The 71,744-nt window shown below is 46.9% G+C and overlaps 3 protein-coding genes and 1 long non-coding RNA gene across 4 annotated transcripts; 1 reads left to right on the plus strand and 3 right to left on the minus strand.

Moving 5' to 3' along the window:
- Nucleotides 1-967: 967 nt before the first annotated feature.
- LOC133391957 (uncharacterized) lies at nt 968-2,358 on the minus strand. Its single transcript, XR_009765383.1, has 2 exons — nt 1,852-2,358; nt 968-1,776 (listed from the first exon to the last, which is right to left on the minus strand). It is a non-coding gene; the product is annotated as an uncharacterized LOC133391957 (long non-coding RNA).
- A 21,976-nt stretch (nt 2,359-24,334) lies between these two features.
- Nucleotides 24,335-26,133, plus strand: LOC133391930 (uncharacterized). Its single transcript, XM_061648780.1, has 2 exons — nt 24,335-25,473; nt 25,554-26,133. Exons 1-2 carry the CDS (start codon nt 25,019-25,021, stop codon nt 25,891-25,893), a joined length of 795 nt encoding a protein of 264 aa, XP_061504764.1. The 5' UTR covers nt 24,335-25,018; the 3' UTR covers nt 25,894-26,133.
- A 4,058-nt stretch (nt 26,134-30,191) lies between these two features.
- On the minus strand, nt 30,192-32,113 carry LOC5666978 (uncharacterized). Its single transcript, XM_061647905.1, has 4 exons — nt 31,059-32,113; nt 30,815-30,982; nt 30,573-30,731; nt 30,192-30,488 (listed from the first exon to the last, which is right to left on the minus strand). The coding sequence occupies exons 1-4, from the start codon at nt 31,134-31,136 to the stop codon at nt 30,339-30,341; spliced, it is 555 nt and encodes a 184-aa protein (XP_061503889.1). The 5' UTR covers nt 31,137-32,113; the 3' UTR covers nt 30,192-30,338.
- A 12,728-nt stretch (nt 32,114-44,841) lies between these two features.
- On the minus strand, nt 44,842-48,818 carry LOC1277284 (protein hairy). The gene is made up of 3 exons (XM_316733.4): nt 48,020-48,818; nt 47,410-47,505; nt 44,842-47,266 (listed from the first exon to the last, which is right to left on the minus strand). The coding sequence occupies exons 1-3, from the start codon at nt 48,122-48,124 to the stop codon at nt 46,343-46,345; spliced, it is 1,125 nt and encodes a 374-aa protein (XP_316733.4). The 5' UTR covers nt 48,125-48,818; the 3' UTR covers nt 44,842-46,342.
- Nucleotides 48,819-71,744: the final 22,926 nt, after the last annotated feature.

The following is a 71,744-nucleotide window of genomic DNA, read 5'->3' on the forward strand; positions in this document are numbered from 1 at the left end:
ATGGAAGTGAGCACGGACCACGATAGAAATAATCAATTGGTTGGTAAGTATCATGCTTCGCGTTAAATGGAACAGCGGTTTTCAAAATAGATAATATTTCCCTCTTAAGGATATTAAGGACAGGAGAGGCAGGAACGATCATTCAACGCGTTAGCGCCGGACGATGGAGAAGCGGCAGGAAGGCAGGAACGATCCTCCAACGTGCTAGCGCCTGGTAGAGGAGAGGCGGCAGGAAGGTAGGGACGATCATCCAGCACGCTAGCGCAGCACCTGGGAGCAGCGAGGGGGAGGCAAGCAGGAATAATTTTTAACGCGTGCACACCATTCGACGAAGACAACGCTGGATGAAAGGAAGAACGAGGAGAGAAGGCAGGCAAGACGGGTACGTGTGTATCCCGCAACGGGTTTTCTGCAGTGTGAATTGTGTGAGTATTGAAAAGTGTATGTGTGAGTAGAGGTAAAGTGGTAAAATAAAGAGCGAATGTGTGTAATGGAAAAATGAGAGAGAGAGGCTGTGTTTGTTTTGGGAGAGAGGAGAGAATGAAAGAAATTGAACAATAATGTAGCATACAGAAACTACATGTATGATACACGCTGTTGCACCGTTGCAGAAACGTGCTCTTTAGTGCTGCTAATGAGCACGATTTGAGAACGTTTTGAGCCCGTTTTTTCTCATACAAAATTGTAAAATGTCGCGCGATAATGTCGGTTGGGTTGGAGTGCAGCTTCAAATGACAAATGGTCGTCTCGTGTCAACCCCGGTACCAAAATCCATGCGACTTTTCGCTAACGGATTGATTAAATGGCGCCCGATTAGACGATCCGATAGAAGCACTTTTCAGGCTTAACGGATTGAGCGAGATACACCGTCGCGGCGACACGATACATGTTGCATACATGTGTACTACATTTTAAGAGCCCCCCTCGCTTTCTTTCGGATTGCAATGAGTTCAGACACACTTAAAACTTCGTTTAACATATTTCATATTCGTTTTTTTTATTTTCACTTTCTTTTCTGAAGTACATTCTTTCATACACACATCCTCCCCCAGGTATTTTTCGAAGAAACTAAAAAAAAAACTAACGCACACAACTAGATCCGCGAGAGAGTGCGAATCGGCAAAGAAAAAAAAAACATACACACACACACACACACACACACACACACACACACACACACACACACACACACACACACACACACACACACACACACACACACTAACACCTCCTCCTCCCCTTGGTGTTTTTCGCAAAGTGATCCCGTAGAACGTGAACGCAAAAACACACACACAAAGCACGCAGGCAAGCACACACACACCTCACTCCTCCCCCCCCCCCCCCACGTGTTTTCCCAAGGTGATTCCGTAGGAGATCGCCAAACAGCAAAAGCACACATACACACACATACACAGCCACGCACGCATGCAAGCACACATACACACACATACACAGCCACGCACGCATGCAAGCACACATACACACACATACACACATACCTACCCCTCCCCCTCTCTTGGTGTTTTTCGCAAGGTGATCCCGTAGGATCTCGTTATGCGAAGCGGCAAAAACACACACAGCCACGCACGCAGGCATGCACACACATACACACACATAGACGCGGGCGCGCACGCACGCACGAACGCACGAGGGAGCGTAAAGGTTCTATACGTTGCCGGTCTCCCCCTCCCGTGTTCTCGTTCTCCGAGAAGGCTGATGTGTGCACGTTTGTGCGTGTACCTTTGCCGTCCTGTAAGCTGGAGGATTAGTTCAGCGCTGTTGAAGAAATGAAAGTTAAGAATAAGATTACTCACTCTTTTTTCGTATGCTTTGTGTGTTTTCATAACTTACCTTATTGCAAACAAAATCCGGAATGAATCTCCTCGTTTCGAATATTCCGCATTCGATCACATCCTCGGCGATGCTCGACACCATCAGTGGATGAAAGCAGGAAAAGAAACAAAGAAAATAATCAGTCACCATCAACATCACTTTACTCTCACTTCGGTAGATGATGTTCTGATCAACATCACTTTTACATCGGTCTATGAGTCTTACCTTTTCAATTTCACCAAAACAAACAGGGATGGAACCAAATCCAGAACACCAAAATCACACACGATTTCTGGAGCAAACCGACACGTCCTCCCCCTCCAATTGTTTGCCACAGACTGACGTGTGTGTGAGCAGCAATGTTCTTGAAGCGGTGAGCAACGGTAAAGCACACACAAGAAGAAGCGAGACGGCTATGCGAGTAGCGAATTACGCCGCCGCACACACAGCGCGCGTCATAATTTTATGCGCGAAAATCTTAAAATTTAAGTTATTCATGACAAATTGTATCGACATTTTCATACTCTGACGAACTTTTACGAAAGATATGTAAAAACTTAATGTAGCTCAATTAAATTGAGTGCAATATCATTAACATAACATAATATTTTAATATTTGTTTGTAAATTCAGATCCTAGGAGCTACTACTTTTTTGAACAATAACTGTAGAGACACAAATTTTGTCTGAGTCCAGAACAGCAACAGGGAAGATGTCGTACCCTGAGTGTGGAGATGTGTGTGTGTATGTGGTGAACGTTGCCGCGACAAGCGTGCTGTAGGATACAATGCGTGTAGGAGGGGGTAAAATCGCTTGGCTCATTGAAAATACAGGCAAAGTTTGCGCGAAGAAAACGCAACACTGCGGATTGTATGGAAAATGTTGCGCGTTCAATCCGATTGCCATGCGATTGTCCTGGGGGAAGTGTTCCCATTCCTGTCTCTCCGTCTCTCTGTCTCTCTACCATACCTCTCTGTGTCACAGTAATGATTACGTACCAGTTTTGACGAATAGTTTCCGGGAGTACGGTCCCAGCGATCGTTCGCAGTCAACGATGCCAAAACGTACCGATTTCACTGGCAATTAGTGTCCGCACAAAACCGCCGTCAAATCGTTTCAGGTTCGATTTTTCCCGTCCAAACATTGTTGACTGCTGCAAACTGTAGGCGCAAAAACACACACATACACACACTGGTTGCACGCTTTTCCTCTGGTTGCTCGCTGCTGATCCGGTTGTCAGATTCGATTGAATGTGTGCTCAACGGTTTAACCCACATTTTGTGTGCGCGATGTTTATTTTCCCAAGCAAGATGTTTGATGTCCTCAATTTTCCTGCCCGGGCGGAAAAACGAGTGGAGGAGTTTGGCACACTATGACAAATGACGCTGGGCGTGCAGTAGTTTGGTGCAGTGGTGCATTCACCTCCACGCAGTCGGTGGGAGAACCAGCCAAAGCAAAAGTCGTACGCGCATAGAACGAATGGAGGCGTCTCGAGGGATGGTATGTCTTACATAAACAAAAAGGTAACAAAATAACATCTTGCACCAGTGGTGGTCTTGCATACACCGCAATTCATTTGCGCTGCCCCGTTCACCTCCCCCCCTCCATCCACACACGCGCGCAAACAGTACCGCGAGAGCATAAGCAAATGCAATGGCTCGGTGTGCCAAAATGGTTGGAAACTGCCACCATTTGTGCCGGCGGGTGTGTTTTTGAGTTGTTGTTTTTTGTTCCCAGCGCAATATGCAACGTTATGCTATATGGCGGCGCATCGTTGAGAGTGGTTTTCTCCAAACAAATCCATATCCTACCGAACTCCACGGCGGGCGTCCGTCTGTGTGTGTGGCAGAGCGTTGAAATTATTATTTATTTTATAGTTCCGCTCCAGGGGGAATGCAATATGGTAAGGTGGTAGGATAAGGTGGGGTGGTAGGATTTCGGGAGCGGTCGAGTGTTTTGGGGATGAGATTTTTGGGTAATGTTAGTTTTAGTCAGTGCTCTTAATGTGTTGTGAGCGTGAGATAAAGTATTGTGATCTGTTGTGTCCGTTTTGTTGAATTGAAAATTATATTTATGTGTAAAGTAATAGAAATCTTTTTATATGTTGGAAAATTGCATTGAATTCTTTACCCATTTTAATTACTTAGCTCACCACATTTGAATTCCTTTTCTTCCCTTTTTATGACCCTTCTCTAAAGTGAGCCCTTATTTAAACGAGAGCTTATCCAACGATCGTAAAACAAACCGAAGTTTGAATTAACTTTACCTCGAGCGTGGTTGAACTGCAGCCACCAAATCGCAAACCACCCAGAAACGGTGGGCCGTTCAAATTTTTCGTGCATTTGGGCGCCTCAGGTTCATCCAATCACCGGTCGCTGCCACCGCCGTCGCGGTTCATGGTTCACAACCGTTCCCGGATTTTGCTCTCGTGTCCCCTCCATCCGCCGGGACGGTAATTGTGGAGCCTTGGGAGCCCCACAGATCGTTGGAACCGCTGACGGCGGCAAACATAAAACATCCGGCGTCCATAAAAGCAAGCAAAACCACACACCACGCGGACGTTCGGGGCCGGCTCGTGCATCCTTGAGCCTTCTGGTACGGTCGCGGTGGAAGCGTATGGGAATTGTGTTTTACGTCGGCTACTCGGTGGGAAAGCAAAAGGTAAGGCCCCACCTTGTGCAGCTGTGCAGGCAGTGGGAGCAATATTATGCGTTGGTTTTTTCGTTTCATTTTTTAGCGGGCATGCAACGGAGTAGGTGGTCCCGGATGGATGCTAACAAACGGTCGAAACGCCCGGGAGCACCACAAGGTCGATTTGCAAACAAAAAAGCCCCCTTCTAGAGCGCCAAAAAAAAAAAAACAAAAAAGGATATGGTAAAAGTTAGACCGCCCGACCGATCGTGTGCGGTTGCAAGGGCGTGTGCAGAAGGTGGAATGTGTAAATGAAGGCAGAGTTGGGTAGAGCGTTGCCATGCCGTAACTCACCGGGCTGTTTGGGGGCGTCTGTTACACTTTCACGCTTATCGATCTGACCGTGAGCGGGTTGCATTTTTGTTGAAGCATTGTTTGCATATGCCGTTTAAAGTAGAGCACCAAGACGATGAGGATGAACGATAGGACATTTGTAAAAAGGGAAAATAAAAATAGAAGAGATCAAACTAACTATCAATTCATGGAATCGGTATGGAGAACATTTTGAAAAAAATATCTCCAATACTAACTTATTTTTGACCATAGTTTGATAGAAGGCGAGAAATTTAGATTTACAATATTCTACGGATTTTAAGTGACAAAATTTTGATCATAATCTTTGATAATAAGCATATAAGTTACTAATCTCAACATTCTTAGCTAAATGATATGTTATAATGGTTATGACATCACTTTCTGGACAGGTACAGGTTCGATCGCGATTTGATGTCAGATCAATTTTTAAGCCAATGTAGTTTCCCGGTCAGTTTCAAGATCGATTTGAGTTCAGGATCAGCCTCAGGGCCAATATGAGTTCTATACCAGTTCCAGTAGAATTTAGCGTCGCAACAGTTCTAACGTTTTGTCGTATACAAACGAATTGTATCATCATTTTTATCAGTTCCTTACGTATACGTTCAGGTCCAGAGTATAGGTATCAGTTCAAAGACCGGTATGAGTTCGATATCAATTACAAGACCAGTGAGGATCACGATAGGTTCCAGACCTGCTATTGAAGTACTGATGTTCAATTCCAGAATTGGTATAGGTTCGGAGTCAGTTCTAGATAGGGTCAGTTTCATTTCCAAGATCAGTAACAGAGCCGATATTGGATTAGAATTGGTTCCAAGACTGATATGAATTCAGGATTGTTTCCAGGGCCGGAATGAGTTCAAAATGAGTTTCTTTATCATGAGGAACAGATTCATGAACTTGCTAAAATCCCAGTATGAGGTCAGCATCAGTTCAAAGTCAGTTTGAAAGCAGAATAGGTACTACATCAGTTCTATGATCAGTTATTATTATTTGCGATGAGTTCTAGGGCTAATATGAATATTAAATGCTATTACAGAATTTTGGAGTTGCTAAGCGTAGTCCTATAACCAGACCAATTTAGCTAATTTTATTCACGCATCCACACATCTTTTGTACCATCCAATATCTGAACTAAAATAATAATGCATTTGCTCAACATCCGTTAGACAGAAAAGAGATCTGCAAACGTTACTTGTTCGTCTACAACTCCTCGAAAATTACGGAACGCTACGTTTGAACCGTTCCAAACCGCACCTGTGCCCTTTGCGCTGAATGCTGAAATCCCAATCATGATCAAACGGTACCATCCAATACAGGAAATGCATTCAATTTTCATTATTGCACCGCTCTAAGCATTGGCACAACGAATCCGATCACCCGCCGGGAGTTGCCCGAGTGGCTTAAGCAAAAAAAGGGATCCCGCTGCACAACATTCCATTTGCAGAGACGTTGAATTTGAAACCAACACTTAAAACCCCAGACGACTTCAGAGAAGGGAAGAGAAGGGAATAACAGATAAAGGTCCTAAAACTCTGTTGTTCAACCTGTGCACAGCAACGAGAGCAGCGCACACTTTCCCACACTTTACGTTCGCTTTCATCCGCCAGGGATGATTGGTGAAGGTTCACCTGCATGAAATAGGAAACATTACACATTCGACATCGGTGGACCGAGGTTTTCTCCTCTTGTTTTCCTATCGCCAGTTCCTCTACTCTTCATATGATTGTCGTCCATTTCACCTCCCTCTTCCCCCGTCTACCCGATCGTGACCGTTTCGGATAGTGTTCCCTTTTGCAGCATTTCCTGTTTGAGGCCTGGCGGGACTGACGGGCTCCGATGTAATCCTACCGAAAAGACATGCATCCTTTTTGCGTGTGTATGGCCCATTTTAGAGATTCATCCTTTGTTGTTTCTCTCCCCCATAGCACACTTGTCCTTTTTTCCACCCTTCTGTCCATTCACATCAGCTCACTGAAGTTCATCATAACATAAAAAAAGACTAGGATTAGATCTGCTGCGGGTCGGAACGGTACGCATCAAAATCCGACGCATGGTTGAATAAAAATGGGACCAAAATCCATCATCCAATAGCGCTGTAACGTTCTAAAATCCTGCAAAACGTTGCTCAGGACCCCTCGAGACGGGGGGGAGATGAGAAACAAGGAAACTGAGTGTAAAAAGGAAAGACAGAAGGATGAAAGGAGAAACCCAGGACCAGGAGCGAACCGATCGCCCCTTTCGATTCGTTCCAGTTTCGATGGCCACGCCGTTGCGGGGCAACTTCGATGCCGTATTGGAAAGCAAAACATAAATCATAATGCGTCGCCTCCTCTCTCGACGGTAACCGAACGGGTCCGAGTGGCAGCAGGTGCGTGCCGTATCTGAAGCATTATTATAGTGCCAGCGAAGCTGCGGGGCGGGTTTGGGAAGCAACAGCAAAGAAAAAAAAGATAAATCCTTCCCTTGATTTCTTCCCCGCCCGGCTACGGAAAAGGATCAGTCGGCGATCGACGGTCGCACACCTCATCATTCGTCATCATCCGTTCCGTTTGTGTGTATCGCGCGCGATCGATGGTATTTCCCTTTCTTTCGTGGGGGATGTATTTTTTTTTCTTCTATAGAACCATTCTCAAATACCACCATCGTCGATGCGGGTGATGTGGGCCGGATTATGACCAACGGCGGGACAGACTGTAAAAGACCGAGCGGGAACGTTTGGGACCAACGAGCACGTTTGGACACGCGCTTCGGGGCTCGTTCCGGGAGTCGGCCGTCTGTCACGGTTGTCTTTGGTGTAATTATCGGTCCGTCGCTCCGAAACGTTGTACGATCGCTCGCAAGCTCGAAGCTCGAACAAATGCACCCTCGATTGGTGCTCTCTTTCTTCTTTCAATGCTAAATATTGACGTAATTGCGAGTGTGAAGCACGGTATCGATGCGATACGGAAAAAGAACGACCTTGCCGCACTGTGCGTTTGGCGGTAACGCTCCGAGCAACGAGCAACCGGAATTAAACGGGCGAAACAATCGATCGGTAATTGATTTCCGTGCCCCGAACGACTGCCTGGTGATTGTTCCAATTAATCCTTTGCCCGTATCGGTTGATTGATAAGGGATCGAGGGTTGCGTCCATTTGGAAGGTTAAAGCGGATTGATTTATGGAAGGATGTTATGTGGCAAACAGATTTACTTTTCGGCTTGTAGGAGTGGAGGGAAAATGGGAAATTCGTGTTAAAAAATGATAAAATATTAAATAAAGAGCCTGATTGTTAAACAATTGATTTTGTATTAATTTCTTGTTTGAAAAGTAGGAGTTGAGCAAAGTATACCATTATCAAATAAAAAGAAAATTGTTGCAACAAATTATGCACCAAAGCCATGTCAACGAACGCATGAATCATGCTACACAAAAAAGGCGCCTTCACGCAACACTATCGTGCAATAAGTTTCCCCGCTTTCTTTCTATGGCTCTCTCTCTCTCTCTCTCTTTCTCTTTATCTCTCTTTCTTTTTCTCTCTACAATAAGCTCCAACTCTACTGTGATATATTAGGCGACATGACGGCATGTACGTGCTATCGTTCCGGCTAGAACGCTCAAACGCCGGCCTTATCAGTGGCGGTGATGGGGGGTCATGCTACCCCTCGCCAGCATGTGTCTGTGCAGGCATGTACATAAGCACCCCAACCTGACAGCCGAACGGCGCACTTTTCTTTTTTGTAATCGGCTGGGGCCACTTCTCGTGCGGCGAGATAAAATGCACGCCCCGCTTATCGCGCACCGTTTGCGCAAGCGACGGCGGCAGTATTGCCGCTGCTCTCTAGGGCGGCAAGTTATCGCTAGCAAATGGGGCAGAGTGCACGGTAGAGATGCGCAGGAGCGCAGGGAGGGGAGTCGGAAGAGATCGGGGTGTGGCCGTGTGTCAGGTGCAGCACACTACCTTAGGGGGAGCCGATTTGGGGTCGTTTGTCGGGGGATTTTTTCCCTCTTTTATTAATTGCCCGATCGGAAGTTTGCTTTCGTTTGCGTTTGAGCATGAGATTGTTGCTTACTTTATGTGTAAAGAAGTAAAGCGGCAACGTAAAGTAGCAACCTATTTCATTACAAACTAAACTGGGTCATATGTCAACCGATAACTAAACCTTTTCTAACTCCAAATGTATTTTTATAGCTCAAATCCCGAATATTACGCCCAATTTTACGACTCATTTCCTGTACCATCCATGACAGTTTAAGTTACAGATGCCCATGTCAATGTTGTCCCCTTGACAGCTGAATGTTCTACTGCAAGAACTACGTTTGTTTATGCGTTGTGACTAAGCTATCAGAGTCGTTTTGAAAATTTTATTACCCAAATTCATCCAAAACCCACATATCCGTCCTTAAACCACCCAGGACGATAAGCCCGCAAAGATGCATATCCTTTCTACACACACACATATTGTAACAGTCAAGTGTTACCTTCAAAAGCGACAATCCACCAACAAGCTCCTACTGCCAACCAAAAACATACACACGCATAGCTACTAGCTCCCTTAACAAATATTGTTCTTCCCCAAAATGCACAAAACTTTAAAAAATCAAACCTTGCACTTTATTACCATCGCTCTCGAGTGGCATCCTCTCGAAAATCCGCCACCGCCGGTGGTTCCGTTCCGCTGCTTCCTCCGGAAAACAGCAACAATGCGTGACGCACAAACATAAACCTCGAGTGAGCCGGCTTTACGGTTACATGGGGAAATGTAATAAAATTCCCATTCGATAAACCATATCCGTCAAATTGTCATCCCTAGCACTCGGCGGCGGCAGCGGGAGCGTGGGGAAGCGCATAGTGTCGTAAAAAGTTTTTACTGTAAATTAAACCATAATACAAACGCTACTCATTACCTTTGCTTGCGTTCATCGATGGGACACATCGTGAAAAAGGGTGTCGTTTTTCCTTTTAAATCGTTAAAAAAACAACAACTTTTTCCACCGACCAACCATGGTACGGGCCACGGTGGCTTACGGTACCCGGCATCATTCCGGGAATCCTTCAGGAGGGTGTGCTCGGTGGGCTGCTGAATGGCAGCAATCATCGCAGCATAATGCTGCGCTCCGCTTCAAGTGGCACCGAAAGGCAAACAGTGTGGAAAGGAACGGTTTGCCGGGGAAGCTGCCTCGCCTCAAGTGGCGAAGGGCATGGCAGGGCACATCGCCACATATGGCTGCCATGGCATCCTAAGAAAACATCCAAAAACCCGACCGATAGTGCAACGTTGAAAGTCATCGGCGAACGGCGATCATAATCCTTGCACCGTCGTCCAGCGTTAGCCTCAGCGTCATCATCGCTGGACGGTTGTCGTCCTTTAGCCCCGTCTTTGACACTTGTCATCGTCGTCGTGGTGGGTGTCGGATCTGAAGTGTTCCGGGAACCTTCGCCTTTCGATGGTTCGGCTCGGGCCGTTGCGAGAGACCGTTGCAAGGTGCAAGCTTTTGGGGTTTAGGTTTTCATCTTCCATCCTCTGCGTTTGTATATGTGTGTGTGTGTGTGGGATAGGAGGGAATGAAATGGGAACGAGTCGGACAGTTTAACGGATGAGTGGATGCAGCACTATGCCCTGCCCACGATTTGTGTGCGATATGTTCACGCATTTATTGGCTTGCAGGGTGAACCATCGGAGCTATCCGGGTTCTGTGGGAGGAACAAGCCGCAGATGTTAACAGAATAAGTTCTTCTTAGATTCGTACATCTTCGACTTGATAAAATAATTCGATTTTCATACTAAACAATTTAGCGTTGAATAATAAAACAAAGCAATACTTAACTCAGTGATCTCAACAGAAATATATTTCACCAATTGATGGAAAAATGTAGGAAACAGTGTAAAATAGAATGAGTAATCGATTGTATTAGCAATTATACAATAAAAAAGTCTTGTAGTGTTGCTATTGTAAAAATTTCAGCAGAATAATCAAAATTAAAATGATCAATATTAACGAATTGTGGAATTCATTTCATTTCATTCAATTCATTCCATTATATCCAGAACGAAAATGCTGATTTAACTTAAACTTTCCGCTTTATTCAACATAAATTTTACAGTTGACTTTATTAATTTACAGTTATATGATTAAGATGCAGATAAGATACTTGGATAAGTCTCAACAATTAATTAGTCAGCAAAGCACGAATATTCCTGATCTCCATCTTGCATATTTAGTTTGACTTTTTCATTTTTCCATCAGCACACAAAGATTTATCGTTTTCCCTCATCCAAGATCGCACAAAACTGCCAGAGTTTAGTTCCAGTTCATCTTTCCGCGTGACGCACGAGAACGACTTAGCACGTCTCGGCCGGGTTTAGTGAGCATAATCTGTTTCGCCAAACCCTACAACAAATCTACGAAAATCAATTCACCCTCACGCTCAGTTCGTGCTCGGAATGGCGCAAAAACATGCCATTTTCATTCCAACGCGATCGCAAACCACCCATCGAACGCGAGCCCGGCACAGGTTTCCGGCTCGGAAACCGGACCGTTACACCGATGCGCCCACCGACCGAACAAGCACCCGTCAGACGGCAAGGCCAGACGTAACATGGCCACGCAGTGCCACACAGTGCCACGCGGCCAGCTTCTTGTACTTGCGCGGTGCGTACTTCCGTGCGAGCGTGCGCGAGCGCGCGCCTTCGCCCGCTCGCGAGCATGTCACAACGTCGGCACGCAAAAGATAACACGCCGCGTGTAGCCGCACACACAGACACACACACACACACACACACACCGCCGTACACCCTCGCAGACTCTGGCCAGCTCGCTGAACAAAACGGTTCGGGCGGTGGATGTTGATGTTGTTTTTTTAACATGCTTTTTGCCTCCCCCGTGCTGCCTTCCAACCAACTTGACCCATTGACTGGCTGGCATACCAGTGGAACGGTGGGTGAGGGAGAAGTATGGCTTGAGGTGAAGTGACTCGGCGGAGCAGACGAGGTCTGATAAGAGGCGCACGAATTGCGCGAGCGCGCGCCCGCGTTCGAGCTCGCTCGTCTGGGGAATTGAGAACGAGACCTCGGCGGCAGCAGCGACGTCGGCAGTGAACCGAGTACGGCCGGATGCAGCCAAGCCGACGGACAGGACGGATGCACGTGGTTGGGGCCGCCTTGCCGATTGATAAATGAGCTCGCAAGGGGTAGAAGGGCAAACGGTTAGGAATGCAACAGACTGGGAGGGGGGGAGGGGAGGCGGTTGCAACCGGCTGCAGACCTGCAGCGGCTGGAGATATCTCAAACATTTCAACGATGCATGCGCCAGACGGTAAGGAATGCTTCAATGCTACAGGGCCGGTCAGAGTGTATTTTTGCAGCGATGTTGCTCGGTGGGGAGCGGTGAGCCTCTCGGTGGTGATTGAAACATCATAGCATAGCCCACCCTGCGTAAAGGTATCGGCATCGGCTAATCACGGAATGGTAACACTGAGCTCCAACACTGCGACCTAATGGAACGGTTAGCCCTTACTTTAGTTTGCAATTCTGATTGCAGTCCGTCTAGACGTTTATTTATACTGCCGCAATCAATGGACAATTAGATTTTAAAATGACCGTTTCATACAAAAAACGGGTTGCAACATTGCAACTCACAAATCACTGTTCTTGAACTCGGACCCTGTCCTTATAGTTTTCCATCAGATATTGTATTGATCGTTCTGTGAAAACAAACGAGAAGATCAACCGAAAAGATGTCATTCTATTGTCCTTTAAGCGATTAAATTGGGGACGAGCATTTTATGCGTGTTTTCTGAGGGAACAACAAGCACGCACCTGACCTCGATTTATCACAATCGATCGATCAGAGCAGGTTAAGCAAACACAGCGGATCCCGGCGAAGGAGAGGAAAAGGACACTAATCAACGTTCTAATTGCGAGAACTCCGGTCCACACAGCGACCAACCCCGTGATGCAAACGCAGGTAATGATGCCCGGCACACCCTTGTCAACCCCCGGTTGACACTTGTCAGCTTGAGCGCCAGAACGCAGCGGGACGTTGCAGGCCTGAACCTTCCCGGCCCTGGACACACGCACAATTGTGACACGCAGCTTTCGGGTTCGTGTCCTTAATCTATGATGCTCTCTTTGGACTGGCGATTGGCAATGCGTAGTTACGCATCGAACTTAGATCTTATCGGACAACTCCTTACATAGGTATGTAAGGAGAAGTCTTGTGACCGGTTGGTCGTAAAACACTTCGACGCGCTTCTTCGGTTGCTGACTGGCTGCTGGTTGGAGGCTTGTTGTCAATATCCCTCTGTGCATCTCAGAGCATCCTCTGCCTACCAAACAATAGAGCGACCCCATGGTGTGATCGTTATCAGTTTCTTTCGATCGTATGCGCGTGTGAACGCTACTACCACCACGAACCATTTTTCCCGGATCCCATTTTCAAGCAAGCAACACCAGCTAATCCTCCATTTAACGAGCGTTTTGTGCCGCTTGTTTCACCCGCTCAACTTCTGCAATGGTTTAAGACACCGTAAAGCGTCTATCTTTACCGCGTTTCACCAGGCGCGTTATCTTCCATGCGAAGGCCACACGCCGTACTACGGTCGCACGGGTTTTGTTGTTCGCTACATGTGTTGCACGCCGGCACCGGTTTTACGATCACACCAAGTCAGTGCTTGTGTGTGTGTGTGTGTGTGTGTGTGTGTGTGTGTGTGTGCATAAATGTACCGTAGAGACAGGGCAGCTCGTTAAAACCGATACGCAAATGCGCGCACCGATGCCTGACGCCTCATCACGCCACCGCACATGCAAAAGGATGCGGCAAGGCCATCCCGACGCTCGAGTGGTGGTCGGGCCTGTTGGCAGCTGCAGCACTAGCTGGCTTGCCTTTTTTACGATCACATCCGGGAACTCGGACCTACCCGAAGCACCCGGCACCGGCAGCAGCACCGACCAAGCATGACGCGTCAAATTTTCACATAATCTGGTACGGTTCCAGCCCCTGCCCGAGGAAAAGCGGACAACAAACGGTATCGGTTCTGCAGGTCCGTTCTTGTGCGTGTTTTTGTGTTTTTTTTTGCTACAGCTTCTACTTATTCTCTCCAAGACGGTTCAAGTGTCTGCATCTGCACTCAAGGGAGAGGATTAAATGGTCTTGCAGAAAAAAGGGGTTTTCCTCGCCTTGCCTTTTTTGTCCTCGTCTTTGTCTTTGGCGACGCGGGTGTGCGTACACACTTTCCATTTTCTCGGAAGGTTGGGCATGCGGCAAGTGTCTGTTTGCGTTGCAAGGGAACAAGTTTCCGTCACCTCTTCTTGGGTCTTGGAATCGTCGCACAGTAGAAAGATCTTGTTAAGAACTCGATTGTAATCAGAGATGTCTATCTATCAAACAATACTAATTTTACTTAATCGTTAAACAGCTTCTCAAAAGCCAATCAGGCGTATCTTTACGTAATGTAGATGAATTTTCGAATGGAACAGTAATTTAAATTAATTTTCTTGATTGAAGCTAAACAGAATAGCCTAAGCCTAAGCTGTTTAGCAACAATAATCTGAATCTTTTCAGACTACAGAGTATCCTGAATTCCGGGTTAATGCGTTCCGCCGACATCAATATTGTTTAAGGTCAGGAGATAGGATAAGCTAGAATCAGTTAGTTTAGCTAGTAAGAGTGTGTAGTGTGCTAGTGTGTAGCTTTTAAGGGATTTAAATAAATGAATTTGTTTTCATTTGAACATTAGGAAATATTCACCAAAAACCAATAAATGAATAAGAAATTTTGATTATTTTTGGTGATTAGATAAGCAAAAAGTTTCCATATTATTAACTGTTTAACGATCTTCAAACTTTGGTAAAACATCATAAGACATTTTATGAGTGAAATCGTAACAATTTGCTCTAAGAATTATCAAATTTAGGAATCTTTGAATCTCCGAATCTTCGTAGGCCGAAAACTTCTTAACTTGAGAACAGACTTTATTTAAAACTTCAGATATCCTCAAATAAAAAATATACAAAATTCCCAAATAAGGTATAGTGAGGACCCGAACGCCTTCCAAACATTAAAACACGATATCACTCATGCCTAGAATTAGATATCTGTTTCAAAATCCCCACCCAGCCGATGACTCAAGACTTTCCCTGAAATTGCTATCACAGACACACAAACACCTCAGCGAGCGCTGGGTTGATCTAAATCTATCAACAAACAAGCCACTATTTGTACTATGCAAACGATAACCGGGCCAGGTGCCAGATGTCGCCAACCTGACGACGGTGGTGAAGCAACACCGCATGAAGACTTAATCGGCAGGTTCCCAACTCGTGTTCCGTAAGACCTCTCGGGACTTCCATGGTAAAAAAAAGCAGCACCACCATCGTGAAGAAGATTGATTCCCATCGATCTATCAAACTCTTTGCGCCGCACTGCAACCGCAGACAACACTAAACCCCTTCGGAAAACCACACCCTGGGCGCACTCGGGAAGGGTCTCCACTATCGCTCAACGAACTGGATTGGCGAGGAAAAGGGGGGGGGGAGTCGTGTGTTGGGAACTGTTGGGCCTTTCTGGCCGTACCGTGGTCGCGGTCAGTCACTGTGCGCACCGTGTGTGTGTGTATATCATGTGAAAAGTAAACACTGTCGCCACCGGGGCTCGCATTTGCTCACCGCAAACAAACGCACTGGGAGTGAGAAAGCGATCGCGGCCAGTCGCACTGACCACACGGCACTCCCAACGCGACATGGATCCACTGAAACACTGTCGTGGCCGCTCCCTCTCTCTCTCACCCTCCTCCCATTCGTTATCGGCAGCATGGTGATAAAGTCAACAAACGCAACCAGCCTCGATCCCGGCCTGCTACAGCGGCCAGCGGCTTCACATGATTACCTGATATTAGCTGCGCTCGCGCTAATGGCGTGGGTAAATACGTGTGAGGGCTCGCGCGCCCGGCCAAATAGAGCTGACCGGCCCGATTGGCCTGGGGACCTTTTGCACCTCCCGGGTGGGGCAACACACGAGCCTTCGTGTAAGCGCTGCGCAAACACGCCCGGCCGCGTCAAGAGGGTGCAACGGTGCGCTTGTGCAGGCGACAAACGGTGGCGTATGCATGCTTCACTCGGTGCGCGTGTGTGCGCGAGTGCCCACCACCGACATTCCAATCGGTGCCGGGGATCGGAAGCCGCTTGCTGTCGGGTATGGGGGAGGTTTTTTTTGCTGTTGGTTTGTTGTGTGTTTTTCCTGAATGCATTTTCTTACAGCGGTACGGAAACGAGCATGCGGAGGTTTTGGAGTTCGATACGCCTACATGGGCCGCTCACTGGACCATCAATCGGTGGGAAAATAAAACAGTGCAACTGCCGCCCATTTCGACCACGATGTAGTGGCGTGGTTGAGTGTGTGTGTGTATTTACTTTAGTTCTCTGATTGTGGTGTGGGGCCTCTCCAGCTTGAACGAGTTTTGTTGACCTGGAGCGACAGTAGTCAAACGTTTAATCTCGAAGCGCATGGGCTTCGATGATTTGATACAAATCATGCGTTGGAATCAATGCTTGAAAATAATTCTCATTTTGCTTCCGTTTTAAACATTTGACTGTTCGCTTCACGTGTTTCAGATAAAGCAATGTCATAAAGCAATTTTAATCAATATTTTGATTTTTTTTTCCATAGGACGTTCTGACATTTATAGGAGAATTAATGAAAATCGAAAATTCCTGCTTTCATTAAAAGATGCCTTTCCAAGTTATGAGTTGTTAAGGCGGTAGCTACATCACATGATGCATGATAACATGGCATAATAATATTAGATAATTAGAGCTCGAAACTTATAAGAACCCCTGAAAATCCTTTGAGTGTGAGCGGAATTAAGGCGTCCGTATTTTTCGGTACTTGTTGTTTTTATGCTCATTGAAGCATTATTCTCCTTCCTTCCTGCTTTTGATGACCCTACTCAGTATGGAACAAACATCCGCATTCTTGTTATTCTATCTTAGGTATCAGACAAAGTGTAATATTTTCCATCTGGTTTAACTGCGAATGTGGTATGATTTGGACTTCATTGGATTGTTGATATCTGCGATTATATATGTGTAGACCTACATCTTAACATGTAACATGTAACCTACATGTAACATAGAGAGGGGTGTACCACGAGCTTGGTTTGATGAACCTGACATCCTAACCTGATCCAACGATGACGAAGGCCTACACGACTTAACGCCTTATGATTCCCATCGTCCTTTTGATACGAATGTCAAAATAGTAATGCTTGAATAGTAAAATGCCAACAATATGCGTCTTTTCTTACCATTCTATTTCCTTGAATTATACCAGCAGGTTTCCAGAAGCAGACAAATATGGCATCGAAACATCTAGTCTCCTGAGTTTTGATGCATTATGTTGAACTTGATGTCACCGAGGTACCCGAACTCCATTTGTTACCTTCCAAACAAGCCTAGCGTGAATAAAAGGTAACCTCATTAACGAAAACCATCGCCAGTGTTAAACAGCATTGATGTAACAATCACCTGACTCGAGGTGCGTTCCTACGAAACGATAAAGCCTCAAATAGTGCCGCATATGTGTCTCACATAAGACAAATGTTGCGACACTACACGCGGATAATGATGGAACCAATGTCCTTCAAAGGTACGCATCGCCGCAAGGCCAGCGCGACGGATTAGACAACGCAGCGCTTTTTGGCGCACTTTTGTTGCCTGTCTTTCTCTTTCAACATACGAGTAACCAGCTACTAATTCCACCACGTGGTCGTCCCAACAAAAATGGGTTGAGTTCGCTTGACGCACCGGGTGGCCAAAAACTGCCTCGACAATACAACCGGGACCGGCGCGATATTAATGATGAAACCGTCCAAACTCGGCATCTTTGCAATCCGGGGCATGTGGGTACCGGTTTACACGGATTGATATATGCAACGGTGTCCACGTGCGCCGTATTAAGTTCGGGTATTGCTGGAATGCGCTCCACACACATTGACATTGAGCGCCAGCAGGTTTTGGGACAGGTGAGTGAGCGGCAAATCGACACGTTGATCGATTAGGTTTCAATTATCTAGCTTCGGTGACGTCAATGAGAGGGGAGCATTGGGGAACATAGGAGGAGGAAGCGGATAAATCTTCTAATCCGTTCCACCGATCATGCTGCGAAAGGCTAATGCACTCGACAGAGCGGCACCTTGCAAAAGGTACATTCGATCGACATTCCGACTGACGGAAGGTAGCAAGACAAGCTTCAGCCGTAGGCTCTGCTGTTTGCTGGAAGTTAGGAGTGCGTACGTGCGGGAGGAGATTTCTCTGAAGAAGGAGATGAATGAGGAATTAAGGAGGTTCATTATAATGATCTATTTTTAGACGATTACAAACTGTGGTGAAATACGTTGCTCACCGTTTGACATTGAACTGTTGCTGCAGAGATCTATGGAGGTGGAGTACACGCGGAACCACCAAAAAGGATACCCCGCACTGTTACGAATCATGTGGTCTGCCCAAACCTGCCCAAAACAGGTTCGTTAAACACGGCTTACCATGTTAATTGTTGGCACGTGGAGCTTCGTGGAGCGCACTAGATACATCTTTTCATGGACGGAATCATATGATACGACGCAAAGTAACTGGTTAGGAGAACTGGCGGAAAAATTGGGAACCTGTTGGCTGGTAAGTATTTTATCGATTGAATAACGTGGATTTGCCGTTCCACGTGCTCTCATCAAATTCGATTTGAGCTTACGGTGTCCCTGTTTGGCAAAGGTTAGCGAAAGGGAGATCTGCACACAATTATCGAAATATGTTAGCATCCACCTTCCCTGACGTCAATAGTAACCTTGGCCAATTGCAACAGGCGATGCGGTTTTGTCCAGTTAGAAATGACTCTGTTGGAGGACATTCGGCATCCAAATAGGATGATAAATTGAACGTACACTTCACTCTTGTTGGATCGTACATGGTTACATGATATCGAATCGGCCTGATTTCGCCTGATTCCGGGCATTAATCGTTGGCGCGTGTAGCCTCAAAAATGGCAACTGCGTACGAGTTGACAATGAGATGCACATAAACTTCATGAAAGGGAGATATTTGGCTGGAGCTTGCCCACCGGCTCCAACGACTAGCAACGATTGCGGTCCACGTGCGCTTCAAAGGTTGTAGCAAACTCATAAATCGTGCTAATCTCAATTGTGACGTCAATTTTGGCCTTTCAAACTGCAAATTGTGTATTGTGCACTAAGGATTAGGTATAGCACGGTTTTCTGTTGTTCACGGTCTTTTTGTTCAAGCTGAATGACTTTCTAGTTTTTGCAGTTTTTGTTTGTTTAGTATGGGTAGTTTTGGATATTCAAAGACAACCCATTTGAGATCTTTTTCGGCATCATATCTGCAAAATTGGTTAAACTCAAAACAAAACAAATTTCCCATCGTGAACACCCTTGTGGAACTTATTAGACTACTAAGAATAACATGCCCGTCATGAGTTCAAGCCTAGAATGGACCGTACCTTCGTAACAAGGATTGACTTGACTATTCAGCTACGTGGTAATGAATTAAGTCTCGAAAGCCTTATAGGCCGGCATGTCCGCATAGAACGTTACGCAAAATAGAAGAATAAGAAGAAGAAGAGTAATCTAAAGACTTACACTATCCAGCAACTAGAGAAAGCATTGAAATATGCGAGAAACGGGAACAATGTGCAAAATAGTAGCCTTGCGTTACGGTATTACTCGCTCGACGCTGATGAGGAACTTCACGAAACCCAATATCTTGCCAAGACTTGAACAACACTAATCTACAAAAAGAAGGGGTTTTGATATGACATCAGTCAGGAATAGAAACCCATAGAATAGATTACAAAGATCAAAACGAAGAATTTTGATCTTTCAAAAAACTGCTTGTCTTATTATAACAAGTCCATCAAACATACTGGGATCGCGGCTTTTCCACGGATCAGTTTTCTTTAGAGAAGTTCCAAACTTTTCTTCTATAAGCTGGAACAACCTCCGGTGTGAATGCTCAATATTTCAAATTCTGCATTCTAAGATAGGTTACAAGCGGCGCTCACTCTTTTCTCTAATTCACAGCGGAATGAACTGTCCTTGCAATTGGACAAGAATTGGTTTATATAGGTGGGTTTATGTTTTTAGTTATTATATTTAGATGTCTTTACAATAACTTTTCTAAAGTTTACCTTTCACTGTCGTTTTATAACTCAATGCTTCTGTAACCTTTATTTCCTGATCCTCAATATTCTGTGCCGCCCGTTTTTGTGTGCGCAGCATGGCCCCGCCTAACTCTAAACTTGTTTAGCCTATTATAGACTATGGTGAAATACGTTGCTCACCGTTTGACATTGAAATAGATGTCGCCGAGGGTCCCGTTTTTGCTTCCCGGTTATTAATCAAACAGAAAACAGGCCGATAGAAAATAGGCAGGCAACGGCTCCATTGCTACCGTGTAATGAAGGATGTAATTGTTTATTTCTTTTTCAAGAAAGATAGTGCCAAGGGGAGCTATAAATGTCCAAGACATGATTAAATACATAAAAAGACCAAATCCCTATCGTGATAAGACAGTGGGGAGATTGAAAATTAGCAAACGAATTCAACGGTTAATTATGTTTAATGAGGAGTCCTAGGAAGTCCTTTCAAAGGAAATGATGCACGTGTTTTGAAATTGCTTTTTGATTACGTGTTTTTTTCTTACATTCCTAAGGAAACATGTGTTCGGTGCAAGAAATCATCACAATATCGCTTTTTTCTAATTAGCTGTACTTGAATTGTACATTTAAATTATACAAGCAATAATGAAGTAAAACAAAATGTTAAAAAAAAACATTCATATATTATCAACCCGTTAGCAACATCCCTTAAGCACTTGTATAGAGAAAGGCACTAGTGAATGCAATAAAGCAAAATGTAGCTGTGATCGACAATGATAGCAATGATTTCAAACAATTCTCCCTTATCAGACGGGACGTTGTAAAGAACGCGAATTGGCAAGACAGCTACAACATTGTCTCTCAACCCATGCCGCATAGACCTCGAACTTTCTGAACTAGAACAAAAGCGAAAAATAATGCAAGATGCCTCAATCGGTCGTCTCTAGTTGATAGAAATTTAATTGTTGCGCTTGTTCATGCGATAGCGATCAGGAAATAGAAACACTCGATAAAGCGATTGATATTTCGATCAGTCTGTTAGTTTATTAGAAACAGTTTCATACACAACGCTAGTGCAAGCAGTTTTTGTAAGAAGTCATTCTACCCACAAAAAGTATGTTGCTCCCCTACCACTATACCGGTATCACGACTGCCAAACGGCACACTCGAAGAATCTACTCGCGACGCGTTTGCATCGCCCGCGAGGCCGTTCGGTTTTGCCAGCGGACGGCCTTTCCCAACCGGAACCGTCTTGCGGTTGATTATTTAATTCCTGTCCCCACTCGCTCGAAGCCGTCACGGCGTGATTGGCTGGATTGGCATTATCGCACCGCCACACATTTGCTCTCCTCTCTACCCAACACCCTCCCCCGTAAGCCCACTCAAAAACTGTGGACTGTGATCATTAAATATGCCAATTAGACAAAAGTACGATTGCCTTCCGATTGTGCCCCGTTTGTGCGTTAGCAACACACACACACACACACACACACACACACACACACACACACACCCGCAAGCAGCAGCACCTCCAAATCTGTTCCCTCTCCTCCGCTTATCGCTCTTGGATCACACGGGGCTACAAAAAATTACACAGCCAGAACGGAGACGAGACGTCGACTAAACCGAGCCTGGTTTATGGTGGGCACCCGTCAACAGTGACCGAACCGGTCAGCAGGGTTGGCACGGCAGAAAAAACGAGTCCATTTTGAAACACTCCCGTCTAAACAAACCCGCAGCAATCGGCAACTGGGGCACCCACAAAAAAACCCAATCTAATAGAGTCAAACTCACGCTCACACACGCTGCTCAGCTGCACGTTTGACGTGATTCGGGGCTTGCGCGTGCGCCTACCCTCGGCAACTGATAGGTTGGCTGGGGTTGAGGCTTGGGAGCTTAGATTTTTAACAAAAACCCACTTAGCTAGGTCAGTTCTCCTGCCACGGTTCTTCGACGGCCGCTTCGCTGCCACGCTGCCGTTGCTGCGGGCTGGGGCGCGCTGGAGCTCGTTTCCGTTTTCGTCAGCTCGACGTGTGCCGGTGCGGTGCGGAGCTGTACATTTGCTGCTACTTTGATTTACCTCTCGTCCAACTATTGCTTGATTGGGCACAGAAAACAAAGGCAATAGCCAACAACGGCAAACAAAAAAAAAATCAAATGCTTCACAAGGCACGCGCTCGTACACGCGGACACTCGACACCTGTCGGGAAAGTGGGTGCCCGGGTGGGCAAAAAAATGGGTACGAATTTTTGCAAACTAATGCACCCACCAAACAGAAAAAAAACTGGCAATTCACAGAGAAGTAAATAAATAAAACTTCATTCTTTCAAACCGTGACCACCTTCAGACGTCCGCCCGAGTGACTGACTGCACGTCGCGTTTAATGGACTTTAGAGCCGGGGAATGTGCGCATTGATTTGGTTTCATTTTTTTTTTTCGTCCACTTGCAGCACTTTAAGCAGTTTTGGCGTTCGATCTATTTGCTTTTTAAACTTGGTGGGAATGCAGGTGGGGTTCTTTTTTTTTTGTAAACCTTCTGTTTGGCACAAAGTATGATGGATAATGTTGTTGTTTTTCTGTTTGCTGCACAGTTGTTTTGCCAAAATTGATTTAAATTGCGTTCCAAATGAGAGTCCCCGCCGCTGGGGACAAAGTCCGTCCATTGGGTTAGTGTGCATGAGCGTTTGTGAGTGTAAGTGTGTGTGTGTGTGTGTGTGTGTGTGTGTGTGTGTGTGTGTGTGTGTGTGTATGTGTCGTAAAAGTTGCAAATGACTGCAAACAAGACCAACAACAATATAAAATGCAGAGTGAACGTCAAATTGCTGTCAATGCGCCAAAAAAAAAAACGATGGAAATGAAATAGTGGACCATACTTATGGTGACAATGCTGAACCTGAACCTGGTGATTTTAATCGTCCAGTTTTTTTGTTACTGTCTTCATTAGGTACTTCCTCGCCGACCTCACTGTGCCAAATGTGTCCGGTAAGCTTGCCGCCTTGCCACGGTCCAGTACCCATCCCGTCAGCCTCAGGAACGAACGATGCTCAAATAGAATCGGCTTGGCGCAGGTCAGGCGTGGTGGACCGGTCGAACAGGTTCGCCCGGCATTGCGGAGAGGCTGAGGCTTATTGCCTCTGCCCGTCACCGGAAAACGTTGTAGCGCGTAAGAGCAAAGCAGAGCAAAGAAACAATCGCGATCGTTAGGAGGTGTTGTCCTCAGCGTGTGGTGGTGATTGGTGTTAGAACTGCTTCAACTATCCCCATTAATTAATAATTCAATTATTAACATAATTATTAAATAAAATGTAAGTCCCTGTCAACTGATTGCTTCTATTTCGTCCACAAATTTGATTAGACAATTTATTCCGTACAGATTAAGTATTTTCTTCTTCTTCTTCTTCTTCTTCTTCTTCTTCTTCTTCTTCTTCTTCTTCTTCTATTTGGTTTAAGCCGGCGTATACAGGCTTTCGAGACTTATTTAGTACCAGTTAATGAAATTCCATTCCTACCATATTCTTTGTCAATTGTGCATGTTATAGCTCGTTCTTCCTGCATTTCATTAACCAAAGTCCTTATCATCATCGTTGCACTTCCCGCAAAAACGTTCGACCGGGCCACGTGTACGTTATGACACGAGAAACCGCACCGGTGTGATGGTTCCCTGACGTGACTATTTGTCCGACTGACACGACGCTTTAGAAGGAACATGATTCCCGTGCGGTTACGGCGCTTGATATCGCGGGGTGTAGAATTTCTCGCACCTAATCAACGTGCCCGAGAGCGCGTTTTGCCCGAGATTGTCAAACGAGCGGATGGATTGATCAGTGGCAGTAGCTTCTTGCAGGTGAAACACCCAGTAGCATCGTGGCAGATCACATCGAAAACGCACCGATCAACAGTTTCACGACTCCCCTCCAGCACCACCAACGTTGCGATTGCAACATTGTTTAAGGCCGCCACGGGATCGGTATGCATGCGTCCCTGCACTGCCCACACTACCCGCGATCATTAAAACTACATCAATCAGCTCGCCCGCCCACCCGTGAAGCAGCAGCAAGGTGTCAGGTCTATGTTGTGCCCGTGGCGCGCTAACCGCACGACATGTGCCCGGTGGTTTTGGCACCCTTGCCCGAGCGGGCCGAGATTATTTATCATTTTCATCGCCACCTTGCATACCCGCCGCTACCGGCCTGACACTTGACGTATTCATTAGATTGCCGTGCAAATAGCCCGCGGAACTCGGGCCGCCGGGGAACGCCTTCTATGCTGCTGATTTGCAATGCATTAAGGGGGACCAGCCCCCGATCTAACTAGTCTGTTGCAGCAGCAGGAGCATAAATAAAAAAACAAGCAATTCCTTGTCGTGAAGTTATCCTTCGCATCTAACGAACCGATTTTACATGCACACCATTTGCATTGATTGGGGAGGGGGCTGCACCGGCCCAAACCAGCCCAAGGGCACCGGACGCATGAGCTACAAGCGCACGCTTGCTGAATACATGCTCGAATCGAGCGCTTCGGCTAATAAAAACGCACCTACGACCAGGCAACAACATCTCACTGGCCACTGGCGTCGCGGCCTTTTGGGTTGGTATACGGAGGCTGACGGAGGCCTGCACGCCAGCGTTCTAATCTTACCCGGGGGAATTTTTAAAAAGCGAGAACCAAAACTCCCGACCGTCGATAATGAAGAGCGGAACGGGATTTCTTTCGTTTAATTAGCAGGGTTCCGCTTTTGTTCTTTTACTTGCGAGTGCGTAATCTCTTGCGTTTCGCTTGACGTGGTAGAAAGAATTGGGAGATAGCACAGATGAACCGATACCCTTCGCTAGCCCTACGGCACGGACACGGTCAGGGAAGGTCACGGCAAAGTTTGAAGTGTTTCCGGGAAGTTGAGGCTGTTCCTAATGCTGACGAAATGGAACCGCACGGACAATCGCAGCAGGCGTCATAACCGTATATCCCTCGCAACGCACAATCGCACGATCACAGTAGCCAGTGGAACCGACCACACAAGTTTACCCCTTGAAAACCCGTCATGTCACGAAACGAAATTAAAAAGTCGAAAATACCGAAACCATGTCCGACCGAGCAGGAGCTCGGCCGGGAGGAAGAACTCCTCGACGAAACGATACCGCCGAGCGAACTGTTCCACTGTACCAGCTCACTGCTGGCTAGCGAATCGCTGTACACCGCCACGATCAACGGGCAGGAGTGTCAGCTTCCGTTCGAGGTGCTGCCGGAAGTGGCCTCTTCCGTGGTGAATCTGGAGGATACGGCAATCTCGCGCCAACCATTTCCCTGTCCCGCCGGCGGGTGCCGGCAGCCGTGCTGCTTGTTTATGTTCGCCACACACGTCGCCTTCGACCACCAGGAGGTGCTGGTGGACACACTGTGGCCGGGCGAAACCAACACCATCCTGATCGACCCGTACACGGAACCGACCGACCAGCCGCGCTGTCACAGGCTTCTGCTTCTTAGTGGCAAAATAAGGTAAGCTAAAGCAAATGACGAGCAAACTTCTGAGGATTTCCTGAAGATATGCCTCTTTATATTGCACACCTACCTACCAGAGGACTTGGCGATGGGAAGCATCGGGATAAGCTGCCGTTTGCGCTGATGTCGTCGAAATGTTCGCTCCACGGTTCGGACCGGCTGGTGCTGTGGATTACCGGTCCCGACGCGGGCGATGGCCACCGGCAGCAGTACACGCTCGAGGCGGGAAAGAACGAATCCTCCCGGCTGGTGATGTACGCGGTAGCCTTCAGCGGTGAGATCGTGCCGCTGCACGGTTCGCAGGACGCGGCGGAGCTGCACCGGTCCGGCGCTGGGCTGGTCGTACCCGAGCAGCAGCTAGACTTTCTTACCGACAGCCGCACGAAGCTTCTGGAAGTTTGTGTGCATTTCTATTGATAACCGGTCGGGCGGTCGGGCGTGATGCAAATCGTGCCTTTTTGCCGGTGGACTTGCGCGAATAATTCATCAGGAAACGCCTCCCTCTCGCGGGAAAAGGGTTCGGATGGTTCGCAGTTCATGCTGTGGCCCCCGGGGGTGCATGGGGTTAATTTGGGTTTCGGTGAAATGGTCAATGGCGCACACATCCATTAGCATCGTGTCGAGAAGCAGTAGTAAAAATCGTTGCCTGAAACGTGACCCTTCGTCGATGTTGTTGCTTTATTATGATGCGCGTGTGGGTGTAGCGGGGGTGCACGGTGGTACTTGCGTGTGTCTTTTTGTCAATAGTTTGCAAGCATCAATGATTGGCCGTATTTAAATGCAGGGAAAAAGAGTGCTGGCCAGTGACTTGCGCGGAAATTAGCACATTTCACATCCATTTCATGCCTTCTTCTTGGTCGGTGGGAAGGTCTTCGCGGTTTTGCATGTCCAGTGTCCTCTAAATGTAGCCGGGAAAGTCCACATCATTATATTAAAGGCACGGAAAGTTGAGAACAAATTGAATCGTTTTTGTCGTGTTTCTAACTACCAATCTTATCAAGTGTTCTTCCGAATCAAACGGCAAAACAGTGTTTTGCCAGCGGTGTTTAACCTTCTCGAATGATTTTTTTTTCTTCTTCTAAACATTTTCAGCTAGCACTAGAACGAACGGCAAAACAAAAACAAAATACCTTCCACTCCCTTGTACTTCTACCGTGTGCGGTGGAAAGGCAACCGAGGCCGTCCGTGGTCGACACTGCCAACAAAGACAAACAACCAACGACGACGGCTGTGGCTGGCGACAGCTCGCGGTAGGTCGAAATAGTGCATCCGCTGACACACGCCACACACGCCGGCTTTCGTCTTCTTCGTCGTCGGGGTTGGGGTGAAGAGGGGTCTAGAGGGTTTCTTACTTTGTATAACAAACTTTCGCCACGTTCCCGCTTCCGCTTGCCTCCTGGCCGCCCGTGTGCCGTGCGTGCCGTTCAACCGGTGGCCGATTGGCACGGTTTAGACTCGCGGCCAAAGTGGTCGCATGCCCGTGTTGGTTTACAGTACGAGCGGCACCGAGAATGGTGCTAACCTGCTGTTTTAAGCTAATTATGGGACAATATGTTCTACCTAGTCAAGGGGAGGGTTTGCCAAAGAAAACCCATTGGAGTCGTTGTGGAAATTGGATTAGATGTGTTTTAGTTGGTATAATTCTAAACTAATGCTACACAAAAGTGCCTCGATTTTTCTTAGCCTTTTGTATGCACGGTGACATTATTCTTTTGCATTTTCATTTGCTTTTTCAAATTCACAGCAGGTCAGCAATGATAGTAACATCAAAATAAGCAATCTGATGTATTTTGCTTATAGTTATGAATTTTTAGACAAAAAATTAGTATCTGGAAACATTTTTCCTCGCTTTTTTTCCACCATGAGTTGTTGAAGTTGTTGCCATCAAAGTGTTCAATACTACGCAAGGCACAAAATGAGTGTTCTTATACAACACTAGAGACAGTCATAGAGGAAAAAAAAAGATTTGATGTAGTCATAGCTGACAGTCTTACCTATTTATAGTCGTTATCGTCCAAGTTTGCCAAAAAGGCACCAACTTTTTACAAAGTGGATTAATAGTGGATTTGCCATTAACGCACCTATTTCTGTCTGTAAGGTATTAATTTTTTACTCTAGTAGAAATTATGATAAATTTTAAAGGTATTTAAGATGATTTTTGAGAACGACTATGTTACACTACAATACCAAAAAACCCAAATCTATAATTTCTTTGTTTTTGTTATAAAACTGATGAAATTAAAACATGTTTGTGGGTAGCAGTTTTCGCCTTGAAGCTACCTACCAGCATCTTCACGGTTTTGACGGGCTTTGAGACTTTCAAAATCGCATACCAATCGTAATATTTCATTCAATTCTGTCAATTAATTGATTGATTATGTGACGACATAAGGTGACTAAGTTTGGAGCAAACATATTCAAAACTAAATTAATATTGAAAAATTGAAACCGTAGATATTTTTTATTAAAACTAATAAAAAATAGTACCTTGGAGCTAATGCTTGCAACACACTTGCGAAAAATTGTTGCATTTGAGGCAAAAACTGTATCGTACTTCTAAAGGGTTTTCCAAGCATTTTGTAATGTTTCTAGGAATGATTTGTTTTCTGAAGTATCATCGGTTTATTCCACATATTTTTGAGTAATTCCCACGATCTATTGGCATGATGAAAGGGAAACATCCAAAGTTCTTTGGGAAACAACCAACCTATGGACAATTCTGAAATTACTAAGTTTGTATTCAGTTTCGATTATCCATTTGTTGATCAATAATGTCAGCAATGGGAAGATGTCCTGATATGATCGTCGGTTAACTCATCTGAATCACAGTGTTTTTTTTAATGTTTGGACTATCCCTGCATCGTTTTGAGTGTTTGTCAACACCATCACAGAGCCCGTTTTAGGTAAACAGGGTACTGTAGATACCTAATCCGATACTTATTTTTTTTGCATGCTCCTATTCACGAGCCCCGTATCATCCATCAACCTTCCTTGTTATCATCCCTTGTCCCAAACCGTGGCGCGAAACCTCACTTGGACCAACGCGCCATCCAACGGTACACGACGGGGTAACATAATACAGCTCGCTGGCAGCAGCGTAATTCCCATCGAACCATCGACCTCCCACTGACACACACACACACACATACACACACACGAGGGCTCCCAATGCACCCTCCTCCTCTCCATCCTTTACCAACATTGCGCGAACCGAAGCGGAATGTGCGACAACGGATGTTCCTTTGCGCGATGCCGCCACCGTTGCCACCGCTCGTGTTAGCGCCCAGCCAGCCAATCCGTTTGCGAACGGGCGTCGGGGAGAGTACTCGCGCGCACGCTTCGGCCTCCCGGTTCAATTAAAGCAAATTATTTATAAACTCATTTACATTGTTATAATTTTCGCGCGCGCGCGCGCGCCTTCGTTCGCTTCACTCCCTCCGTTTACGCCACCATCCAAGAGTGGCGACGGCCCTGACAATGTCCACACGCATACACACACACATTGCCAATCGGGCAACACACAAGAGTGCCGGAGAGCTTCAGGAAAGGGGTGGTTCACGTGTGGTGTGGGCCACCCTCCCTCGAAGAGACGCACGGGCGGCTAAGTGCGGCACACGCGCTACGTTGGCAAATGCGGCGCGCGCTCGGTTTGTTATTCTAATGTACACACACACACACACTCACATGCACGCAACAGTGTAATCGGACTTTGGCATTCGGTGCCGGGTCGCACGTCGCATAGATTGCCACCCCATTGGTGGCCATTGGCCGCTTTCGTCTTCGTCAGCTAATCGGCGAACTGGAGAACTTTCTGCCCAAACGGGAGGGCGATAGTGTGTGAGTGGTCGGGCGAAGCGGTCACAGCCGGAGGTCATGGGAGGTTAGACCGGACCCGGACTCGGTACGCAAACGCTGTAAAAGGTAAACTTTTGGTTAAACGGTCATTTACTGCTCCATTCATGCATACCGTGCCCAAAGCAACCAAGATATTTTTGGAGCAAGCAAGTTCCTCAAAACCCTTACGCTGATAGTACTTCTAGACGAGGACTCGTACCCGTAGTTGTATAATCAGGCAGAGAGATTGCTGTAATACTTGGATTACATGGCCCATCAGCACAATATTCCTATTCGAATTTCACCGCCGGGTGGGGACGGCTCCAAGTATCCCAACAACAACAAAAAAACCAGCCGGGTCGTCTGGACCTTGGCCTCGATCGACGAACGCTTGTTGGGGCGTACAGCCAACCCTGGCTGCATTAATATTTATCGAGCGGTCGTCGCCATTCCAAAGAATGTCAAAACGCTTGCCGTCGGGCCCGTGAGCGTCCGGGATAATGCCGGTCGTCGGCCGTCCGTTCGGGGGTTCGTTCTGCTCATCTGCATTCCTGCCTTCGGGATGAGGTCCACCCCCGATCGGGACTCCCGATCGCTTGGCCACGCTTACGTAAGTGTCAGTGGCATCGGGCTCAAAGGCGCACGCACAGAACGATCCCCAGAGAAAGTGCTGCGATGTGCCTAACGGAATCCTGTGCGTCTGGAATGAGTATCAGGCTTGATTTGAAACGCAAATGCGTTGGGGGCGGCAAGCGAGACAGTTCTCGTAATTTCCTCGAGGTCCTGTAGGCTCATAGGGCCTACTGATAGGTTGGGAAGGGCGACTTTCTGATCTGACGGAAGCAAACGCAACGTAGAGATTTGATTGACGCAACGCATCATTTGAAATTCTGGAATGACATATCGAGCATCGTCTCGCAAGAAGAGGTTTTTGATGGTTTTTATTAGAACTGATCTGATGTCTTTTTGCCAGCATTCATTCTGTCTCAGTACTGAAGAACTTTGTCAATGGAAAATCTTTCTCAAGGCTACACCTCGACGATGCTAAACTCCGTCATCAGGCAGGACATCTTGGCCTGCGACGTGATCTCGAAGAACGCCTTCCAGTCGCCCACGAAATCTGGCGGTATCTCAATGCCAAAGTCACCGACCGGTAGCATCGCAAACGATTCCTTGTGCTAGTGAGGCGGACGGAAGGTACGGAAGGTGGCAGCGTTTAGTACATACGTTTTCTGCCACGTTTTTCACGACTTTCTACTTACCCCCTCCGGGAATGGGCAGCCCTTTTTCTCCATCATGCTGGTGATGACGAACCACGGTTCCGTGCTGACCTGCAGCAGCGGGCATAGGTCCAGCACTTTGCGGCCCAGCAGCGCATCGTTCCAGGTGCCCTGCTCCAGCCGTTTGGTGTACACGTTGATCTTGTCACGTACAATAGTTGGGTTTTATCAGTGTCACATTATCTTCGGCAGTTTGCAATCACTAAACGCACAAGATACCTTACCTCGACGGGACTTTCCAGCGCACGGTTCAGGCGCACCATACCGTTCAGTACCATGCTGTCATTTTCGTCCGGTATGACCTGCAGCTCGGACAGATCGAGCATCAGCTCACTGTCCATCGCGTCCGGGCACGCTTTGAACGATTCGCCAAACTGTACGGCGAATTCACCCTGTTTGTGTGTGTGTGTAAGGATAAGAATTAGTTACTGCAGTGCTCAAGCTACTTGTGCTAAAACGGTTCAAAACCTTTGCAAAGCTGAGCGCGAACAGTATCACGCCACTGCAAACTACTGGTGAGATGAGTCGATGCACGGTTGCTGCCATGTTGCGGCGTAAGTGTATCCGCCGACTGATGGTTGAATATTTATAGATCTTTTGGAACTTGTTTTTGCTGGGAAGTACATGCACGATCGTTGTGATTTACCCCGTTTGTACACTATCTGCCAGCCATCTGTAACAAGCTTTGACCATGTTTTGTCCAGTGGAAACATGGATAAGAGAGCATGTTCGCGTGTCCACGATTTACGGAAGGTGATTGAGTTTAGCTGAGGTTGAGTAGTAGGACTTGTTTCCGGCACGTGGAAGATGGATTATTCGGGATGGCTAACATGCAATAGGCTAGTGCAGCAATTAACTGAATAAAAAATGTATTATTATGGATAAGACTTCAGTGATTGTTTTGTAAAGCAGTTTGCTCCATAGATCCATAGAAAATTGCATTGAATTGTTCCACAGTCATCTAAATTAGTACTAGTTTTGAAACTCTAGAGGTTGTACATTTACAAATTGATCTGGATGACTTATCAAATATAATCTTTTTGATTTTGGACATGGATTATTTCTGAACATTTTTGGGTGCCTTCATATAACTTGAGAATAATTCCTTTGTGTAGAGTTTCCTATGTTTTTTATGTATTCAAAAATGTTTTGAAGTATGTTACGAGTATGCTTGATTTGTACCTCAAACTTTCGTGATATGCTTACAAAATTGTATGAAAATCCACACAGTTTCAGGAAAAAATAGTTAGATAAACCAAATAAAATCGTGAAGCATGCAATAAATCGTAGGAAATCCTATAAAATTCATCCTGGGAAATGAATTTTATAAATACAACTCCGGTAAAATCAAATGCTCAATTTTCGATTGTACATACTGTCCCCCAAGTATAGTATTAATGCGGACCATGAAGAACCCGAGCATCTAGATCTTCCACGGAAGTCGAATTTCATGGTTTTTAGAGAAAATATAGTTAATTTTCTTGTAGCTTTGTTAGAGGTGCTAGGGTTTAGACCCACGCTAGATTAATTACTTGATGTGATTCTGACTGAAGAGTACAATTTTGTACATTCTTGAACGATTTTTACAATTCAATCGAAATGGAATCCATTTTGCATTTTTAAATAATTGTAAAAAATCAATACAATTTCTTCAAACAACTGTCAAATTAAGAAGATCTTGTCTATCCGATTCCTCTATCAGGCAATAGACCTCAATAACAATATCAACAATAAAGGTGAAACATTATGAATTTTGTACCAAATGAAGTGTGTTATGAACATTTGTCTTATTATTCTTTAGTAAATTGTCACATTTTAACGTAAAGAAAAAAGGAAATTATGTATTGAAAATGATTAAAGAAGATGAATTTGATTGAAAATTATATTATTTTAATGAAATTTTGCATTGTTTCATTAAACTTCCAGTGATGAGAGGGTCTGGTGGAACAAAACTAATTCATCACTAAGGAGCTACGCAGGTGAAGAATGAAAACGTACATCGTTCTGCCATTCTTGGAGGATGAAACCTTGAGGTTAATCCCTCGTAAAAAATATTGTTTAGCCAAATGCTAATATTTTTAACAATCACTGATCGTAGAAACAAATGCGACATTGAGGTTTATTTGAAACAAAATTGAATAGTAACAGAGCAATACTCTTCGCTTAGTTATTTTTAAATTATAATTGCTTTTATTTTACCTCACCTATCGAAACGCGACGTGCATTGAAAAGTTGCAAAAAATAAAACACCTAATTCAATTTCATGCCACGAAGCAATATTCGCACGAACCTGCCGCAACCTTCCACCGATTTTTCGATTGTTGTTTCCGGGGTGGTAAGGTAAGGTGGGAAGAGAAGGGGCATCGGGAGGGAGGGGACCCAACCACCCAAACTATCGCACTGGCGCGCACACAACACGCATTCGTCAGCGAGCCATTTGAAACGTGAAAAATTACCCGCAGCAAGTATCGGCCATCAATCACTGGGCCCTAACGGCCTGCGCACCGACTTCTAGCACCGACCATCCCGACCTGCCCCACCGCCCCTGACCGCCTCGTACAAGTGCCGCTAATTGCATTAGATCGCCACCATCGCCATCCCGCCTGTCGACAATGCCCCGGTCCGGCGCAACAATCATGCCCCGCGTGTAGCAAAAAGCCTCAATCAAACGGTCACCTGCGCGGGCAAATAAAATAAATAATACAAAGAAGCGAAACCCCCGCAAAACGGCCCCCACTGACCGGGGGATTGTGCGAAAGAAAACACGCCACCACCACCACCACTACGACCACAGTGACGGTGACGACCGTGCGACGAACGTTCGGGCGCGCGCGCGCGCGCTCTCGCGCGTGTGCCCTTTCCGAACGCGGCGCGGAATCGTCGGCGGAATGAAAAATTATCTCAAAATCGCACCATCGCACGTTTCCACGAGCCCGGCCGGAGGCGACGGTGGGTGCGGTGCTGCTGCCCCGGACCTGCCATAATTACGACAAAGTTGCCATGTACTTGTGTTGTTGTGGGCCGAGCCGCGGGTCGCGTTCTTTTGTCCGCCCGGAGCCGCCGCACTATCGCACGGCCGAAATATGGGCACGGGAGGGGCTGGTGTTGTTTAGAGAGGGAGAGAGATAGGGAGTGCGAACGAGGAGTGAGGGCAGCAGCGGCGACGGGGTTTTCCCGTCACCCAGCACGACGAGCACGGGGGTTGGGGCTGGCCGCGCAAACGGTGCGCGGTTCCGACACACACGAGGCGCAACGCATCGCCGCTTCGCCGGTGGTCATTTGTGTGCGGATGAACGGGCGTGATCGTGCCGCCGTCTAGCTTCACTGGCCGGGGGAGAAGGGGGTAATAAGGGCGGGAGGGGGGGGGGGGGGCAAAAAAGCGCCACCCGTCTGTCACCATTAGTACACCCTCCCCCTCCATGTACAGCGGCCTGTGAAGACGTACGACACAAATAAGCGTGTGCGCTTGTCAGCGGTGAAACAATGCGGGCGAGAGTGAGTGCGCTCGGCGCGGTACAAACACGCGCACACACACTGCGTTTAGATGATCGTTTAACGGATGTTTCGGGGAGGGATGTTCGAGAGGGGGTGTGCAAATGGCATCGCTAGGAGGGGAACCGGGTGATCTGAAGCTGAGCAAACATTGTACGGTGAAGCGAAACGGCGCACGTTGATGGACGACTCTCGGCGCGGCACGACGGAAGCTGCATGGCAATGGGCAAGCGTGGAGGAACGTTCCCATCCCTCCGGCTTGTGGTTCGTGGTCACACAGATTGTGTATGAGTCAAGCGCGGGCACGCTCGTGTTATCTGATGGTAAATTCAATTTAGTTTATGATATCGGGCTCCGGGGGTTTTGCTGCGAGGATACTCTATTGTGGGAGCTCCCATTTGTGCCTTTTTTGCGTCGGATTAGTCATTCCTCAAGTGCAAATTAGATGGAGGTTTGGCTTCTTCTTTTGCGTAGTGACCTTCACACGGTCATACACGGACAGATGGAATATTCCTGGGCTTAATGTACCGAGCGCAATCGAACAGTCACAGTCTTTGCTACTGCAGGACGATCCTGTTGAGTTTCGATCTCATCCGGCTTTGAAAAGAAATATTTGATAATTTCATTAACTATTGATGTTTTATTAAATCTTTATCGCTTAGTAAAATAAACAAATAAATTAAAAAAAAAACAAATACATAAGCAAATAGATAAACTAAGTCACTCAGTTTTTGGACATTTATTATATAAATATCGATATCTTATAAAGTTTTTGGGATTCTGTTTATGTAATTTTTCTTTTATATTTTTACAATTTTAATTTGTTATTCATCTTCTTCTTCTTCTTCTTCTTCTTCTTCTTCTTCTTCTTCTTCTTCTTCTTCTTCTTCTTCTTCTTCTTCTTCTTCTTTTTCTTCTTTTTCTTTATCTTTGTTTATTTTACTTTTGTTTTGTTCTTCTTCTTCTTCTTCTTTTCGTCTTTCTTCTTCTTCTTCTTCTTCATATTTTTGTTCTTTTTTCTTTTCTTTTGTTCTTCTTCTTTTTTATCCTCCTGATTATCTACCAATTCTTATTTTTACTATTAATATTATTATTCAGCCACTACTATCACTATCTCCTTTAATAGTACTATTGATTCTGCTGCTTAATAACACGTATCTCCTTCATTATCTTTATCTTTGCCGTTTATGTGTCATATTCTTGTTTCTTCTAATTTCTAAATGAATAAGTTACAACTATTTGTTGCAAAATGAAACAATTACATAGTTGAATAGTATAATGTGAACAAATTTATAATTTAATTGCATTTTATAGGGTTTTCCAATTCATCCAATCCAATTCCAATTTTGAATGTAAACATTGTTATTCACCGCATGCAAAATGTAGTTCCACATCGATCTGACATTTCATCTCCATCATAATTTTTAATTTCTACAGCATACATTTTCAGCCGGTCTCGTAGCCGGTCTCGTAGTACAGTCGTCAACTCGTACAACTTAACAACATGCCCGTCATGAGTTCAATCCCCAAATAGACCGCGCCGCCATATGTAGGACTGACTATCCTGCTATGGGGGGGAATCAATTAGTCACTGAAAGCCAAAGCCCACAAGTGGGTACAGGCAGGCCTTGACCGACATCGGTTGTTGAGCCAAAGAAAAAAAAAAAAAAAAAAAAAAAAACATTTTCAACACTACTCAAGCTGGATTGAGTTTGAATATTATTTGTTATGTGTTGAAAATCATGTGTTCAAACTGAAATATCATTTCAAAACCAATTACCTGCTATTGAAAAACATCTTGGATGCGGCGAGTAACAATGTTTTAATTCGAAACTGACTTGGAAAACCCTGCAATGAAAAAATAATGAATAATTAACAAAAAGATAAGCAAAAACTATTAAGTTGAAGATTGCTCAAATAAACGATGCAAAACACGTCAAAACCCAAAAAACAACCACGCACAATCTCTAGATTCTAACGACAAGTGAACAGAGGTAATTAAAAAATGTTCATATTTCATAGCTTTTTTCTTCCTCTCGCTATACTCTGCGCTGGTACACTTACTGTTCTTAATCTAAAACAGTAATCGCACAAAAGGCGCCACCCGTAAGATAAATATTTAATTAAGACGATCCGATAGTCCATCAATCGACCTGACACCCGCACGTACAGTGATGCAACGCTAATGCACCTCCCTATCTCCTCACGTTAATCCAGTTCAACATCCTCGCACTGTGGTGATGTTAATTCCTGCCGGAAAAACCCAGTACCATTTTCCCTAAAAACCTAATTTTCCTACCGCTCGTGAAGCGCTAATCCACCACCACGATCCCCACTAATCGAAGCGTACCGACGATCGACCACCCCAGCGGGAACAGGAGCGAGGCCGGGGAAGTGAAAAACTATTGCCCCCACGAGCCGACCGTGAGAAGATGCTGCCGCATGTGTCCTGAGAAGGGGTGGGGAGAGGAGGGGGGAGAAGGAAGCAAAGTGGTGGCACGGGAGTGCAATCACATGCAACCACACACACACACACATGGGGCGGCGAATGGCGGTTCCGCGTGGCGCGACACAAAGTGCTACAAAGTATGAGCCTCTCGGCGGCGTAACGACGGCGTACGGCGCAAACGGTCCGACACCGACACTTCGACTCCCCACCCCACCGGTGCACACCGCTCTGACGCTCATTGCATTCCTTCCATTGCCGCTTCAACGCCATCACCCCTTACCATCCCTCCCTGTTTGCTAAATGCCTAATGATGCCTTAGCGAGCACGCGCGCACGCGCAACCACTAGCGCTGGCGAACGTTTTATTTCAAGTTTTTTTTTTTCTGTTGCTGTTGCTTTGACGAATCGTTCCCACGTTTTTGACCGAAACCACCACCACCACCTTCCTCATGCGGGTTTTTTAGGATGAGGGGGAAAGGGGAGGTATGCCCTTTGTCGTCCCGCTCGAACACGGTTACCAACCGACCGGTAGTTCCGTCGCGCGCGCACAAGAGGCACCGCGGGTTGCTTCTTCCACCTTCGCTGCTGTTGTTTCACTACACGTGGTTGAGGGTTTTTTTTGTGCTCACACTGGCAAAGGGGAAAGGAAGGGAAAAAACTACCAATTCACCCGCAAGTGCCGTGCCGCACCTCATTCCGTGCGGGGGGTTGGTTGGTTGGTGTGGCCACCCTCTCTGTCAAAGCTGAGATCGAAGCGTGAAGCGATAATCTCCACCGACGGTCTGGACGGACCCGCGGTTTTCGAAAAACTCGTCCCAGGGTACGGTTTTTTGGGCAGGCCGAAGAGGCAGTAGGGGAACGTGAAGGGTGGGAAAGGGCACTGAGATTTACTGCACGGCTCGTGTGTCGACACATCGAGTCTCGGTTCCCGGGGGGTGCTGGTGGTGGTGGTGGTGGTTAAGCCAAGACAAGGCGGCTAGTGTTTTTGCGCCTTGCCTTTGCCACCCCGATCCTCCACTGCGGCACACTCTCTCCCCATCACCATGCGCCCCAATGGTGTGTCGAGTGCACGTCGGACGTCAAACGCAATCGATGGGCGATACTTTCGACACATTTTGACGAACGACACGGGGGTGCACACTCTCTCGGCAACGACATGTGTGGTTGTGTGTTTGGACTTGGTGGTTTTGTTGTTGTTGCTTTTCCCATTTCTCCCATTAGAATGAAACGCAGTGGCATACAGTTGCGGGTGCCGATAAACCACAACAGCCTGATGGCGAGATTTTTTGTTCGGAAAGCCTTTAATGGAGAGGGCAAATCAGGGTAGGAATGTTTACAATATATTGGAGGTATGTCAATTCCCTTCGTTCGATGAGATCCGCCGATGATGCTTGGAGGAAAAGGTGTTGATCCTGGCTATGATTAACCTTGACCACATCGTACAATGTGTTTGTGCGCACGTGTGTAATAGAAAAAGCGATTTTGTGATGACTTACATGAAAGGTAATGTCAAGGTCAGGCAAGGAGCTTACAGCGTTGCGTGGAGAATTTTTTCGTTGAGGAACTTCAAACTTAATGAGCAAATCTTATTGATTATAATATCTTTTTTTTCCAAAGACGCTCAGCGATCTCTTCGGACGGAGAATCGATGTTCTTCAAATAAAACAACAGGTGTACAACACTTTGGTAGCAAGATCATTCCCTCATTTGCAGTTAATTTCAAAACTGAAAGATTTTTAAGGCTAGGTAAGGGGCGAACATGAGGTCCTAAGCGATCACATTAATGTATACCCTGCTGAAGTGTTCAGTTTGATTGAGATATTTGCATTTTAGAAGTAAATATTTGCTTGTGTGGGTAGAAAGGGTTTTTTCGGGGTGATTCTTGCGATCTTGGGGTTCTGGTCGATTAGTTTAGCTGCTGGTTGTTCAGCCCCTATGGGTGTTTGAGTTTATCGCTCTCAAGATTTCTAATGAAGATCTTCTCTTTGAGTTGAATTGGAAAAAAGATCTTTACCGCATATTTTGAAGACTATTTATCGAAGGCTATTTAGGAGAGTTTAGGGCACGGCTAACTACGATCGTAAGATCTCAAAGTGAGGCTGTGTTTTATGTCAAACATTTAAGGCTATAGAGTAGGAACTATGGTTCTGATTATGATTGCAACAATGTGCCTTGTTTGCTGAGGACTTTCAATGAACTCTTTCCTACTATAAAACAAAGCTCTTCCGATGTATTCTTGACGGACTGACCTGTAGTATTTGCATGACCCTTGAACTACATGTGGAGGAGCTCTGGTACGATCAAGGCCAATGCTTCAGTTAATGCCTTCCTTCTGTGCTAAAACGGAGACCTCAATCCGATCGTGATTTTTTTAGAATTGGGAAGAATTTTAAGAAGAATTTGTATTCTAGGGCTTGGCTAGAGTAAACCTTAGCTCTAATAGATCATAGCTACACTCAAAGGATGTCCTATTTAGGTTTCTTTCACACTCCATAGCAACCTGTCGTAGTAGTTTCCCTAGGAGGAATGTTTCTTTAAATGCTGTAACTTCACCATAGAGGAACACCTTAGGGAGATCTCACTCTATCCACACCTCATCTTAACAATTCCTCAATACACTTTGTTAGCGCTCCCTACCACTGTATTCCCACCGCTGACTCCGACTCGATCGTGCCCCGTTCGGACACGTTCACGCTCAATCATGACAAATGGCCCAAAACGTCAGTGGCGTACGCTAACAATGTTGCTGCCCGTCTCCTTCACCGACAAACTGGCATCAATATTTCACTAACTCATTTCACGCTCCCGGTTACCCGATTCCGGACACAACCTCACGCACACATACACACGCACACGTTGGTGCGTGATCGTTAAATTTAAACCTCCTCAGCTTATCCGCTGGCGTTTCAGTGAGCAGTAAAAATACACCACGAAGCTAAGCGTCTTTAAAGATTGAGATGAAAAAAAAAACAAAGCGGCACACTAACATACACACACAGACGCGCGCGGGAGCGCAAAAAAGGCGATCAGTTTAATGGCGAAATTATCTACAGCGAACCATAACGCCGGGATCGGCAGTACGCTGGTCGGGACCGTCGGCGTAAATCGTTTGACTCACGCGGCTCAAGGGTGAGCTTAATCTCCCGCCGGGGATCCGGTCGGGGCCGGGTCATCTTTGGGGCGATTTGCCCGATGTGAGTGTTGCTGCCAGTCAGCCTGCCTGCCCGCCTGCCGCGTGAGTAATAAAAAGAAACGATAACAAGCTGTGAGCTGTGAGCCGTGCTGAGTGGAGCTACTTTGAGGGCGGCTGTGTCGGCACTTCGAGCCATCCGTACATCCTTATTTACAGGACAGCTTTGTCACAGACCGATAAGGCTGTGTGTGTATTGTAGTTGTGATGGTTCTAAGCGCTAGGCCGCTGATTATAAATACTACGTCTTCCACTTCATCGCCTACAATCGACACCGACGATCGCACCGGCTTAATGTGCACCCTTCGTACGTGGTACTCTCCAGAGGATTTAATTACAAAAAATTGATACCCCCTAGCAAAGTGGAGGATTTGCTCGCTAAGCTCCACTTAGTGCCCGCTAGTGATTGGGCAATTTAGTCCCTCGGGGCTGGGACATCTTGCCCAACCGCATCAATGAAACGATGCCACATTTGCATCGCCCTCGTTTTCGTTGTGAAAGCTCGACATTGGCTGACACCAATTGCCCACCGGGTGCCTCTTTTTCATGATCACCGGTAGTGCCTACCGGAACCACCGCTTTCCCGCTGCGCACTAGATCGTGCCCTTTTCTTTGTAGTGCGCGCCTGGCCGATGCTAACACGTGACAGTTGCCGGGTGGTGGTCAGTGCTTCATGATGCTCCGTGCGAAATTGATTTATGCCAACAGCGAAAAGGCATCGATGGTGCGATCATCCACATCGGCACCATACCGCCCATTAGGGTTGCAGATGAGCGCAGCTTGGGACTTCAGGAAAGGATTCAGGAAATTCACTATTTTGTGTGTGTGTGTGTGTCTCCAAATTCCTTTAGAACGCGAGTTCGATGTGCTGAGTTTCTAGTTTTTTTTTGCTACTTTCACATGGAAAAATGCGGAAAGTTTGCATGAGGGATCTCACTCGGATTTGCATGAGGGAGTCGGATTATTTCAAATTGAAGTCCCCAGCTCTCCTTACCCCTTTGCCCGATTTTGGTCGCTAGAATTTGAGGGAGAATATTGGCACGAACGGACATCACGAGACAGCCGCACCCGAAGGACTGCCGGTCACGTGTTGCGCACAGAACAATGCTTGATACGAGCGCGTGTGTTCCTGCGGATGGGCAGAACACTGCCGAAAGTAACAAGGGGCAGCACCGCGCTCCGTTTGGCAAGTCTCGTGTGCCGGGTAGGCCGTGTTTTGTTGTTGTTGTTGTATTAAGTGGGTCGTCTGCTGCTTGCACGATCAGCCTGTGCGGGAATTGGCTTGGCGCTGCATCGGCCGTCTCGTGCGCATCGTACGCGGCCGGGCTCGAACGCGCATCGTATTAGAATGATTCTATGCATCACGTGACTGTTTCCTTTGGCTTCGTTCTCTCGCGCGGTCTGGCGGAATGGGTGATTAGACGACATTTGCACTGGATGCGGACCGTGCTTGAAGGTTGTTGAGCCGAACCGAACCGGGCGCCGGAGCAATGGACAAGTAGAATGAGTTCTCTTTACATTTTGCAAAAAAAGATTCCACCCGTGAGTTTCTGTGCTTGTGTGCATATTGTTAGGCGCCAAATCAAAATATACATGCTAATGTTTAGATGAATATAGAAATTGTACAATTTATGTAGGTTTAGGTGATGCCGCTTGGGGGCCCGGGTTAACGGTATTATTTTATTCTGCTGAATGGATGTCGGTCCCTAGAATGCAAGGCTTAATGTGAATCAGCAAATGCTGAATATTTTGTCCTTTGAGTGTGTTGGGATGTTTAGCATTGCTGCATGATATTTATACATGGCACCATACGGGTATACAGGCGGAGAGTTTTAGCCACACTTTAACATTGTGCATCATCTGTTTTATTCACTATTCAAATTGAATCTGAATCCCTATATTGTACTTCTAAGAATTTCTATGGACGTCTACGCTAATTTGTATGCTTAATTTAAACGATGCGGCTTTACTGCCGGGAAGAGCATTGGTCGATTAGCGAAAATTGTTACAAAATCATTTTAAAAAATACATAAATTCCGCATTCGAAACAGGTGTACGTATCGTTCCAAAACAAACAGAATAGGTCCAGGAACAGTGTCAAATAGTTTTGGATCTAGTATCAGTTTCAGGTCCGGTATGGGTTCTTTATCATTTCCAAGCTTGGTATGGGTTCAGTATCAGTTCCAGCAGTTCCAAAATCATAATGTACTCAGTATCAGTTTCAGAACTCAGTACCAGTTCCAGGACCGGTATGGACTCAACATCAGTTCCGGGACAGGAACGAGTTCAGCATCAGTTTCGCGACCAGTATGAGTTCAATATGAGATCTAGTACCGGTATGGGTATTCAGAATCAGTTCCAGGACCGACATGGATTCAGAATCAGGTTCAGGATCGATAAGGACTCAATATAAGTTTTAGGACCGAAATGTGTTCAGTATAAGTTCCAGAAACGATAAGAACTCACCATCAGTTCCAGGACCGATAAGGGTTCAGAATCAGTTGCAGGATCTATAAGGACTCAGTATAAGTTCTAGGACCGAAATGGGTTCAGTTTCATTACTAGACCCTTAAGTACTCAACATCAGTTCCAGCACCGGTATGAGTTCTGCAGTACCAGCTGCAAGATCGTGACGGATTCAATATCAGTTCAATATCAGTATCAGTTCCAGTACTGGTATGGGTGCGCTATCATCACTTTAGCGTAGTTAAAGGTTCTACATTAGTTTCTCAAAGTCATAAAGCAAATCAATTCATATATAAAACAATAAACAGCACAATTGACAGTAACACGTGACACGCCGGCAAATCGGGCCACTTATTTAATAGTCAATGTTTCGTAACTCCACACTCATACGAGAACTCCCTGGCAACAAACATTTCGTAACCCGAAGCACCTTAACCTAGGAAGCGGCACCGGAAAGTCAAATGTGGTTCGTTGCGAAATAGGCAAAGCATCGATTTGCCCGCAAAATGCTAAACATCTTCCCCCTTTGTTGCATATTCGCCCCGTGTGTCGATTCTCAGCTCTGCCTAATCCCTTATGCAGCCGATCGCCGATCGGGTGCGCCGGTGTTTTTGTTTTGAAATCTCGCTGCCCAAAGTGTCTAGCCGATTTGTGTCTGCACGCGAGGATACGGGACGACCTGATCAATCGGGGGGTTTTGCACCTCTGTTGGCGTCACGTGACCGACACCAGCGGGAGGAGGGGAGGGGGGGGGGTACGTGCGGTTGTTTTGCCATTTGAAAAGCGTTGGAGGATAAGAAGGAACCTTCTGGCGCTTGGTGCGCATATTCGACACACTGGCAGAGAGGTAGACAGCACTGCAACATTAACGATGCACATTGTTGTTTCTGTCGGACGGTTCCGGTGGTGTCGGTGTCGCTGATCGATCGAGCGGCAATGTTAGATATGTATTTGCTTGCTGCTCGTGTTTCCGCCCCAGTCACGAGATATTCTAGAATTTCAAATGACAGCAGCAGCAGCTACTGCATTTGATTTTGGATGCAGCGCGCTTCCCTCTTCGACCAAAACGGGCTTTGTGGGCTGGAGAATATGCAAGCGAATGGGTGGAATATGTACTAGCCTGAGCTCAGACAAAAACGTGACGTTTTGTTGGTGTTTTGTAGGTAAGACGTGTTTTCTTATTGGATTTTTAAAATATTAGAATCTACCAATAATATTTAAATGTTGAAATAACCTTAAGCAAAATACAGGTTTGATCAATAAGCAGAATAAGGGGAAAAGAACAAAAATGGAATATTTTTCTAATGAAAACATACATGTAAGTAATTAATTATATTTTTTTAAACAGGTTTTTTATTTTGTGAATTTATATTTGTGTTTTTGAAAATATCTTAAAACAAACCTTAAAAAAATATTTTGTTGAACGACATTAAGACAAAAATGCTGTTAAACGCTTCCAGGTTTCCTCCGAAAAGATATTTTTTGGGAAGGATATAACTAGCGCCATCTATGGGCGGCTCCAAATACTGCACCTCTGGTTGGAATATTTCTGTACCATTTCCGAATCAGAATGAAGGAACCGCGCTTTACAAGCGTATTTTCCGCAAAATTCGTTTCGAATGTGATTTTAATAATTGTTTCATATAATTGCCGTAACAACTTTGACGCTGAGAGTTCATCAACGAACCCCCAAATGAACTGGGCAGATTGTGGGGGGGTCAGTAAAAACCACCCCATCGCATCACAATTTTCTGCCGTCTCACGCTCTCCGCATCGTACGTGCGGCAAACTTCGCTAATCAACCTGCGCACGTGTGAATCACGTACGCACTCGAAAAGTTGAGACGATCAGACAAAAAAAACATACATACACACACACAAATACCATCCCTTAATTTTTCACACCTGTCCCCGTGCCCCCCTCGCCTTTCGTTCTCCCCCATTCGTGTGTGAGTGTGTGTTTGAAGAGCCTTCGCGTGTTTCATCAATGTATCGCTAAGCGATGACCGATCATCCTCATCGTCATCATCATCATCATCGGCTTCCATCACTCCCCCCCATCCACCCTTACTGGATCGATGAATTGGACATTAGGCACGAGCCAAACCGCGCAATCGCTCCATAGTGACCAATCGCTATCGATCAGGAGATGGTAGAGAGGGTGAAGCAGAAAGAAAGAAGGCAACAGCAAAGGAAGAAGAGGTAAAAAAACATCCGGAAAAATAAACCAACAGCTCACGAATTGACGTCAGCGTGGCCCGGGACGGGGTGTCACGCATCGATTGCTCTGTGGCCTCGTGCAGAAATGGTAGGGGAGGGCGGAAGTTGGGGTTGCAGGGCACGGGCGACAGCAAAAACGCATCCCACCTCCCTATGCAGTGTGGGGTTGGACCAGAAGCAAAAAATAAAAACAGTTAATTTGCGCCATCGTGAACGGGTGACACACGTGGGGCGAGGCCTTTGCAGCTAAACCGGAACAGCAAGCTCGGAATCGGAAATCGAAAGCGGCCCGGAACCTTCCGGACGACCCCGAACTGCCCTTGAGATCGATAAGAAAAGTGGAACGAGTGGGGGTGGAAGAGGAGCTTTTTGTTTTGTTTTCGGATTTTTAGGCTTTTTGTTTCCCTCCCAGCAGACATAAACACACACGAAAAGGTTAAGTTTCATCATATTTGTTGGTATGAATTTTGTTTTATATTTTCTCATGCTCACAATTTGCGCACTGACCAGTGCTAGGATTTTCTCTTTACGGGCTTTCCTCTTACAAAATATATGTATACAAATATATAAAAACTATTTTTGTTCTTTACATAGGATATCTCGTCTCTAGGACACTTACAGGCTAGGTTTATATTAACTTCTATTTAAATTATGTACAATTTTTAGCTCTGCTCTTTCACTCCTGCTTTTTCCTTTCCTTACAGATTTGCTTACTGTTTTTCCTCACTCTTTGTGTCTTACATAAGCTCCTTTTCTTGTGTTTCTCACCCACTGTCCCCTTCTGAACTCAACAAAAGACGTGAGGTTGTGAGCAATAATTTAAACGAACGTTTTAAGTTAAAAGTTCTCTTAGCCGCTTAAAAGAACGTCTATCTACCCTGTTGTGGGTCGCGAAAAATGCGACACAATAAAAAACAAGCACGATCAGCACTAAGGCAAGGACGCACGATCACGCACACAAACAGGCACACAATACAATCTCACGACAAACACAGTGTGCCAGACAAATTGTGTACAGTAGTTGTTGTTGTGGTTGTTGCTTGAGCACAATAGTAATTGTGCTCGCAGGGGAAGTTTTTTGGAAGACTTTGCTACCACACTTTGCTTGGCACGAATGGCGGGAGTTTGTATGTATCCTTTTCTGTGTATGTGTGCGATTTTGTTGCGCCTTTTGCCTATGCTCTGCGCCAATGTGTTTTCACATTTTTACTACGCGCTGGAAGACGTTAGTGATTTTTGTCGCCAAAAAAAAAAGGGGGGAAACTAAATTAACTTTTTTTTTTTGCAAAACTAAACAATTCCTAAAACTAAATCTTGCGGTCGGGAGAGACAAAAAAAAACACACCTGAAACTATGGCGAGGAGAAGGTAATAATCCCTGTGTGTTCCCCTGTTTACTAAAAAAAACACTCTCACGTAACGACAGTAGTTGATAAAGCTTTTACACCCTTTTTTTTGCTAGATGCTACACACACACACAAACATACGTTTTGTGCACCAAACATCCTAATGCCCTAATCGATTCCTGCTTTTTTGTTGTTGTTTCTTTTTCTTAAAAGTTACTCACAGCATCACAAACACATTCGCGCTCCGCGCCTTACTGCCACCCACCCGGATCGTCCGCACACGCACGCACAAACACTGTTGCACAAAGATCATCCCCCTTTTATACACACACACACACACACACATGTACACACTCAGATGCATGAATTTCCCATCGGTGGAAAATCGTATGACTAGTGATCACTTTGCGGTGCATGGGAGGGGGTGGTGGTGCTGGTAGCGATGGGTGGTGGTGCAGCCAGCGATGAAGCGCAATGTCAACCCGGACCGGAAGTCTGCACAGCATCTTCCCACTCGCCGCTCTTCTCCTTAGGTACTTAGGCTTCGCCTGACACACACACACGATCACATACGATCACACACGAAACACATTTACCATGGGCGCCACGGTTTGCCGTCGTCGTCGTGCTTCATCTCGTGGTCCTCGTCCTCGTCGTGGTACGGTTTCTTCATCACCAGCGACAGGGGGCTGTCGGGGCTGCTGAAGGAGGAGGAGGACGACGAGGACATGGAGGAGGAGGACGAGGCCGAAGATGACTGCTGGTGCTGGTGCAGGTAGCCGGTGGAGCTGTTGCTGCTGCTGTTCACCGCACTGTGGCACTCCATCGGCTCGTAGTGGGAGTTGGCCGGGCTGGGCGGTGCATGGTAGGGCGAGGAGGTAGCATGCTCGCGGGGCACGCGATCGTACAGTGAGGAGGTGCCGGAATGGCCCGAAGAAGCCGATCCGGTCGAGGCGGTACGGCTCGGGATGGGTACGAGCATCGGGACGGGCGGTTGGGACGGGTGCACCTGGGTGGTGAGCGTTTGGTGGGGCGCACCGGTTGGCAGCATGAAGGCGATGCTACCGTTCGGGAGCTTGGTGGGGATGAGCTGCACGTTCGAACCGGCCATGTAAACGCCACCATTGCCAGCCTGGACGGCACTGAGCGGGCCGGGATGTCCGGCCAGTCCGTACGGGTGCGGGTGGCCGTGCTGTTCCGGCGAGCTCGGTGGCGAGGGCAGAATGTGTTGCTGCTGGTGCTGCTGCTGGTGATGGTGACGCTTCGGCAGGTCGGACTTGTTCACACCGTTGATGCAGTTGTTCAGGTGCTGCAGGAGCCGGCGCTTGACGTGCGGCTCGAGCTCGGGGAAGCGGCCCACCTCCTGGGCGCACTCGTTGAAGCCGGCCTTGAACTTGTTCATCACGCTCGGATCGGTCGCCTGCGACATGGCGGTCTGCTGGCGCTGCAGGTTCTCCAGATGCTTCACCGTCATCTCCAGGATGTCGGCCTTTTCCAGCTTCGAGTGGCGGGCGGGCTGTGAGGTAGAGGAGAGCAAAAATAGGGGGGAGAAACGTTAATAATGGTCAGAGCGATTTGGGCGACAAAAGAACCAGAAAAGCTCTTTCTTTTTTAATTAAAAAAAACACTGTCTAATCAAAAGGGGCAGGAGATACTTACGTCTTTCTTCATCGCGTCCAGGATGAGCGTCTTGAGCTCGTTCAGACAGTTGTTGATACGGGCACGGCGCCTTTTTTCCATGATCGGTTTGTTGCTCTATAATTGGAGAGAAAAAAATGAAGGCAATGATTAATTAAATGCTTCCCTTTTGCTTCAGTTTCGGCACATTTCCTCTCTTTTTACCCGACCCTCCGATAAGATTAGGAAAAGGTCCAACAACGAAAAAGCGTATAAAATACGAAAATAAACTCAAAACACCAGACAGCGGCGTTTTTTCCCCGTGTGCCAAAAGCATCAGAATCAGCAAAACACAAAGCATTAGCTTTTGGGGAGCAAAAAAAGGAAATAGGAACTCAAACACACTATCAGCTCTCAGCCCCACCGTACACTGATTGTGATTGTCGTCCCTCATTAACCGAGCTCCTGTTGAGCTACTTCCAATTTCAATGGCACCACCAGAAACTGCCCGCAGACGGCAGATAATCCGTCCAGCCGCGCTGAATCATTTCGTCTTTTGTGCGTGCCCCCTGTGTGTGTGTGTGGCTCCTGTCATGTCCCCATCTCTTTTTTTTTATTTTTTTTTTTGCGTTTGATTGCCCGCGAAACTTACCCGACGATTATCGCTGGAGCGTTTGACCGGCTCGGCCGGCGGTATCTGGGTGGTGGCCGGCGTTCCGGCAACCTGTTGCGCGGTCGCTCCAATTCCAGTCACCATGATGACTGCTGCTGTCGCTGTTTTGTTGCTGCTTGGCGAAATCAAATAATCCGTTTCAACGCCTCACTATCTCTCGCCTCACTCTCGTTTTGCCCTGTTTGGTGAGCAAAAGGGACGGCGCAACGTAATTGAATTTCACTGCTACACTTGCTCTGCCGTTTGCTACACTGCACTTTGTACTTGTGTTTTTTGCTTTTTGCTTGTTGTGTTTATTCACGGACACTTTACACACCAGGTTGCTTTGGTTCTTAATTTGAATTTGTTTGCTTTTTGTTTGCTTAAACCATCATCTTCTCATCATACACACGTTCACGGTTGCTTTCTCAATCACAGCACACACTCGCTTGCGTTGCGCTAAAGGCACTGTTTCCGCCACCAAAGGACACTGTTTTTGTCAACACAAACACACAATCTCGTTGAAGTGTAATCCGCTCGGAGGCTGCGTGTTGCTCCGTTCGCTGCCACTTCCCGAATGATGCTGCTGCTGCTGCGCTGTTGTTGAGCTGCTCTGTTCTCTGTTGGTCGTATCGTCGTACCACACACGCGCGCTTGTGATCGCACTCTTTGCCCGTTTATCGATTCTCACTCACTCTCTCTCTTTACTGTGCAAGCGTACGCGTTTGTCAGCTTTGCGGAGATGGGCACGACTTGCTCGGCTGAAAGCTCGGTCGGTTTTGATGCCCTGCTGATGGCGACGGTTCGCTAGATCCCTTCCTGCGGATTGCCAGCGCTGCCGCTCGGGAGCGAGAGAGCGATTTTCGCTGCGCTCTTCGCTCACGCACGGTGCTGGGCGAGCGTGCGCGCGCTCTGTCTGTCTCTATCTCTGTCACACTGCATCTAGCGGGCGTACGAAGCGAGAGATCAAACTCTCGCGCAGGTAGTTTCTCGGGCAAACGGAAAAATAGAGAGAGAGAGGGCGAACGAGATGAGCTGCTGCAGAATGCACAGTGCACGAGCGAGACGCAAGACGGCAAGATCAAAAAGCAAAGGACGAAAGAATCCTTCGGGAAAAATGGGATGTTAGATTTCGGGTGGAGGGGATGACTGAGCTGAGTAGAACAGGGAAGGGAACAGTCACCTCTTCTCGCTCACACTGCAGGCCAAAATCAAAGCTTCGGCCCTGTGTCGAGCGAGGATCCATTGCACATACACGGGGGTACAACAGGGATGAAGGAATTTGTTGCTTTTTTTCCTTGGGCCCAAAACTCTGCGCAGTCAGGTAGCGGAGCGGAACAGGGAGACTGCGTTCAGGATCATTTGGTCGCTCGCTTGCTCGCTCTCGCCGCCTCAATCGTCCATTAGCAGGAACTGTACGAATTAATGGATGCGTCTTTCTTTTACCCCCTCAAGCACTAATGTTTTTACGGCCTCTTCACGTTTCGTCTTTGACCGAGGATCTTTCCTTGAGGGAGTTGCAGTTGCACCCGATGCTCAATAGATGGCAGCACCGGTACTGAAAAACTTGCTTGCTTCCTGTGACGATGCGTATGCGATGAGGATCTTTAAATCGTTTCGGCTTTAGGAGGAATTTCTTTTGCTACGGATTTCTTTTGAGTCTTTGCTTGATAGGAGACTTTTTGTGAGTGTTGCACGCTTTTCACTCTATAGAAAATCACCATGATGTTTGTTGGTTGTCCAACAATTTTCGCGTCTAGAAATATACTTAAAGAGGCAAACTAAAGGTATTTTGCAATATGACAAGACAGTTAATTCCCAAGAGTAAGAACTTACATTCTTTTGCAAATAAATTTAAAAAAACGTTACAAATGAATTATAATGATCTCTTAAATACCTTTTTGTTGTCATAGGTCTATTCAATTATTGAGCTAAATTTAACAGCTATCCGACACTCGATCAATTCCCCTTTTTCATAAGCTTGCGTATCATAATTCCCACTCACCGAGTATTAATTCGCATCCAATCATTTCATCACGGTACGCTGTATCATTTCCTTTTTTTCTCCTCTCTAGCCAAAATCTTCTTGTCAAAATCCTTACCCATGGTGTTGGGATCATCGTTGGCGGCGGGTATAAGGCTCGGGCTGCGTACCCACCGCATCGTCACAGGTCATCTTCTTTTTTTTCGGGGTTGATGCTGCCGTTATTGAATCATTTTTGAAAAAGGTAGGTAGAACAAACCGTAGCCTTATCCCGTGCCGTAGCGATCGTAGCGAAAAGTCATAAAAACCCCGGTACGAAAAATGGTGTGCGTGGCAGCGGAAGTAAGGAGTGTGCCCTTGGATATGGTACATACACGCGCTCGAGGTACAAGTTTCGTTGGTTTTTTTAATGGGTGCGTGAAACGTTTGTCTGACACCTAGGCCTATTTGAAAATAGTTGAACACTGTGGTTCTTATTTTTATAAATCTCTAAAATATATAACAGCCCAAGTCACAACCAAACAAACATGTGGGGAAAATCCTTTCCTTTAAGTGAATAGATATTTAGAAAAAGAGATAAATAAATCTGATTAAAAAAGATGAGCAAAAAGGCAAACGAATCATGAAGGGGAAAAAACACAAAAGTCACCCCAAAAGAGACTGAAAGTAAATATGAATGAGCTTTGCTGATCGGGCTTTTCGATACGCTGACCGTGTGCGTTTGTATGTGCTCGGTAAAAAAAAGCATCTCCGTGGCGTGCGTGTGCGAGGGTGAGCGCGCGCGCGCGCTCACGCTCGTTCGCGCGTACTCCTCTTCCATTCCTTTATTGTCCAGCAGTTCGTTCTCCACGAGCCAGCCAGTGGACGAACGAAAGCGAAAAACCAAGGGGTTGGGTGGTAAAAAGCCACCAGCCACCAAAGGCGGTGGCGGCGAGAGCGAAGCCGAAGCTTTGCAACCCCTTTTAAATCAGTGGCGAAGAAAAGGTGCACCCCGGTCGGTCGGTAGCCACGATCGCCACGATCATCATCATCATCATCGTTGGATAAAATTGAGAGCTTTTTGTGGGGAAAAATCGCTCCGCAAACGAACAAAGCAAAGCAACATGGGGTGTAGTGGAGCTTTTATTTCTCCTCCATTGCTGGGTTTCGGTTCGACACGCGCCCCGCTCACGGACAAGCACGAGCGACGCGCGCGAGCGAGACAGCTAGCGGTGTTGCTCCCGCGCGTTCGGCCATCGCGTTGAAGCATCCACGCGCCATGCTCGGATGATCGTTTGCCCAATGGCGAGTGGTGGGGGACTATATGGCCGCCCAAGAGCACGCTCCAGCGCCGGCAAAGGGCAGCTTTGGCACTCCTGCACACGCTCAGCAGCAGCGGCTCGATCTCGCTCGATCTCGCGTGCTCGGCCGCGAGCCCGAGAACAATTCGAGTAGCCAAAGAGAGCCGCCGAACGAACATCTCACTCCACACAGTGTGCCCTTTGGTACAGTCGGTTGGGGGAATTGATTTGGTTGGCGTTGCTGGGAGCGCGAGAAACAGGTAGCGAGAACCGGCGGCAGCCACTTGTTCGTGTGCCCGGGCGCTCTGAGCAGGGGATGGTTGCCGCCCGGGCCCGGGCGTTAGTAGCGCTCTCCGCGTCCTGCAGTGTGTGTGTGTGTGTGCACTTGAGCACGCTTGCGACGGCGGAACCACAGCGTGAGAAAAGAATTTCGGTTTGATCGGTCGATCGAGCGCCCGCGCGCGCGCTGGTTCCATAAGCCAGAAAAGAAAACAAAACGGTCGACGGCGGCAGCCACGATCACCGTCGGCGGCAGCCAGCGTCTTTGCTCTTGCTCGCACTATTTGCTTCCCCGTGCTTGCTTTGCAAGCGGCCGCCACCAAACAAGACGTGGTGCCGAGCTGCTGCTGCATCAGCAGATCAGATTGCATTCTTCTGCCGCACCGTGGTGGGCTCGCGGCATTCGCGCCGAGGGTTTTTTGGTGTTTGTTCCCTTTTTGTTTGTTGCTGCATTTGGAAGAGGGGATGAGAGGGTCGGCGCATTTTTCGTGCCATGCTGGGGCTGGGTGGATTTTCTGTTGTGTTGTGTCGTTTCTTCTCCTCTTCCGCTTCATCGCTTCAAAACGATTTATTTTTCACTCGCCTTCACACGTCTTCGACCGATCGTCGTCGGTGCATCGCCGCACAGAAATGCGCCCGCGTTCGAAGACGATGACGTGATCGCGAGAAGGGGGGTTTCTTCCTCTGTTTTGGATGGAAATGTAGAACACGGGTGTGTTGTGTTGGGATAGAAAAAGGTTTTTTTTTTGTTTTAGCACCACATGTTGAACGGTGGTGTAAGTGTTTATGTGTTTACGGAGGGTCATGAGATGTGTCGTGCATTTTCGTTGCACACTGCACTTTCCATGTGCATTTTGGAATGTGCAGAAATAGAGCTAGATCGATGAAATAGGATGATTCATTTTGTTCGGTTTGCGTCGTTCAATAAATTTATGTTTTTGAAATAATTCTTTGAGTTTTTTTTAATGAGTAAGTAAGTAAGACACTCTTTAAATTTCTCCCGTTGAATGATGGCATATATTTTCTACAGTCAAGGCACAAAGACATGCGGCACCATGTCGCTTTTAGATTTTTGTTTGCGCTTTTAATAAAGTGTAGTTTTAGGTACTTGTTATATTATATCAAATTTGTTTGATTTGAAATAAGCATTTACTTTCAAATGTATTCTCAAAAATTATGTCTAAAATGAATGAAAAAATTCTTTATTTAAAAATAACGTTTCATCGTTTTCATGCTTGAGTGACTTGATTGAGTAGTATCGTAGAATATCATACGAACAAGAGCAATGTATGCATTTGACTCAAACTAAACCGAATGTTTGTTTTTTCTCCGCTTGCACTACAAAAACCAACCAGTCGTCAAAAGTCAGCAGCACATCGCTTACTTGCGCATGCTTTTTACCTTCTGCGCAGAGTGTTTTGCTTGACTTCGAGCCCCGCGGTAGGTGTCAATGGTGGCCCGGGTCCGTTGAGACCTTCCGCTGCTACCTTAAAATCCCTCCGAAAACCATACTGACCTACACCAGCCGAGAGTGGCCGGGCCGAAGAAAAGAGGAAGAAAATAGAGCAGAACAAAAACACAACACAAACCCGAAACCGGAAACCCGTCTGCCGTTGTCGGTGTCTCGCCCTGTGGCTGACCCTAATCGCCTGCGCAAACAACCAACCGAATCACCGGATCAAGAGACCTCCGTCGTCGAGAAAACGCCAAAGCCAAAACCAAAGTAGACAACAAAAAAAAAAAAAAAAAACAACAACCGATTCTGGACGTTTTGAATGAACCACAGTGAACCACCATCATCTCGTACCGGAACGAAGGAAAAACAGTTTTCACCCGTTCTGTAATCGCCAACGAAAACAAGCCATCCATCATCGGCCGGGCAGCGGGCCAGCTAATCCTTCCCTCTAGGACCACCGGGGCCGGGTCTCTGTGCGGGCCGCTGCGTGTCTGTGTGCTATGTCAGCACACCTAACTACGCACACTGACACACCGACGCGGACCAGGGCAAATATTTGCCCGTCTGGCCACTCATTAGTGCGTCGACATTCGTGCGTGCGAGCTAGCTGGAGGCGGGGGGAGGGAACACGGGCACACAGACACGGGGTCTTAGATCGAGCTAGAATAACATCCTGCTGCAAAACGGAGCGGTTTGGTAAGGATTTTGTGAATGAAGCGGGAAAGTTTGTAAACCCGCCAGCTTCGGTTCACTCTACACAGGCGCACGCGCGCGCACGGGGGCTCATTTCTTGCCTTGCCTAGGAGGTACCGGATCGATCGATCTCGGAGAAAGTGTGCTGGTAGGATAACACACAACCACACACACACAGTCACAGGCACACAGAAGCGACGAAAGCGGGAAATCAGGATCAGGAAGCCCGGAGAAAAGCAAAAGCAAAACAACAACACGGCTCCAACGCCTGTGACCGGAGAAATGTTTTTCTTACGTCTTTTGGGTTTTGCCCAACTGGTGGGTTTGGTGGTTGGTTTGGCTTTCTGCTGGCTTACCGGGGATCGTCGCACGGCCAGTCCTTCCTATCCGGGCCCGGGGCTTATCCGGAGCTCGTGCGGTCAAGGGGAGCAATGCTAACAAAACAGCGCTTCCTCGTGCACGTACTAACGGCGCAACTTGGCACACCCTCGGATGGGCAAGTTTGTTTGTTTAAGTGTGGTTTTGCGGGACTTGCTGCGACTGAGCTCGGAGCTTAAAGGTTTGCACGGCCGGAGACAGCGATGGCTCAAGGATTAGGATTGCCTTTGTCGTCTGATCCGTTCGATAGACAGCACCAGGGATGGAAGATGCGGAAGAAGGTAACGATCTAACGTTAGATCACGTGCGAGATGATCTCTGTGATCGATGGATTTCATCTATTTTAGCTATTTCAGAAAAAAAGACATACATTTGGTCCTTGCTTTGAATTTCTGGTAATCTCTGGTAAAAGTAGTTTCATAAAGAACATTATTGGAATATATCTTCAACATCTTCTTAGTTCAGCGACAAAAAAAAAGTGATAATGCAACAGAATTAAACACCAAAGAACTAAAAACTCAATTTACAGGGGTCATCCATAAATAACGTTTCACTCATAGAAAATAAAATTATGTTTCTTAGTACTTTCATTACTATATTTGACGTTACGTAGGTTATGGATGACACCTACGACCATCCAGAGCCTCTATTATATGCATCGACCAGGCTGATATTATATTTTATATTGTCAGGTGTAATTTTTGTCTTATTAAATCAAATCTGCACACAAATCTGCAGAAAAGAAACTTGTTTTGTTATTGTAGATCCTTTGAGTATAAAAATAAAATGCTCATGTCTCACCGAAAATATGGATGAAAGCATGACAGACGCTGAGTTTGTAAAGGTTTGAAAAGAAACATATAAATTTTAATGACACAATCGGCAATGTAAAGCTACACAAGCAACAACATAAAAAAACAAATGGAATCAACCAAACGGTATTACATTATTTCTTGCCGAGCTGTATCGATACACTTGCGACAATCCACAACCAACCCGACACGAGCGTGTTCGGTGTTCGGTGGGAACCCAGAAGCGGGATTTCTTCATTTAGCAGCAGCCCATTCGCCGACACTAGCGTCGCTTCTTCACTGTAACAGCTAAAAGAAGAGACCAAAAATCAATCACATCCGCCATCACAATGTGGCACCCCCCGAAACCTCGACCCAGCCAGCCGCCAAAGCCGGAGGAAGCACGGCAGCAACAAAAGGCAATGCGCAACACGGCACACATTTCAACGACTTCCGCGCGCCACCACATCGATTCGCGGCGCGGATCTCACGGTCTCACCGAGCAGCAGCACGCGAGACGCGAAACGATCGGTCGTGCGCCCAGTGCCGCGATCGCTTGCCCCGCGATAATGACTAGCGCCGAAGAGCAGAATTACCCAGAGCCAGCACACAAAGGCAGAAGGAACTGGCACCCTTTGCCATCAACCGCTCCACCTTTTTGGGGCATGGATAGGCATTTTTCGGGCCCACGGGATTTTGGGAACGAAGCTGCTTTGGGAACACAGACCCAAAAGACTGCAAAAAAGTCGCTCTCTTTTGGCGAACTCTTTTTGCCGCCCCTTTGCGGGCGTGGAAGAGGGGTCTGGGGGAGTGCAGATTTATTGTTTCGCCAAGTGGATGGCGCGGGCGAGCGATCAAACGGATCGATGCGACTTGCCGAATGTGCAACCGGTACGCTCTCTGCAAACGGCGCAAATCCGCCCGAACCCGAGTCGTGATCGTGATCCCTTTCCTGGGAAATCATCAACTCGCGTTGGAGCGATGGTGGGAATTGCTCGCGACTTAGTGCAATATGCCCCGAGTGAGGCCGTCTTGCGCGGTGGGTTGGAGCAAATGGAGCATGAGAGGGTTTTTTTTTCATTTCGTGCGATTGAAGTGGCCGTCGCAGTGGGTGGGAACAGGACTGCTGCTGCTGCTGCTGCTGTTTCTATTTGCTATTTTAATTTGCACCGTACCGGCGGCACTTGACTCACGATCGTGCCGACCCACGGGAGGCCGGCTTTTGGCTTTTGCCACTGGCGAAAGCAGACCGGCGCGTGTGGTGTTGGTGGTTGTGGGGCTGATGCTACTTGCCGTTCGTCACGTATCGCACGGACGATAACGAAAGGGCACAACCGGGAGGGCGCCGGGGTGGCAAAAACGATGGCAACAAAGTGCGCACACCCCGGCCGCTTATCGGTAGTTCCTTCCCTGTTTTTTTGCCCCACCACCGCCCACGTTGCGTGTTCCCGGGCGCAGTTTTGAATCACCGGGCAGCAACGGGCAGCTTCGCCCCCCCCCCCCCCCCGCCCTCCTTTCGCCTCTAATTCTTGGCTGCCCTTTTGGCGCAGTCGCGCTACTTGAGAGAAAGGAGGGATGGGTTGGGCAAACAAAACAAAAAAGCGTAAGCGGTAGAAGCTGATAAGAAACGTGAAGCCGGCGTGGTGAGTTCAATAGAACCTACGGCGACGGTGGTGCACGGTGGGCGGACACGTGCACAGACACGATTAGGGTAGAGTTCACCCTTTCCGCGCGCCACCGCTAACGAGAACGCTGGGACCGGTTCACGGTAAGTTGTTTAGTGGCCGGGAGCGCACGAGGTTGCCGTTTTGCGCCACGGCAATTTGTGCTTCTCATGTGCGCCGACATGTGCGCGTTGGCAAACGGGGGAGGAGGAAGGCGTTTCCATTTGTACGCGGGAAGAAGCGCGAAATTCCACATCATGATTAGCGTGCGGTCTTTGTGTGACTGTGTGTGTTATGTTCTGCTTCTTCTACAACAGCCCCGATAAGTGATGGAAGGTTAGGCAGCGCGCAACTAGGCCCTTACCCGTCCGACCTACGATGGCGCAGGTTGCAGCCAGCAAGTGGTCTGTATTGACAATTCGGCACGGTTGATGAATTGCAGGGTCGTACCATGCGCCGGCCAAAGAGGGTGTGTGTGCATGTGACTAACGTGTTCCGCCGCTTAGCCGATTGTACTTCTGCTTATCGCTGCGCCACGGTAAGGAAGGTAATCGTACATAAGAGAGGTGTGTGTTTTAGTGTTAGCTGCTGCGTGTGTTTAGCTTTTCATAACGCGTAGAACAAATAAGTTAAATAAATTATTTTAAGTCAATTTACATCATTTAGTGTCTTTAAAGTTGTTGTACAAGATTTGCAGGACAAAATTTGAAAGGAACATTTAATAAAGGCAACTGGTCCAAGAGTTTAAAGAAGTCTCAAGAAACATCTTAAAAGAAAAACACAAATAAAAATATTATGCAATCTTCAGCTTACATTATTAACAAATGAAGATATTTGAAATGTTTCCAAAATATGGACGTACACACAACCATTTCATTCTTTATCTTTCCTTTCTATTTACCATTCATTATGTTATTTGAACTCATAAATATGATGTTTGCATTAAAAAATGGACTGGTTGGCGCATTTTTTTAAGATAATTTCTGTCCTTGAACATCATTTGAAAAGTAATTATTCAGTTACTCGGAACTTTCACCATAACGGACGGAGACATTCAAGTATGCATGATTTTAGGATCTACCTTTGATTTTTATCAATTACTCCTCAGTTTTCGCGACAAAATTGTTGGAATATAGCTTGTATGCAGAGCTTCTTGTCACTCGGCCATTCGCCCAGAGTCGTCGGGCATTCGGAACTAGACTTTATTTCGAAAATTGTTGTCTAATAGTGCCAAGATGCTGTAGATACCAGAACAGGCTGATACGACGTCCACAAACCCCCACACGGAGTCTGGGGTGTCGTTCGCGCACACTTTTAAACGAAGTTGCTTCACTTTTTTGACCATCATCATGCTTAGAGTTTGACTGATAAAGGTATCCAATTTAGTCTGCTCACTCGTGAGATACCAACGTGAAAATAAACCAACGAAATATCGACAATTTTGGTCAATTTTCTTTCATGAAAACGTTATCATCTTCTCCTGTATTTAAATTAGCATCTTGCAAAAAATACTTGATTTTCAATTGTCCTATTTTTATCTGTTTTGTTGTTAATACAAACAACTAATAATGGTAAGCTTACAGCAGTTCATCAAATTAACTTCTGATATGCTTTCTTATGATGCTTTCGTATCACATAACAATGTTATTTATATAACGAACATATTGAACGAATCAGGGTTCAAAGGCATGATAAATGATAAAATCGTAAAATGCTTTAGAATCAAAAATAGAAAATCAAACGATTCCATCATTAGCTAAATCCGACAATTTATTCAGCAAAAGCCAAACAATGTTTAACTCCAAGATCGTCCCAAATGATGCTCTAAGCGTCTGCTAGGAGTTCATACCACACAGCGAGTTGTTTTATATTCGAGCATAGAAATAAGGACATTAAAGATAGAATTGTTTTTATTCTCTTCTGCACAAAGTGACTGAAAATTAAAATTAAACCATAAACCGTGCACCCGCTGCAACTGCAAACCACCCAGCCCAAATGCGCAAGTAAACCGTTTTGCTCCGTTTTATTGCCATTTTAGAACAAAAACGTGCCATAAACGTGCGGGCGCAAACACACGTTTCACGAACATGTTCGCGTTTAACAAAACATTTTCCCTTGCCCAGTAGTGGGTCCACGGCCACCACCGAAGATTGGAAAAGTCCGTCCGAAGAGCAGTAACAAAAACAAAAAATAACGCCCTGACAACGTCAACGAAACCTGCCAACAATCACAAGCGGCATGTCCCGCGTGTGGAGGGGGGAACCGCATTTCAAAACAGTACAAAATAACCGATTAATTACCACAGACGAACACACAGCCGGTCGGTAGTTTTACCACCCGCAAAGGCTGCCAACGGTGAAGACGGAGCAGACACGGCTCAACTTAAAACTGAACTACGGCAAAATAAAAAAAACACTCCCACGCTCTTGCCGCCAGTCACCGGATGGAAGAGCGTTCCTTTAACACTCAGTGGGAGTTCTAATCCAGTTGCGGCGCGGTTAAGCGCCGCGGCTTGAAGATTAGCGCCTCAAGTCGTTCGTTGCGGCGGTGAATAATGCGTGTGGAATTTAGAAGACATCCTTCTTGTGGGTGGGATTGTGTGTGTTTTTAGAGGAAGTGCCGAGAGCTCTTCAGTTGTTTGTAAAAGAGTGTTGTTTTGAGGAAAAAAAAGGAAACGATAATAACACGCGATGAAAAACGATCGTCTTCATTGCTAATGTCAGCCGAGGATGAAGACAATTAAATTGTTGGAAAATAATTAACGATCAAACGAGACAAGAAACACGTGATAATGCGACACGCGACACAAACATAGGTATTTTTCGACATATTTCAACTGAAGCCAACAACATTTTTGAGTGTGTACTAACGCAAAAGGTGACGCATTGATCGCGCACATCTATTTATAATTAGTTTGGGGAGGCCAGAAACCTAACCCACTGCAGCACGGGTTTTGGAGCAGAAGGGAACTAAATTGTTTTCACATGCACCGCTCCACGCCTACATCGGAAAAATGCACACCACGCTCGTCAATCGACAGGCTAAATTTAATGCTCCAACCCATCATAAAACCGAGCTGCATTCCATTCCGGTTTCCACCGTCGGTTCCACGGTCAATTGCGCGATCTTTACGACGCTGCGCTTCGCAGCATCTTGCAACCAAATGGCACAGCGATGGGCCAGCGCGCTCCGGAAGCAATTTATGGCGATATAAACTCGGTGGACACTACGGTGCCGGGTGGCCACCACAATTGCGATGAGCTGCAAGCAGGAATAATAAAAAAGGGGACGAAAAACTCACCTCTCCCGGCTTCAAAATCACCTCACAAGAACACCCCGGCACCATTCGCTGTCAGGTGTTAGGGTGCACACGGTGTCTGTACCGAAAAACTAATGCATCCGGAGCGTTTTTGCATGCACACACGCAGACGCGTACGCCCGCGTACGGGATGCACTTTCTTTCGTTGCGCCCCATTCCGGGTAATTGCCAACGCCGATGACTTCCTCGACACAGCCTGCGTGCGCGCGCGGGGCAATTCGCGGCTTGCTTGGTTGGGTGCTACCACCGTTCGGTGAATGCGGTGCGAATAACAGGAAGCTTGCGTCAGCAGTGCACTTTTGGAAGCGAACTGCAATTGGAATGATCCAGCAGTAGTAGCAGTAACGGGAGCAAAAAATTTACACACCACAATTCCACTCGATAGGTCAACGCCGGTAGCAATTTCGATTCGGCGGGGTTAAAGCGACCGAACTGCAAAGATTCCCACACGTCTTAATTAGCTGATTATCAAAGCTGATATTAATTGATTCAGATTATTCCACGCGAAAGGATTTGCTATCGAGCCGTTTTCTGCGAAGAGGCCGCGGTGATCGATTGCATGTGTTGCAGGGAAATTATCACCAATTAGCAACCGGAAAATCAATTTCATGGAAAATTAGCCACCACGGGCTTGGAATCGGATTTGATCGGGCAATGCTTGAAGCGAGCGCAGATTTGAATCGAGCATGAACATGAATGAGGAAGATGAAAGGTTTTATGTTTTAATTCAATTAGCAACACTACCGGGTTAGTATGTAAGGTTCAATTGGGACAGGCCAAAATAGGTAAAATTAGGTTTCAATTGCAGTATTTTCATAATTGTAATAATAATCATTAACAAAAAAATGATGCAAATTACAGATTGAAGCATCAAAACTTACACTTAAAAGCGAACATGTGCTATACACCTACAATTACACCAACAGTACAATTAAACACGCTCTTCCTAAACCTAATTTTAATTACAATTTTACTGTCATTCCTCTGCGCGCACACGTGTTCGTTTGCGCGCACGCCTCTGTAGGGGCTCTACGACACAACGCAATTAAAAACATCGGGCCCCCGGAACAGAAACATTCACCCAATAAGCTCGTGACGGAATGCACCTTCTACAAAACACATTCCGGTACATTTATGCTCCGGCACGATTAGCATTTCAACCGGCCCGGAATCCTAATTCGATCCCGAGAGCGCAGCAAAACGAACGATCCCTACCCTTCCCACGGGCGATCGGGCGATGAATCAATGAATATTATCATAAGCCCTTCTTCGGGGGGTCGCAGCTACGCTTTGTATCCTTTAATGCGCTCCAACGCACCAACGCCTGGGCTGGGCTGACGCATACTAAACAAACCGCAGTGATCGTTTCTTAAAGCACACGCCAAAGGGCTCACACGTTCATTAAGTCGGACGGTTGCGCGGGTTTGATAACTTCATTAGAATTATTTCTTCATTCTGTGAAGCTGATACCTTACTATCGTAGCGTTCTACACTTCTAGGCGGGTTGGAAAATTTATTCCAAACCAAGCGATAAAACTGTCACTCTTCCTGAATCCGAAACGCGCAGCAGCAATCGAAAGCGGGGTGTGAAGAGGTAATGAAGCGAAGAATGAGAGAAGAAAAAAAAACGGACGGTATGTGTAAACACGATTTAAACATAAATAATTTAAATCCCACCAAGAATGTTTGTGATTGTGTACTTCGTTCCCTTTTGGTGTGTTTGTTGGAAAGGAGTGAGCCAAGACATAAGTCCTGAAAGAAAAAAAAAAAAACAAAAACAACAAAGTCACAAGCAAACAGTGAAAGGATGGCAGTACGGTGAAATCGAAGTGGAAAATATTACGCCACAGATTAGATATCGATCTTTCCGATCTTGCCCACAAGCACAAGCCTCTTCCTGCGCTTCCTGCGACACAACAGCGCAACAACGGGTTGTCGATAGGTTTCGACGTTGCTCGGACGGGCGGCAGGCAGCGATCGTATCGGCTACATTGGTGAAAAGACAGCAACCCTGGACCCGGGGCTGGATGGTGCGTAAATCAAGGAATATTCAATGTTTTCCGGTCCCGGGATAAGATAACGTCGCGCACCACGAAGACAAACGATCGTGATGAAATTGGAAGCGTGCGTGTGTGGACGTGATGTGGCTTAAGGAGAAAATGTCGTGATCCTTACAGAAACAGCCTCCGGAAGTGTGGTACGACGGTGTTGAAATCGTGTGCTCCACGGACACACCACCACACCACAAGCGATCGCATTCGTATCTGGCTTGTTTGTCTCTGTGCTTGATTATTACTCCAGCTTTGGCAAATGGTTCGCCCGGTACTTATCGATAATGATCTGCACTGGAAAAATCCCGAGGGAAATCCGCGCAACTTGGCAAACGGTGTGCGGGAAACCAAAAATAACAACAAAAAAATCCTTTCCGTAACACGTTTTGAGTTAATTTTGGACGCGCGGTTGGCACAGAGAGAGATAGAGGGAACAATTCAAAAACAATCACGATGCAGCAGCTGGTACACGTGTACCTTTTTTTCTTCTTCTTCTTAACGGTTCAGTTGTTCTCGGGGTTGTGCAAGTTCAGGATTCGATAATGGCCGGCGGCAAATTATGACCAATTATGCGATTCCCGTTATGCATCGGGCTGCACGCGCGAATTTGGTAACTTTTACTGCTGCCCCAGCCACGGCCCGCACCGGTCCAATGTTGTTATGCTTTGAAGCTCTCTCTCTGTCTCAGCCCTTCCGCACGCAGTTTGATGGACGCAGAAAGGGCATATTTGATGGACGTTGAGGAGCAAAACTTCCCCCCTGAGAAAGATGATATGTACGTGTTTGTGTGTGTGTGTGTGATACCCCTTTTCCGCTCATGTTCTCCGTGGCATGTGGCGAATTGTAAACGAGCGTTTGAAAACGGTTACCCGCGGTAAGAACATTCACCTCGCGCAAACAGCACCGGGACGACAAACTCGTCGGCGCATGTTGCTCCCGTTGGTGGTCCCGCGCCAAGATCGTATTTTGCATGGAGCCGCGCAACTCTAGGCGGATGTTTATGCTAATAATGTAAAAGAACTCCGATGGGTCGAAGCTAACGGAATTGTTTACACACTGGGAAAAATGGGCAATGGCACGAACACTTGGGCGGCTCAAGAGCGTCGGTTGCGGTAGAGTATGTGTGATGAATGAGCGTTCGCACGGAGGCGACAAAGACGTGTGACAAACCAGGCGGGAAATGTAAAAGGATAGGCAATGGGTTCTTGCTGTGTAATGTGAGTGTACTGGGGTGGAGTTAGTGCGGGAAAAATTAAACAAGCGATAACTACGTTTGCTCTCACCCAGTGGCTAACTGCTGACGTCAACTGTGGCCGCACGAGCCCGCCCGCACGAGGTTCGGGTTTAGATATAAGTTGACAAAACGCGTACTGCGTTTGAGCGATTTCTGTTGCAGTGGGTAGTGTTTTCTAATTAGCGAGTTTTATTGCCGCTTCGTGAGGAAACATGAAATGATGTGCCAAGCATTAAGCGATGTTTCGTGTTACTTGAAAGCGATCAAAGTTGCGCAGGAACGAATGCTTATAACGTTCAGAACAATGTCATCTGTAGAACAGAACCCATGATATCTCATGCCGTTCAAGTCGAAGCATGATTGTTGGATATCTCCTTTGATGCTTCAACACTATCTTAAGGTCTTCTTGTCAAAATCAGAAGCAAATTGTTAAAATTAGAAGCAACTGTGCGAGAATTTCAACCAATATGTTGTTATGCACAAGTAAGCAACAAGTCACTCTATTAATCTGTAGCTCCATTAACCACTATGTTTTCTTGGCTCATCTTGCTTTCGTTCCCTTCTCCGAGGGCATTTAAACAAACTCCGGCTACTGCACGATCATGGAATGTAACAACTCTCGCACTTGCATGGCCAGCTCTAGCAGCCAAGTTCCATTCATGAAAGCGGAACCAAGAACCCCTCTTCCCACCCAATTCCATCCCCCATTCTGCCCTTCTCACACACACACGAGGGCGCGCGCTCGTGGTAATCCAATCCCGCATTCGACCGAGCGAAAGATTTTCACACGCTTTGCAAACCCGAGCGGGCGGGATGAAGACAACAGAACCCTCCGGGAGGGTGAGTGCAAAAGTCGGCACCCTGGTCGACGATGCCATCATTACAGCCTACCGTGTGGAGGTGCCGCCGGACCAGCCGGTCCGTAGCTGCTGGTGGCGCGTTCTGCCGGAAAACCGGAACTTGGCTGCCGCCAGAACCCTCAAGCGTAGCGAATGGATTGGACGCTCACTTTAAGGGATGAAGAAGAGCTGGCGGCGGGGTCGGTTCGTGCCGGACCGGCAGCAGCGCACGTTCCCAGGCCGTTGAAGTGTAATTAGATCAAATGCGCCGTTCCTTCCTTTCTTCAGCAACTGCGCCGCCCTTCTGGCCGTGCGGTGTCCGGCTGCCCCGTGGGAAGAAAGTCAAAACCGGGCGGACGGGAAGCTTGAACAGTATGCCCCGCGCCACCTCCACTTTTCCGCCTCACCAGTGGATCCGACGCCGACTTATTGAGAGCCCGCTTTCGATACGGCTAGACAAGCGGGAACGTCATGCAAAGCATGTCGCCGTCGTCGCCCGCGTGCCGGCCCAATCATGTCAGCGGGCAATTGACTCCGCTCGCTGCTCTGTCCCGCTGCGGGGTAGGGTGCTGGCCGAGATGGCTGCTGTGAAACACGGGCCGTTAGGCACGTCCGGGGGTGGTTCGGTTCGGCGGCTTCTGAACTCCATCGAAGCCGCGAAGACACGGCGGCTTCGGAGCAGAGCGTCTGCTCGGAGCGACCGACGCGAGAACCGTAGTGCCGCTAATTAATGCCGTAATTAATCCATCTGCTAAATGCTAAGTGATTGCATAATTCTACCATCCTGCCAACACGGGTTTTACGGATCCAGCAAGCCTCCTCCCGGTGCACGGCGGCAGGTGGGATAGCGGGTGTCTGGTCACTTAATTTTCTCAACCACACCACACCAAACACACACACACATGCACACGTACGTAGTGGTCGGTTTTCACGTACGCGGGACCGGGGCCAAGAATTTGTTCCAGACCGTCGCGATGTTAGCGGTGTGCGGTGGCTTTTATTTTTAGCGTGACATTTAGCCGCGAGCACCCTGGTATCCAATAACGTTGGGCCATGTTTGCCGGGTTGTCGGGAGGAGTGGGGAAGGGGGGGAATATAATTTGGGGCCGTGCCGATCGATGATGATCGGTAGTGGATGGTGTGAAAATCCGGATCGAGTTCGGGCACCTGGTGATGGAAAGGTGAACATATACGGGAGGAAGAGAATTCTTCACAGGGTAAACGATACGAATTTGAAACCTCAAGAGATAGGGCTACTAAATAGCACGGTTGGCTCTTATTTGGTAGGTGATCTTCGTCGAAGCATGTCTACTTTTGAAGCGAGTTTTACAAATTTACCCTTAACTCAAACAACCTATTTATTCGTCATTACGGTCAAATCTTAGCTCAAGATTCCCATTTAGTACTACTACCATAGCACAGGGAGCTGACACGGTATTTAGCATCATTTGTATTATAATAACAAGCGATGGTGCTGAGAACTAACCGTGACTTAAAGCTAATTTCTCAAACTCAATCGTTGGATTGTTCAAGTTGGATTGTTCTTTATTGTTTATAGAGTAGTTTGCCATATCTTACGAAAAACTGTACAGGTTACTCCAAACATATATTAAACCATCTTTAAACTACTGTACCGTAAATGCAGCTGCGGCTACCGTTACTCTTCCTTTCACCTACTCAGACTCAGCGATTCAGAGAAAGAGATTTCAAGAATGATCTGTAAAAATTAAGAAACCAAGTCTTTCTGAATAGAAACCAGAAGTAGCCGAAACAGACCCGCGAGGTCCAAAACCTCTATTTGTAAATGTATAACAATAACTACAGGCCGGTCTCGTAGTACAGTCGTCAACTCGTACGACTTAACAACATGCCCGTCATGGGTTCAAGCCCCAAATAGACCGTGCCGCCATACGCAGGATTGACTATCCTGCTATGGGGGGAAATCAATTAGTCACTGAAAGCCAAACCCACAAGAGGTAAAGACAAGCCTTTGACCGACAACGGTTGTTGAGCCAAAGAAGAAGAACAATAACAACATCTTTTGCAAGTAATATCCAATAACTACAAGATTAATGACGAATTTTTGAATTTTGTTGACAAATTAAACTTCTTGATATCGTTTTAGGTAATACTTTCAAAATATCTAACACTACAACTAAAACTTAAATAACTTCAAAACTTGTTCAGATAAAATAGAGCGAGATGTACTACTGCAACATCAAGTTGGAAACATATCACCGAACACAAAAAAAAAAAAAATTTCCCAAGAATTGAAACAAGGAACAACTTTTACGTCAATTAAAAATTTAAACATAATCCAACCCGCTAGCTTCCAGAAACGGCCCTCAAACTCACGGACCAAACATCTCATTTCCAAAACAGTACAACGCTCTCATCAAGGCATGATTGTTCGTTCTAACAGCCTGCGGCAGTTAAATCTTCCTCACAATTCCTTGAACTTCCTGCGGCTGCCTGCGAAACCATCGGAACCCGACGGGCAGATTTGGGGCGAGCATCTAATCATCCAGTGTTCGGCTTTGATGAACCTAGCCTGATTATATGGTAGCAGGCGAAAGTAGATTTTCACCCTCCACCCCTTCCCGAGCAACAAGCGAGATATTAACGCTAAACGTTAGTCTTAAAGTTCTTTCCAATCCCGTTAGAATATCCTTCTACCCGTCCCCAAGAAGATGCTTTCTTAATCAAGGACCTACCATCAGTTGGTGGAGTGCTTCCCACGATCGGATAGCTTTGCACACATCAACACATCCCCACCATTTCCAAACGTCCGCAGGACATCAGGCAGGCTATGCAATCTCGCGTGCAGACGCAACCGATCACCGGCAGCAAAGGTAATCATCGGCTTCATTGGATCTGCTCGGCCGGCAGGCACGCCAAGGATGTTGTCCTCCCCGAGGGCCAAGAGCTTCTTTTCTGAGCCCGAGCATTCTGCTTCCCGCTTCGTCCCCATGCCATGGTACCACATTTCTCGCTTCCATATTGCGCACGGTTGCTGGGGCTTCGGAGACGGGGATTTAGCAATGGGGCATCCGTGCCACAACCCACAACAGGGAGGCGTACCCGGTACGTAATTACAGTGTAAACAGATAAAATGGGAAAATCGATTTCGCAGCTTTCGTGTTAAAATATTAATCCGCACACCGTTGGCAAATGGTTCGGGTTCACAGCGCGCCATTGGAGCACTGGTGGCCACGAATTAACCCGCAAGCGTTTGGCGATAGGATCGGCACGATGGGCGAAAAACGGTTTGCAGTATACAAAGGATTTTGTTAAAGTTCGCTGTTTTATACAAAAATAATATTTAAAAAAAATATAAATCTTAAACTAAATCAAAAACATACAACAAACATTCAACTCGAAAATGCGGTCTAGCTGACATAACCTAACTACTTATCAAATATGTTTGCACAATTTTGCAAAAAAAAAAACATCCCTTTTTAAACGTCCATTTTAAGCCCAATTTGCCTTCCAAGTGCACAATTCCATCCTTTAGGTTCACATTTCTCATCCGAGAGCGCCCGCTGTGCGATGAATAGGTAGCCAAGCACACACAAAAAAAAACAAACCCAAAAGCCATCCTTAAGACGCCCGGCCTTCTCGTAAGATGCACCACCAGCGATTGCGCAGCACCAGCAACAACGGGGATACTGCAACCAAACACTCAGGTTCGTGAGAGATTTCATGCAAGCCAAACACCAATCCCCGGGGTCGTCGGTTTCGTGCTGATTCCTATCCCATCGTGGAAGCTAAAAACCACATCGTCTACTTGCACACAGACCTGTACACACACACATACAAACCCTGGTCTTGTGGTCTGGTCTCTGCCCGTGTTTCTGGCTGGCAGCAGATTTCGTGCCAGATTGGTTGCGAGCCGTCCCGGCACGAAAGCCGGGTGCCTTCTGTGGAAGCGCAACCGTGGCAAATCGGCACACCGACCGGCAAGGTCAGTCCACCGGGAAGGAGATGGAGGGAAAGATCACCCGGGAACGGGCAGAGACAGGGCTGACTGTCGCCGGTCAAGTCACACTCAGCAGGGCAGCCGGCGGAATCTTTTACCCCGAAGGGTTTGCCATCTCCGCGCCAAAACACCTTCGCCTGTGCTGCTGCGTTGGGGGCAAGGTTGATGAAAACATATTTACACCACACCCGAGGGGGTGGCAAACGGGTTGACTCCGTGTGTGTGTGTGTGTGTGTGTTTGTGGTGTGGATTTTGTTGATCTTGGGGCGCTGTGCTTGCAGCACGAAAGGGGAGTAAACAAATGGAGAAAGGCAGCAGAAAAAAAACAGCAAAACTCGTGCTCTCCCTTCAAATGGTGAACAATCGAATGTTTGGGGTGCTGCAGATAAATAATAAATCGAAATAAATACCTTTAATAGTGGCATTCCCTCCCCCACGGCTGCAGCTCACAATATTTGCAATCGATCCACGGGTGATCGAACCTGCCATGCGGTACCATGCCGTGCATCACGTTTTGCCCCGCGTTGATTGCGCGACGTGGCGTACGCCGACCGGGGGCAAAAGGAAGCATCGTGTGCCCGAGTAAATTACGAGCCAAATTGGAGTGCTTCATAAAGAAAAAAGAGCGAGCGTTACAGAGAGAGAGAAAAAGAGAGAACTGGTCTGATCACCCACCGGGAGTCGGTTTTGGGGAGTGAAGCCAACAATTCACCGTACCTCAAAAGCACGTGCAACTTGTGGCAGTGGTTCAACGATCGATGGGGATGCATTTTGTTCGATGCCTGCAAAAAGTCACTCGCTGCACTTCAAGATTAATGTTGCATTTTGGTATTTTGGCATGTCCGGAAGGGGGAGCTGATTGAGATGATGGGGCAAGAAAACGACTGGAAAGTGCGGATTGTTGGCGAATTGAAACAGCGAATTCGTTTAAAGCCATCTTGATCGGGTGGCTCAATTTTAATCACTTTCCATGCTGGTTCGATAAATGACACATCACGAGAAGAGGGCAATAAACGCCAGCAAGTGGTCGTAACGTTGATCGGCCATTATGAGATGGTTTAGCGAGAATCAATCATGGGGAAACTGCAATGAGGCAATGCATACTTTTTTAAATCCGTACTTTAAATGAAAGCAATCAGCCACTTTCCCAAACTCGATCGGAGAGGAACGATAGTTGCAGTTGCCTAGATACTACGGTTGTTTTATTTTATTTGCTCGTGAGTATCCTGCTCAGTACAACATGGCAAAATGTTAAAAAAATATCCATGGAATCCACCATTTTATGTCATTTTGACAATCGCTACGATCGTTCCCAAATTCGATCGAGTTTGGGAAAGTGGCTGAATATGATCAAATAAAGATCATACGACGATGTAGGTGAAGAGAAATTTATTTTCAATATTTGAGCAAAAATTCTTCATGAACTTTCAGAAACTCAAAACCGCCATAAAAGAAAAAAAAAACATTGCATTCCACTCGAAATACTTCTTCACAGCGGTTGTCGATATTGACGATCGTCAATGAATGTGCGTCTATCGACAAATTGCTCTTTTTCGCCATTCTCGCGTGTGTGTATGTGTGCGTTTTGCGCAATTTGTTACAAAAATGTTGCGCACCAAAAGAGCGACCCACGTCACGTCACCACCGAATGTCGTCACCGGACCTGCCAACAAATCATCAACGCGACGGCACGCAAATGATTCCCGCGGGGCCGGGTATTTAGAGCGCCTTGTTGCATTCTGGGGGGGGCTCTTGCAAACCAAAACATTTCTTCCATTCAATTGCCAGTGAGCAACAAAAGGAAAACACACAGTGCACAGTGGGTTCGTGGCCTGCCGTCGGGCTGCCCTATCCGAGCGGTTCCGCTGCGGGTGGTTAAAATGGCCCCCATTTCTGGCACAAACAAAAAAAAAAAAAAAGCTGACACGTGGTGGAAAAGAAAACAATTGTCGATCGGGAGCGTGCCAAGGGATCGATTCTGCCACCACAGCTCGGGTGTGTGTGTGTGTGGATCGGTGATAATTTTCCCGCCCGGTTCCACGGTCGGTCCAAGCTGGCTGGGAAATGGCGATCAGCTGCTGAGTGACATTTTGGCAATGCACGTAACACGGCACTGGGGCGCAAATTGTAAGTGGTGTGTCGTTTCGGATAAACAGAAGAAACATGTCCAAACCCCACCCAGGGGGGGGGGGGGGGGGGGAGGGATGGCACCAAATATTTGGCCACGCGGTGGAACGAGCACGGTTGCGCGCGCGCGCGCGTGTGGGGAAGCGCAACGACAGATTGCGCACGTGCGCACTTGCAAAGACGTGGGCGCAGATTCGTGGTCGTGGAATCGTGCCTCGTTGGAATGCGAAGAACGGTGTGTTCTTGCCCGGCCCGAAGGGCAACCAAAACCAGCAGAAACGAAATGTACAGGGAGGGTTGAGAGAGGGTGAGAGGGAGGAGAGTGCGGGACGGGAGTTCAGAAATTCAAACAAACAGTTTCGGACGCGGACAAAAGCAAGCAAAAGTGACCGTGCCGGGGCTTTAACTTGAAACATTCCATATATTCGTCATGTTGACAGGCCGTTTTCTTACGGTTTCTGACATGCATTTTACGACGTGCGGCGGTGCCGGCCGGGGCCTGTGGCGCCGGTTGCGAAGGTGCAAGAATGTGCAAGAAATGAGGCATTTATTTGTTTGGCTGTGTCGGAAGTTATGCTCGACACGGGGAAAAGCTGGTTTGTTTTCGGGTGATAATTTGTACGCAATGGTTAGAATGTGATCGCAGCTCCGCACCAGATGATGCTTAGAGTGTTTCGTTATAACGTGTAAAAGATCCATTTTGTTTAGAATAAAATGGGGCTTTACAAGAAAATCAAAAAAAAAAACTTTAAACAGCACCGCAAAAGACAATTTCAATTTAAAAAGAAAGATAAACTTCATAGACGCCTCACCGGCTTTCGTTCACTTGGCTGCACCGATAGCAAGCGACTTAATATTAGCCAACATAAATAATGACCTCAACACTTGACCCGTCTTACCCCCATCCATTATCCCCGCTCGTCAGCACGGCGTAGTGTGTAACAATCCTTTCATCGCCCGATCCTTCCGCACCTTCGCAATCGAGCTGTCATCGATCATCCGCACACGATCGGTGCTAGATCGTACGCTTCCGTCGTGGTACAAAATTTCGCACCACTTAAAAAAGCACCCTGCCCCTGTTTGTGCCCTACACCCCCTCTACCTATGGGGCAGAAATAGAGCCGAAGAAATAGAACGAAACATATTTCATCCCTGAGCCGCGTCATAATCGCCGGTGCGTTGTTGCTAAAATTAAAACGACCTTGTCGCGGCACGAGTGGGTGGTTGACGGTAAAGTGTTCTAATTTTGGATGCTGGTTGGCCGGCTGGCTGGCTTGATGGTGAGATTACATTTCCCTTTTAGCAGGCATAGCGGGTGAGGCAAAACGGCCGAGTAATTCCATGTCCGGGAGTTCCAGAGGACCAACGGAACGGGATTTGGTGGGATTTAAAATTAGATCACTCGCATGTTGCCGGCAGTTTTTTTTTTTAATTCTTTTACCCATGAGCCGACCCTACGCTTCTCTGGTGGATGAGTAATGTTTTTAATAAGGCAAGATTGCTGCTACCTGGATGGCTGGGCTGATTTGTTTGTTTGTTCCCGCTGTCGGGATCGGCGTTGATGAAACGATCTGCCAGCAGCAGACGACGGCAACGACGACGACGACGTGTGACCTACGTCCAACGCGCGCCACGTTTATCTCCTCGTGCC

This window comes from Anopheles gambiae, chromosome 2 (assembly GCF_943734735.2).
Source record: "Anopheles gambiae chromosome 2, idAnoGambNW_F1_1, whole genome shotgun sequence".
In the NCBI taxonomy this organism is placed as follows: Eukaryota; Metazoa; Arthropoda; class Insecta; order Diptera; family Culicidae; genus Anopheles; species Anopheles gambiae.

Excerpts from the sequence above, each read along its gene's own strand:
- LOC133391930 (XM_061648780.1), top strand. The coding sequence starts at position 25,019 with ATGTCACGAAACGAAATTAAAAAGTCGAAAATACCGAAACCATGTCCG. Across the intron at positions 25,474-25,553 it reads CTTCTTAGTGGCAAAATAAG|AGGACTTGGCGATGGGAAGC; the intron begins GTAAGCTAAAGC and ends CCTACCTACCAG.
- LOC5666978 (XM_061647905.1), bottom strand. The coding sequence starts at position 31,136 with ATGGCAGCAACCGTGCATCGACTCATCTCACCAGTAGTTTGCAGTGGC. Across the intron at positions 30,983-31,058 it reads TCGCGCTCAGCTTTGCAAAG|GGTGAATTCGCCGTACAGTT; the intron begins GTTTTGAACCGT and ends ACACACAAACAG. Across the intron at positions 30,489-30,572 it reads GCTGCCCATTCCCGGAGGGG|CACAAGGAATCGTTTGCGAT; the intron begins GTAAGTAGAAAG and ends CCGCCTCACTAG.
- LOC1277284 (XM_316733.4), bottom strand. The coding sequence starts at position 48,124 with ATGGTGACTGGAATTGGAGCGACCGCGCAACAGGTTGCCGGAACGCCG. Across the intron at positions 47,506-48,019 it reads GCTCCAGCGATAATCGTCGG|AGCAACAAACCGATCATGGA; the intron begins GTAAGTTTCGCG and ends CTCCAATTATAG. Across the intron at positions 47,267-47,409 it reads TGGACGCGATGAAGAAAGAC|CCCGCCCGCCACTCGAAGCT; the intron begins GTAAGTATCTCC and ends TCTACCTCACAG.